The following is a 61,500-nucleotide window of genomic DNA, read 5'->3' on the forward strand; positions in this document are numbered from 1 at the left end:
TCGCTGATGAGTCCACTGCAATGTCCCATGTAGTATCTCTTCCCGCTGATATAGGGGTTGTGAGGGTCGTTTTTTAAATGGACTCGCAACTCCTGATGGAAGCACTTAATATCAATAAGGTGGACTCGTCGGCCTATGCTGCTGTTATTGAGGATACCAAGTACCCGCTCAAATTATGGTTTTCTTATTATGAAATAAATGTATGTTGTCGCTGGCAAACTCTGTTTTTCATGCGCTTGCTAGACTTGATAGGATGTTAGAACCTAACTGGAATGGGGAGGCTGATGTACCAGCCCTTGTGGCTGCTCCGTGCTTTGGGTGATTCAGCCCAGCACTGTTAAGTTAAAAGCAATGTTTTTTTCTAAAAAAAAACTTTTAGTAGATGTACTTGTGGTTATGCCTTAGCCATTCACACTTGTATAGTTGTTCTGATGCCTTAGTTACATGCTTGCTGACACAGTATTAGCTAGTTAGTCTAGCAATAGTTTTTAACAATGGAGCTGGCATAATTGTATGGCATATGTTATGTTCGACTCATTAACTAGAACTTTTTTTATTTCTTGGTTGCAGGATCCAAAGAACTAGCTGGACTGGACTCTAGATCACGGGCAGTTTAGTCTTCGAAGTTAATTAGGATGGCTAAATTACATTTCAGTTTTATTTGATGGATATTTTCTATCAGAATTATGAATTGTATGAATCTACATATTATACGTATGGTTTTGAATATTGTAATTGAAAGCTTGTATTTTTTTACGGTTGCAATAGACTATTACCACAACCCAATTTCGGTTGCCACATGCTACCACCACTAAAAATATAGTGTTGCATCATATCTCAGTTGCTACGCCTATCTGTTTTGTTGCACTAGGATGTTGCAATGGAGCACTTTATATTGTTGTAATAGTTTGGCGCCACAAAAAATTTCATGATGCGATAACAGTTTGGCGCCACCAAAGTAAGTTTGTTGAAATAGAGCATCGCCACGGAAAGTTTAAATTGTCGCAATAATTTCTTGCTACAAAGATGTTACTTGTGGTGATACCTATTTGTCACCATCAAAACAAGTATGTTGCAATTTTCTGTTACGACGATTGGAATATTTGTTGCCAAAAGTTAATGCCACAAGCGCAGTGGGTCGTGGCAATATGCCTAATGCCATGAAAACAAGAATTGTTGTCGTAGGTTATTGCCACAATTATAGTGGGTCGTGGCAACATACCTAAAGCCACAAAAACAAGGATTGTTGCCATAGTTTGTTGCCACAATTGACTATTGCCACGAAAGAGTAATGCGCCACGAAATGGCCGTCGTTGGCATAGGTTGTTGCCACAAATGTCTATCGCTACGACATATCAGTCTCCACAATTCATTACATGTTGCATTAAAGCTATCTCCACAAATCAAATTGTGGCATCAGGTGAGTGCTGCCACGGGAAAACATGTGGCAACTTCCCGCATGGATGTTGCAATAGCACACTTTGTTGCCACAATTATTTTTTTGTGGTGATAACCTATTACCATGTGTCCAGTCGCAACGGCTGCCAACGAATGTCGTTTCGTGGCAATAGGTACTTATCGCCACGAAACAACATGTATTGCAACAAACAGTTTTGTTGCAATAGACCCGGATCCTTGTAGTGACTATCAACAAAGCTAGAATTGTCGCCAAAAGGTTTTCGAAAAGTTCAAGGTGTTGACTACGATGAGAGTTTCTCACTCGTATCTATGCTTAAGTCTGTCCAAATCATGTTAGCAATTGCCGCATTTTATGAAATCTGGCAAATGGATAGACAAAACTGCATTCCTTAATGGATTTATTAAAAAAGAGTTGTATATGATGCAACCAGAAGGTTTTGTCAATCCTAAAGGTACTAACAAAATATGCAAGTTCCAGCGATCCATCTATGGACTGGTGCAAGCATCTCGGAGTTGGAATATACGCTTTGATAATTTGATCAAAGCATATAGTTTTATACAGACTTGCGATGAAGCCTGTATTTACAAGAAAGTGAGTGGGAGCACTACAGCATTTCTGATAAGTATATGTGAATGACATATTGTTGATCGGAGATAATGTAGAATTATTCTGCAGAGCATAAAGGAATGTTTGAAAGGAGTTTTTCAAAGAAAGACCTCGGGGAAGCTGCTTACATATTGAGCATCAAGGTCTATAGAGATAGATCAAGATGCTTGATAAGTTTTTCAATGAGTACATACCTTGACAAAATTTTGAAGTAGTTCAAAATGGAACTGTCAAAGAAGGAGTTCTTGCCTGTGTTACATGGTGTGAAGTTGAGTAAGACTCAAAACCCGACCATGGCATAAGATAGAGAGAGAATGAAAGTCATTCCCTATGCCTCAGCCATAGGTTCTATAAAGTATGCCATGCTGTGTACCAGACCTATTGTATACCTTGCCCTGAGTTTGGCAAGTGCGTACAATAGTGATCTAGGAGTAGATCGCTGGACATTGGTCAAAATTATCCTTAGTGGAATAAGGATATGTTTCTCGATTATGGAGGTGACAAAAGGTTCATCATAAAGGGTTACGTCGATGCAAGTTTTGGCACTGATCCAGATGACTCAAAGTCTCAATCTGGATACATATTGAAAGTGGGAGAAATTAGCTAGAGTAGCTCCGTGCAGAGCATTGTTGACATACAAATTTGCAAAATACATATGGATCTGAATGTGGCAGACCCTTGACTAAACATCCCTCACAAGAAAAACATGATCACACCTTAGTACTCTTTGCATATTAATCACATAGCGATGTGAACTAGATTATTGACTCTAGTAAACCCTTTGGGTGTTGGTCACATGACGATGTGACCTATGGATGTTAATCACATGGTAATGTGAACTATTGATGTTAAATCACATGGTGATGTGAACTAGATTATTGACTCTAGTGCAAGTGCTTCAAGTGAAGGAAATATGCCCTAGAGGCAATAATAAAGTTATTATTTATTTCCTTACATCATGATAAATGTTTATTATTCATGCTAGAATTGTATTAACCGGAAACATAATACATGTGTGAATACATAGACAAACAGATTGTCACTAGTATGCCTCTACTTGACTAGCTCATTGATCAAAGATGGTTATGTTTCCTAACCATAGACATGAGTTGTCATTTGATTAACGGGGTCACATGATTAGGAGAATTATGTGATTGACATGACCCATTCCGTTAGCTTAGCACACGATCGTTTAGTATTCTGCTATTGCTTTCTTCATGACTTATACATGTTCCTGTGACTATGAGATTATGCAACTCCCATTTACCGGAGGAACACTGTGTGTGCTACCGAATGTCACAACGTAACTGGGTGATTATAAAGGTGCTCTACAGGTGTCTCCAAAGGTACTTGTTGGGTTGGCATATTTCGAGATTAGGATTTGTCACTCTGATTGTCGGAGAGGTATCTCTGGGCCCTCTCGGTAATGCACATCACTTAAGCCTTGCAAGCATTGCAACTAATGAGTTAGTTGCGGGATGATGTATTACATAACGAGTAAAGAGACTTGCCGGTAATGAGATTGGACTAGGTATTGAGATACCGACGACCGAATCTCGAGCAAGTAACATACCGATGACAAAGGGAACAACGTATGTTGTTGTGCGGTTTGACTGATAAAGATCTTCATAGAATATGTGGGAGCCAATATGAGCATCCAGGTTCCGCTATTGGTTATTGACCGGAGACGTGTCTCGGTCATGTATACATAGTTCTCGAACCCGTAGGGTCCGCACGCTTAACGTTACGATGATAGTTATATTATGAGTTTATATATTTTGATGTACCGAAGGTTGTTTGGAGTCCCGGATGTAATCAAGGACATGACGAGGAGTCTCAAAATTGTCGAGACATGAAGATTGATATATTGGAAGCCTATGTTTGGATGTCGGAAGTGTTCCGGGTGAAATCGGGATTTTACCGGAGTACCGGGAGGTTACCGGAACCCCCCGGGAGCTTAATGGGCCTATATGGGCCTTAGTGGAAATAGAGGGAAGCAAGGGGAGTGTGGGGCGCCCCCTCCCCCAAGGCCCAAACCAAATTAGTTTAGGGCAAGGGGGCCGGGCCCCTCTTTCCTTCTTCTCCTCTCTCTTTCCTTCTCCTGAATCCTATTCCAACTAGGAAAGGGGGGAGTCCTACTCCCGGTGGGAGTAGGACTCCTCCTGGCGCGCCCTCTCCCTGACCGGCTGCACCCCCCCCCTTGCTCCTTTATATACGGGGGCAGGGGGCACCCCAGAGACACAACAATTGATCGTTTGATCCTTTAGCCGTGTGCGGTGCCCCCCTCCACCATAGTCCACCTCGATATTACTGTAGCGGTGCTTAGGCGAAGCCCTGCGTCGGTAGAACATCAACATCGTCACCACACCGTTGTGCTGACGAAACTCTCCCTCAACACTCAGCTGGATTGGAGTTCGAGGGACGTCATCGGGTTGAACGTGTGCTGAACTCGGAGGTGCCGTACGTTCGGTACTTAATCGGTCAGATCGTGAAGACATACGACTACATCAACCGCGTTGTGCTAACGCTTCCGCTTTCGGTCTACGAGGGTACATAGACAACACTCTCCCCTCTCGTTGTTATGCATCGCCATGATCTTGCGTGTGCGTAGGAAATTTTTTGAAATTACTACGTTCCCCAACATCAAGACGCCCGAGCGCACTATCAACTTCAAAGAGATTGACCTCCAAGAAGACTTGTCTTATCATGAGCATCCCGTTGCCATTCTTGAAGAAACCGAGCGCAAAACTCGCAGCAAGTCGATCAAATTCCTGAAATTAAGTGGTCTCGCCATTCCGACCGAGAAGCTACTCGGGAGCGCGAGGATCACCTCCGTTCTGAATATCCGGAGTTCTTTCAGTCCTTGATCTCAGGTCGAGATCCTCTTGTAATGTTGGAGAGTTGTAACGTCCCGGATGTAACATTCCGTAATTGTAACTCCAACTCTTGCCATTTCCGGCAATGTTATATGTTATATCATCTGTGGTTGGGTTTTGTCCTCGTTTTGCATTTTGTTCATGTCAAGCATTTCATCTCATGTCATCATGTGCATCTCATTTTCATTCATGTTCGTCTCATGCATCCGGTCATTTTCCCCGTTGGCCGTTTCAGAATCCGACACTCACACATGCACCCGTTGCACCTCTCAGATCTCGTTTTGTGAGCAGGAGAAAAACCTTCTCGGAATGGGCCAAGATTTGTCGAGTGGCCTTGGTACATCACCGGTAGGCCACCTGTCAAATTTCGTTCCATTTGGAGGTCGTTTGATGCCCCAACGGTTAACCAAGTAACCGACGAAACCCCTCTCTCTTTCCAGCCCAGCACCCCTCCACAACAGCCCACTAACCCATCTAAACCCCCTCCATCCTATTCGTCATTGGATCACGACCGTGTGGGTGAAAATCGCACCTCATTTGGACTCTCCTGGCTCCCTCTACCTATAAAAAGCCCCCCCTCTGAAATTCGGGCGAAACCCTAGCCTTCCACTTCCTCCGCACGTCGGACACGCCCGCGCCGTCCCCTCGGCAAATCAGGAGCCGCAACGTCACTGCGCCGCCACCCACTGCCACGTGGGCCCGGAAGCCTAAGGCCGGCCCTCCCGGCCCGCGCCTCACCCGCCGCTGCACGGTCACGCCCCATGCCCCGCGCCGCCGCACGCCTCCGCCCGCTCGCTGCTGCCTTCCACGCTCGCCGCCGTCGCTGCCCGCACGCCACCGCGCCACCACCACGCGCCGCGGCCACCCCGTCACCGCCCGGCCCTCCTCCGGCCAGATCCGAGCCGGCGCCGCCCGGATCCGCCGACCCCCGGCCTCCCCGGCGCCTTTCCGACCCCGTCGAATCCCCGCGCCACCATCTCCGTCGAGTTCGACCTCGCCTCGGTTCGCATGCCGACGAACCGTAGATCCGGAGGTCGAAATTCTCTCCAAGCCCCCGAATATTTCATCTCATGTGACCATCTTTGCCATGTCATAACTTCATGCTCGTAGCTCCGATTTGCGAAAATGGTATGTCGAAATGTTCATCTCGTGATGCTCTACATGCTAGTGTCATTTACATGTATGTTACTATCCATATTGATGCCCTAATCTTCGTTGCATAAGTGGTAAATGATGTTATCTGTAGGAAAAAATCATAACTTGTTGTTTGTCTTTTTCATAGCATTTTGTGTGTATGTCCTTTGAGCAACATTCCTACATGTGTTAGGAGCATCTTCATGCCATCGTTACAGTGGTGCATGCCTTGTCTTTTTATGTGCCCTGTGGTGACTAGCACAAGCATGCCAATTAGGCCACTTGATGTTGCTTATTTCAGCCACTTAGTATTTCTGCTAAGTCTTTTCCTGTTACAATAGGTTGCTATGTTGAATTGTTGCCACAAGTAAATCCATGCGTATTTTGATGAAGTTCGGTAAGGATGTTTTGAAGATATCGTTATGCTCTATCCATTCATTCTTCTATTTATAATTATTGGATACTGTAGCTTATCATTACAATGCTCTTCTTTGCTAAATATTGTTGTTGTCAGTCTGTTAACTGGAAGTGCAATTTTGCCATGTGTTTTGCTAGTAATCCATGTACCCTATGACCATGCTATTGCCATGTTTAGCTTAATAAATGTGTACTCTTACTGTTAGTTGCTTTGTTATGGCATGAAATGCTTTGTGGTGAGTGTCACAAGCTTGCAAAGTTGCTATCATGAATCTGTTCCTGCCATGTATGATATTCCTCTTAAGTCTAAAACCTGTTCATATCACTTGCCAAGTTTGCATTGATGCTACCATCTTTTTTGTGCATCCTTGGCTCAAGTTCAGTAAGGGAGTTTTGTTCTTTGCCTTTAGTACTAGCATGCCATGCCTTTGTTTGTCATGATATGTTCATGTAGCATGTAGTTTACTAGCTCTAAACATTGCTACCTGATGCTGTTTCTGTCATGATCAGTGAAAAACTGCCAAGTCTGTAAACTGTTATCATTTGCATTTTTACCATGCTGTTTTACTTGTTCTAGTGAGTTATAGTAGGAGCTCAGTGTTCATGATTTGCAGAGCTTCACCTGTACTTCACTGCCATGTGTTTTGTTTTTATGTTGAAGTGTTGTAGCATATTTTCATGATGCATCTTAAGTGCTATGATGCTGTTGAGCGCAGTTTGGCAATGTTCTTGTTTTGCTCGTCGTTTGCAAACCGTGCATCCGTTTCTGGTGATCTTTATATCGATTTCGACCGAAATATCCTAATCTATCCAGTGGCATTCTTGGTTTTTCAAGTTGATGCCATGATCATCTTTTCCCTTCTGGAGTACGCATATGCATTGCACATGATATCTTGCACCCTTGCCATGTCTTGCATCATGTTGCTTGTGCATTGCACCGTGATTGATTGTTGTTCCGTTGCTTGTGTTCTTGCTTTGGGTAGAGCCAGGGGACGAGTTCGTGAACGAGGATCCTATCGAGTACGTTTATGAGGAGCAAGCTTTCGACAACCCTGAGAACTTTGCAGGCAAGATGATCATTACCCCCGATATCACTTCTATATTTGCTTACTAGTTGTTCATTATATCGCTATGCCATGCTACCTACCACTTGTTTATCATGCCTCACATATTGCCATGTCAAACCCCTAACCCACCTTCCTAGCAAACCGTTGTTTGGCTATGTTACCGCTTTTGCTCAGCCCCTCTTATAGTGTTGCTAGTTGCAGGTGCCTTACAGGTTGTTCCATGTTGGAACATGGATATGTTGGGATATCACAATATCTCTTATTTAATTAATGCATATATATACTTGGTAAAGGGTGGAAGGCTTAGCCTTTTGCTTGGTGTTTTGTTCCACTCTTGCCACCCTAGTTTCCATCATACCAGTGTTATGTTTCTTGATTTTTGCGTCCCTAACATGGTGAGGGTTTATGGGCCCCTCTTGATAGTTCACTTTGAATTAAACTCCTCCAGCAAGGCCCAACATTGATTTTACCATTTGCCTAATGACAACTAAAACTTGCATAGTTGATTTCTGGACCCCATGGACTTAATCAACCCCCGAGCAGTGCTCCTCACGAGTGTTGGTCCAAACCTGTCAACCGCCGGTGGCTGCTAGGGGCAAGTCTAGATTGGCCTACTAGAAGTTTGGACAATCCGATTGTGGCCTGAGACGAGATACGTGCGGCTACTATCAGGATGTCGACACGTCGGGAGGTTTTGTTGGACTAGTTTTACCATTGTCGAAATATCTTGTGCTCCGGGATTCTGAATCTGATCGGAGGTTCCCGCAATGGAGGATTGTCTCCGCGGATCCTGAGCTTATCATGGGCTAAGTTGGGACACCCCTGCAGGATTTAAACTTTCGAGACTCGTGCCCGCGGTTATGTGGATGTGAATTTGTTAATATCCGGTTGTAGAGAACTTGACACTTGACTTAATTAAAATACACCAACCGTGTGTGTAACCGTGATGGTCTCTTTTCGACGAGGTTCGGGAAGAGAACACGGTGGGGTTATGTTCAAACGTAAGTAGTTCATGATCACTTCTTGATCACTTCTAATTTATGACCGTTGCGTAGTTTCTCACCTTACTATTCTACTCGTATGTTAGCCACCATATTTTCTTAGCGCTTGCTGCAGCTCCACCTCATAATCACCTCATACCTTTAAGCTTAAATAGTCTTGATCTCGCGGGTTTTTGAGATTGCTGAGTCCTCGTGACTCATAGATACTACCAAAACAGTTGCAGGTGCCGATGATACCAGTGCAGGTGATGCCACCGAGCTCAAGTGGGAGTTCGACGAAGACCTTGGCCGTTACTATGTTTCCTTTTCGGATGATCAGTAGTGGTGCCCTGAAGGGACTCAATCGGGATTTAGCATTTGGGGTTATCTTCTTTTCTTTTGGATTCATCTATAGTCGGACCTTGTGTGTACTCTGTTTAATGTATGAATTGTCTGTTCATTGTGTGGCGTGGCGATTGTAAGCCAACTATTTACTTCCTTGTTCTTGTACATGGGATTGTGTGGATATGACCCTTCTTGCGACAATACCAAAATGCGGTTATTCCTCTAAGTCGTGCCTCGACATGTGAGAGATATAGCCGCATCTTGGGTGTTACAGTCGGTGATGGGAATGACAGCAGGGATGATGGAGGGGCTCCTTGATTTCTGCAAAAACAAAAACCCTATAAGCTAACAACTAATCAAATGCATACGCCTTGCATAGTGCTCCCCAATTTGAGCATTCAAAACATTAGTAGTTCTCCAATTTGAGCATTCAATAAGCAAAAATAAATCATAAAATAAATTAGTATTCAAATTAGTATGCATTCAATAAGCAATCCTAAATCGTCTCTTGCGTCCATACATCGTCGAATATTATCACTAATACATCTCGAATATTATCATACATATGACATCACTAATACAGCTAAAACCCTAGTGAACGACGGGTATCGGCGCGAGCGCTGGAAACCCAAAGAGAAGGAACCATCATAGGATCATAGCTCCAGTGAGATCCCTGAAGAACCTATCCGGTATTGTTGAACCTGCCCTCCAACGCAACCATGTAGCGATGGACGTACTCGTCCTCCTCGCTGACACGGTGACGTACCACCTCCGCGTTGTCCAAAAGCCTCTGCACCGTCACTGGCCCACGCGACCACCACCAAAGAAGCTTCGGGTCAAAGACGGGTTGGCTCCTCACCAAGCTGCGCCCCCGGAAGGTAGCACCTCCCAGTACCAGCACGACGGAGCCCAGTCCCGGACATGGCCCCTCTGATCAGGCAGGCCACCTCCGCCGAGTCGGCGACGAGGATGCGGGATAGACATCATCGACGTCGATGCGGGAATAATTGCTTTAACTAAAAAAATAACAACAAATGTGACATGTTCAAAATATGGCATGTCCACTTCAAAATGAATCAACCTAGAATTTTGTTAAATACACCTAAAAATAAACTAGTTCTATTAATTTTCTTACTAAAAATAAACTAGTTCTATTAATTCAACTAGTTCAACTAATCAGTTACTATAAATAAAAATAAACTAGTTTTTACAAAAAATAAACTAGTTCAACTAGTTCTATTAATTTTCTTACTAATTCTATTAAACACTTACTAAAAACAGTAAAAAATTACGTTATACAATAGTAAAAACTAAAATAAAAAATAGAAAAAAATAGAGATGGAAGGAGGAGGGGGTGGGAGGAGGGAGGAGGGCGCGGTGGGAGGAGGAGGGATGGGAGGAGGGAGGAGGGAGGAGGAGGGATGGAGGGACTACCTCAGTTTCGGAGGAGCAGGACGTCGGGCGCTACGGCGGGCGACGACGGTGGTTGGGGAACGGCGGCAGCGGCGTATGACGGGGCTTGCGGGGAGAGTGAGTGAGAGGGTCGGCCGCACGGGGATGATAAGGTAGGGTTACTAGCAGCATGGGTTAGAGAAAAGTGCTACTACCATGGAGCATAGCACTAGTGCTGGGTAAGTATACGCGCTCCTGCTAAGTGGTTCTAGCCATGTGCGCCCATTTCAAACATAGCAGCATCGCGTTTTTCTAAAATGCGCAACTGCTAACAGTATAGCAGCAGCGCCTTTTACTTCCACGCGCTACTACTAAATAGTAGTAGCGCTTCATTTTATCCAACGCTACTGCTAAGTTTCTGTGTATATAGTTTTCCCTAGTAGTGTATGTTTGTCCTCACCCGCACAGCGGCAAAACGGTCAAGGTCACCACCAATGGATGTTGCCCCGTGCCATTACTTTTACGTCTTTGATGGTTTCATTGTGGAATGATGGCCATTGGGAACCATATGCAGATGGATTCTCATACACAATAAAATTTTCAAAAAATAAAAAAAATAAAGAAAGGGTAAGTAGGAAAATGATTTAACTTAAAAACTCTGTCTCAATGTGAGTAGATTCATCAATCCACCCTCTGTGAAGGGGTTAAACTATGGTCAGACACAACAAATGATTGTCCATCTGCTTCACAAAGAGAGTATTGATGGTTGAGAAAGATGCTTAGCACTTTTGGAGTACGCGGTTATGTAAGCCGGTTGTGTGGCTGCTCGCACGACGAGGTGGGACTAAACACCCAACGTCGCCTTATTAGGGCCATACATTTTTGTTTTAAAAAAAGGCACGTATATGCCGAGTTTCGCTATCTAGGAACTCGGTAAACACAGCGGGAGCAGCAATGACGTGGTTGTGAGAAGTCTAGGGGTCATAGCTTTACCGAGTTCCCGATAGAATGAACTTGGCAAACATATAACCCTTCGCAGCCGCAACCTGCCAAGCAAGGCTATAGTAGTGGTTTAATCCCACCTCTCCACGTGAGGAGCGAATCGACCAGCTTAAATAGCCGCGTCATCCAAAAAGGTATAAGCTTTGGTCATCATTGCACACTTTGTGATGGATGTTGACAGTTATTATGTATCTTGATCTCTTCTCTTATATGAAAATATTCTTCTTCTTTGTGTATATACATACGTGGAGAAGCTTCACAATGATAGTCCATATTCCTATGATGGCTGCTCGTCTTTTTTTGAATCATGAATGTAGCTGGTCTAGGAGCATGTGTAAAAACTAAAGATGATAGTGAGTGTGAGATAAAAGAGAGAAGAAACGATGAGACAATATATATGGATAGCATTCTAATTTTGTATAGAAGATATAAGTTCGGTACTAGCTATACTAGTCATAAGTTAAGGGTATGGTTGGACATGTGGATACCCTAGTGTTCCTGCCTACGTACGGGTCTTGAGTGGACGACGCCATCGTAAAAAACGAGCGAGTGCGTCGGTGCTGGTTGCGGAGGTCCAGCAATGCCTGTCTGCCGGCCAGAGAGGTAGAGCAGTGGCGGAGGAGGAGAAGGGTGCGGATGCAAAGCAAGGGGGAGAAGGGGCGGATTGGAAGAAAATGGGACCGGGAGAGGGTTTTCGGTGGGCCAGGGGTGGTGTCGGAGTCCTATACGTGGCTGATGTCCGGACTCCAGCAAAGCCCACCCCCAACTTTGTTGTCGTTTGGCATGAGTAAGTGCATCCGGACTGCTCGGCGGAATGATACAGGCCCAGGTTAGATGGCATAACACGTGAGGACAACGTGGTCCAGACATATGCAGGCATTTTGAGGGTCGGCGTTGGAGATGATCTTAGAACATCTATGACCGAGCTCTCTCCATAACCGACCAAAATGCCCGGACTAACCGGCACTCGCCATATCCAGTCCAAATCTGGGGCGGATATGCCGACGCTGAGATGCGCCAGCCACGTCAGACTAGCCGGTAGCGCCAATTCGCCCATATATGTCCCCCTCTATTACCTGACCAGCCCTCTCCCTCTTCTCTGTTTGTCCTCGTCCGCACAGTCACCACCGGCTCGTATGGGCAGTAGCTCCAAACCGAAGGTTGGCATAAAATGTCTTACGTGAAAGAAGACATTAGCTGTTTGTTTGATCTGCGCGTATTGCACAGACTCCATTGACGAAGAGGTGGCAGGGGCATGTTGGGCTCTTCCATGCCCAGGTATCACCTTGCAGGGTGTTCGTGAGGTTGTCGGGGTCACGCCGACCGGCTATGCAGGAGTGGTTCTAGAGCGTTGGGGGGGGGGGACATAGCTTTTGGGGTGGGTTTACTGTTGAGGACAAAGATTTTTAAGTGACTTGAGATAGATCATCTTTGATGGTTGACATGTGGGAAAGCAAGTTGCTAGTCCTAAATGTCCGTAAGCCCAAAGTCATATCCCTTGAGTGAGAGGATCCGAAAATGCTGAGTGGTGGAGTTTGTGTGTAGGACGAAAGGAAGGATTCCTCACATGCCATTGACTTATGTTTTAATAAGTTTTTGCTCACTTATTGAAATAAACTCAATTCTTTTTTGTGCGTGAAATAAACTCAATTTTGAAATATACACATGCCAAATGAAGAGTTAAAATCGCAGAAACAATATATACATGTACACATATACAATTGTAGATCATGCGCATGGAATGGATAAAATATTCAATTATTTTGGGGAAAGTCAAAGTGATTTTTTATGTGTGTTTAGCAAAAAAAATTGTAATTGCTTTTACTAAAACTTGTTGTGAAGTACTAATACTGGTACATGAGTTGTTCATATACATTTGGGAAAAATAAACAAAAATTTAAATACAAGGTTGTCCACAAAATGGACTCTCTCAAATATTGTTTCATAACATTCACAACACATCTCCAACTTTATACTACATAAACAAATTTCAATGACCAGTTGAGCTCTTTTTTACTTGAAAACTCTCTACCTCTTGGTTTAACATTTGTAATAATGAATGTGAATCAAAATCACCATTTTTATGTAATAATATCTATTTAGATTCTTCTCTAGCTATTTTAGAGGAAATGGAAATGAAACAATATCTTAATGTTGTCAAAAATATAAAAAAGAATTTGGCAACAAATCACAATATTGGTTCTATAGCTTATGATAAAACTCCTAGAATAATGAAAGTAAGATAAACATTGATTGTTCACCAAGTGTACTATCTCTCATAGCATCCCATGCATGCAAATATCCATATAAACCAATTGGCCCTTTTCCACCTCAAAATTTGACTACATCTTGACTGAAGATTTGTAATAAGGAAAGTGAATTAAAATCTTCATTTTTATGTAACAATCTTTATTTCAGCATTTTTCTAGCTTTTATAGGGGGAAATTAAACAATATCTAAATATTTTTAAAAATACTACAATTTGCAAGGAGTCCTAATGTTGCTTTAGTAGTTTGTGATAAAATTACGGGAATAATGCAAATAAGAAAAATACTAATTGTTCACCGAGTGGGCTATCTTCCAGAACATCTCGTGCAAATATCTATTTAACCCAATTTCGGTGCCCATTTGAGCTATTTTCGATTTCTTGAATACACCTTGATTTAATATTTGTAATAAACATTGTTGTGCAGTTTGCTTAATGTTCAATAAATTGTGCTATTGGTTCGGTTTTACTAGCTTCAGTTGAGAAGAGATAAACATTATTGTTGTGCAGTTTGCTTACAGTTCAATAAATTGTCCTCCTTCGTTGGGAGTACATGCTTTTAGTTACCAATTAGATGTCTGATCGAAATTAGAAATTTAACACCACAAATTCCGGGTACATTTTCCATTCTTTTTCACTAATGGAACTGCAAATGTGGAAATATTTAGAAAAGGGAAATGAATATTGCTCAACAAATTATACATTTTTAAAATGAATGTCTTGTTAATGGAAAGGCTCGGTGGCCTATATTTTCCACCAAGCCAAATTAGTTCACATAATGTGTTTCAGTTGAAAACTTAATGATGCATCCATTTGTGATCGTTTCTTCTGGGTACTGGATTATTGGTATGATGCCTCCATGCATTCTATCAAACTAGATAATACCCCGCGCGTTGCTGCGGGGTATTATTGTGCCAAATCCTAAAGATTCATAGGTGTATTATCAGAGGACATATTATCAGAAGGAAATGAATTCTACCACTTCAGTGTGGTATTTGTGAACTCACACAAACCATATTTGCGCAATGTATAAGCAACTATCAGACTTGAATCATAGTTCTATGTTGTTTGAGCCATGCAAATTACAAAAGCTATTCAAACAAACTAAACAATTGTAGTAAGGGATTCATTCTTCAAACTTTTACCAGCCTAAAAGTGGGGGGCCAAACAGAAACTGTCTCACTCAAACTGGAGGTTCCAACAATAATCAAATGTATGCCTCACAGACAGTGGCGGAGCTTGCGCATAATCCAAGACGGGGCCATTAGCTGAAGGGAGGCAAAATAATAGGGAAGAAGGGGCGAATCTCTAGTTTAAACATTAGTTAGGCCTAAAATAGAGCATATTCTTCTATGGTTGTAAAAGTTAAGGGGGGGCCATTGCCCCCGTTGGTCTACACGAAGCTCCGCCACTGCTCACAGATAATAACATCATGGATCAAAACTGCTTGGCCATGCAATTGCACTTATACAGCATGCAGACAATCTAGCTAACTTTAAATACGTATATAAACAATGAAATCAAATTAACTAAAATTGATATATTTTACAAAGATAGATACATACCCAAGAGAAAAAAATACTTCTCTTGCAATGATCTGAATTTAAATAAACTGATTGTGATAACAAAATTCCATACATACAAATCAATTTAATACACACAATTTGTTGCATTGTGGGATTTCAATCCAGATCTTAGGCTATAAGTATATCTACATCAAACAACTGGAACAACAAAAGTACTACCTTGGCAGACTGTACGTACAAAAAAAGACGCCATGTTTGGCAAGTCTGCATGCAGTCTTCAACCTTTGTTTGAATCAGTTTGAGCTTCACCTATATGTGTTAAAGCGAAGGAGATATAGGGTGGGTGTCTAGGTGATACAAAAGAGAGATGACCGTAGAACATGAATGCAAGAAGAACATTACCATAGATTAGCAGGAATAGGGCTGAAGCAAGATCACTGGCTTGCTTTGGTTTTCATCAAACAACTTGCAGAGACAATAGAAAAGAATCAGCACAAACGAAGGTTAGAAAAGTAATAAGTAAAGATCAAAGCTTCTCTCAACAAAATCAACTATTTTAGAGATCATGAATTGTGGTATTATTGTTCGTTCAATCTAAACCTCTGATGGATATTGGTTGAAGATCAACCCGAATCCATCAATAATCAAAATTACCATAGGACTCGACAAAGTAAAATGGGTCAGGGATTATGGATTGAAGAGAAGCATAGAGGTAAAAGATAGAGGACTGCAGGGAGTAACTGATAGATCAAAGCTTCTCTCAACAAAATCAACTATTTTAGAGATCATGAATTGTGGTATTATTGTTCGTTCAATCTAAACCTCCGGTGGATATTGGTTGAAGATCAACCCGAAATTCCATCAATAATCAAAATTACCATACAACTCGACAAAGTAAAATGGGTCAGGGATTATGGATTTAAGAGAAGCATCGAGGTAAAAGATTGACGACTGCAGGGAGTATCTGATAGTCCATAAGATAACCAGGGACCATAAAATTATTGACTCATTTTGTTCCAAAATTGCAAATTATGAACTAATGAACGTGTTATCATTGAATGTGGCAAGGTTAAAAAAACATATTGAGCAAACAATAGAGCATAAAGATTATCGAGATTTATTTTCAAACTACAATATGCTTCCATTTTCATCGGACCATGTCGATATAGATTCAAAAGTCTGCTTAAAAAACATCTAATGAACTTGTTATCATTGACATTAGCAAAGTTTCAAAAAAGATATTGAGTAAACAGTGGAGTACAAAGATTACCTAGATTTATTTTCAAACTGCAATCTCCTTCCATTTACATAGACCTTGCTGGCATAGATTAAAAATTCTGCATAAAGAAACATCAGAAGGAGAGAGTATCACCATCGGTGCAGTATGAGTGATGCGGCTGAACCCACCCATGCTGGAGGACGATGGGAAGGCAATAAGGTGAGGCAAAGCACAAACTTCAAAAGGAGATCCATCGGTTTCTTATATGAAGAATGTGGGGGAGAGGAAGTTGAAGAGATTAGGAGATGGAGCGTCAAATGCCAATTATTTGAGGTACATGCAGCATATGTTTTCTTTTGTTTGGAGAAAATCAGATCGTTGGGTGGTTGTACACAACAACAGGGAAGATAAGACAGTATGAGACGGTTGGAGCAGCTGGGTTGCATAAGGGTGGAAGAAGTGGCGTACAGTTGCTGTGATATTTTTCTCAGAAAAAACAAGCAAATACTGAAGAACAGAGCACGTGACCTTCAACTTGGAGAAGTCATCGATGTAGTTTGAAATTGTACGTCCTTGTCTGCACGCCCATAACTAATAAAATGAAGCACCGAATAACCATGACAGCTTCCTCCCCAGTTGCAAAAGGTCAGCTTGCGGAGAAAGGCCACCATTGCGACAGTAGAAGGTCGCGGCTGGAGGAAGACAAACAATGACTGAAAGTTCAATGCCCCCCTTGTTGGATTAAGCACTTCTCTGAGCATTGGCTGTCACCCTTTATGCGGCCGGCCGCGCGACGGAGGGACCAGAGGGGAGCCACGGCGTGCACACACGTGCTGCTCAGGGATGCCTGCTTCAGGCCATGGCGGCAGCGAGGAGGCGAGGGGAAGGGGCGGTGGTAGACTGGTGAGCTGATCCTTCCCAATGATGTTCGCATGTACTGGGGCAGCGAGGGGGATGGTCGCTTCACGGATTCATCCTGCTGGATCCCGCAGGAATCGGGGCGCGCGATAGGGATGGCCGCCGCGTCTGATGCCACCGCCGCCGCGAGGAGTAACCGGATAGCCGCCGCGAGGAGGATCCGGAGCTGAGGAACAGGATGACGAAGTGGCTCCTACCACCGGCGAGGGAGGCCGGTGGCGGGAAGAGGAGCAGGAGGGAGTTTCTTCGGGCATGGGCAGCGGGGAATCCTAAAGATTTCGTGTTTTCTTTCGGGGATTTTTTTCTGGCTCAGAGTTGAGGAGGTGGGCTTGAGTGGATTGCATGGTGTGACGTGGCTGGATGTGATTGGTTGATGATGTGGCTATGCTGCATGTTGAGGTAAATCAAGTAGTGGGGGTGAACTTCTTAAGTATATAGGATTCAGTAGGAATAGAGATGCTAATTAGTTGCAGCTCTTCTTAGACATTGTACTGTACCCCTTCTCATAAACTTGACATGTTGATAGCCAAAAAATTATTTTATCATCAAGGCAGCTAGCAAATTAGAATTCATAAGGTTGATAATAATTGAGGAATTTAGAATACATAAGATTGGTAATAAATTGAGGAATTCACTCAAATTATATTATTTAATATGGATAAACGGGAAACTGTAATATGATATTGTAGTCATAACATTGAAAACTTAGTAAGTACGATTCTTATGCTAGCCGGTGCAGAAGTACAGGTTGATGACTAGTTGATCTAAACAGCAGGAGGGACGCTACAACATCTCCAAGTCACGGCCCAATCTCAAACTCCACCGGCAACACGGAGAAATCACGGTCGCATCTTGGTGGTTGGCACAGAGAAGCTGAGCGCACTTACTGTAGAAGCTTTGGAGGTTGCGCCGGCAAAGGAAAGGACGCCGTAAAAAAGCCGACCGCCGATGTCTAAACTCTAAATGCAGCGTCACGATCCGGGGAGGGAGCGCACTGTCGTTGCGAAACGAGCCATCGAGAGAGAGATGCGAGCGAGAACGATGAACACAAACTGGAGATAGAGTGGTTTTTCCTCTTCGCAAACCTCGCAGCTTTTCTGTTATCTTTCGCTTTCTCTTATCTTAGTTACATTGAGTGAGAGAGAGTGGTTTTTCCTCTGCGCAAACCTCGCAGCTTTTCTGTTATCTTTCTCTTTCTCTTATCTTAGTTACATTGAGTGAAAACAACTACTAGCTAACCTCCCGGCCTGCTCGCTGTGATCCGGTCAAGTCGCGCCATCCCACGACTCCTCCACACGGTGATATGTGCTGACCGGGAGAGAAACAATGAGAAAGGAGTGCGTGCACTGTGCACGTCTCCACTACGTGCGTGCATGCGGCTGTCGCATCAGGCCCATGCACACCTTATTACAACAGAAAAATATAGCATCCTAGGCTGCGTGACGATGAGCTTATAGCAGGCTAACATGCACTCGGAGACTCTGAAGGGGCATACGTCGCCGTCGCCACGGAAGCGATCAATGACGGTCGAGGTCGTGCTCGTGCAGTGGTTGTTACTGGGTGAAGGGCAGCGGCCCATGTGGGTAAGGAGCTCAGCTCAGCTTAAAAAAGAAAATAAAAGACTCGAGAGGTAGTACCATCCTTTCCAAAGAAAATACAAAACCGGAGCTTAACATTTGACTAGGGTCGCACAATGACTACCATAGAGTACAATAGCATTCCAGGATTCCCGCAAAATAATAATTAGCATTCCAGTTCCAGGAACAAATTTAAAGATTAACATCATTGTGTTCGTACCAACAATATGGATTTATAATACTCAACAAGTACAAATTTGAGTCCTCGCGGTGTCATGCGTCTGAAGATCAGAACTATGTCCATAAATCTGTGATACAAATGTGTAATAAGGAGCAGCAGGTACAAGAATTAGGTTTGCACAAGAATAATCTATTAATCTTACAAGTGCGGATTCTATTCAAGTATGCTTCCAGAATGCTTGGCATAAAATGTTCTTGAATGGATATGAAATCAGGCTTAGGTCATCAGACATCAGTTTTCTTCTTCTTCTTTGGCACAAAGTGTCGAGCCCATAGATGTTTTCCCCTGGTCATGAACTTGACTCTCATATTCCCGTCTAGAACACGGAAGAGTGTCGTCTGTGAGTAAAATGTAACGTGCGCGTACAGTGGTGGCCTACTTTCGATTGGCTCCTCTACACTTATTTCTTCAATATCTCCATAGTGCCTGTGACATGGAAGAAATTTTTGAAACAAAATTAGAAACTGCATATATAGGCAAAACTAATGAAATGAATTAAATCTACTGAATTTTCTCCTGAAATTCATTTTGTCTTCCTTATGATATCCTTTCATGTCTTTTATGTCAATTATATGTATTCTCAAATTTATCACTTTAACTAGTAGATTTCAGATTTTGCGACATCTATTGATCGCCTTCACAGATTGAGAGGTTGGAGTGTATTTCTTCACACCTCCCTTTATGAGGACATCACAACGGCTTTTCTGGCGCCTAGCAAAGAAGATAGCAGCAACCTGTTGAGCATTTTGCAATCTTCGATGAGGTTATCAGTCATGTTTCCAGTGTGCTGCAAAAGCTCTTAGTGCCTACTACCCTTGTTCGTCTATCGATCTCAACAGCATCCTTCTTGATTGTTGGGATGTTTGCACTCAATTCCAACTGCCACACCTAGGTCTTCCTCTGTCAGCGAATCGTTTGAAAAGCGTGTACAAGATCACGTGCAAGCGTATTAATTAACTTGCATGGCATGGCAAAGAAAAACACATCGGTTATCAGTCCTTAATTCACAAACTATGATGTTGGTCATGGCGTTCATGGAAGACCCAGATAGGGCATACCGTTGGGACCCCCTTGTGACGCCATTGATATGGACCTCTTCTGTGATGTCACCACGATGACTATTGTGTTAAACCCGGTCATTGCATGTACCTAGTCTTCTGTATATTGTTGTAACTACATCCTAGCTTTGAGGATCACAACCACTCTCCACGTTGGCCCTGCGTGCCGTGTATCATCACTAGTAGAAAAAGGGGCTTTGGTCCAGCCAGAAAAGAGCATTAATCCCGGTTGCATTACGAACCGGGAATAATGTGAGCATTAGTCCCGGTTCAAGCGGCGAGGGCACCATACAAGCATTACTCCCGGTTCAAATGGGACCTTTAGTCCCGGTTCGTGGCACGAACCGGTACTAATGCGCATCGCACCCTAATGGGGTTGAGACCTTTAGTACCAGTTCGCGCCACAAACCGGTACTAATGGTGCAATTTTCAAATCCTACCCCCCCCCCCCCCCCCGGTGCATCGCCTTTTTAGTTTTGTAAAAAGCAAAAGAAAATGATAGAAACTTCAAAATTTAAAATCCTTCGAGAGGTAGTTATGTTACTACATCTACTAGTTAGGAAAATTTAAAAACTTAAATTTGGACATGTTTTGCAAAAAATGTAGGGAAAATGTAAAACGGCTATAAATTTTGCATACGATGTCGGAAAAAAACGTATAATATATCAAAATGTTCGGAACGAAAATCCGCATCTGATGGAGACCGCCTACGGCCTGTTTGCAAATTTTTAAAATCCTCAAATTCTAAAAGGAAAAAAAGTTATGCTCAAATTTCAGTTTTTTTTGAATTTTTGTTAAATCTGGTCAAACTATGGTCAAACTACTTATTCAAGAAGTATTAGTGTTACTAAATAATTATTCAAGAATATTAGTGTTACTAAATAATTATTTCAGTTTTTTAAATTTTGGTCAAACTGTGGTCAAACTACTTATTCAAGAAATATTAGTGTTACTAAATAATTATTGATTTTTAGAACAATAGTTTAAACTCAAACAGTGAAATATCTGACTTCATGCTCAAGCTAAATTCCTGAGGGTTAATAGGATTGCCATCTTACTATTGTCAGGAAAACAACAAGTGCTGACTTGAAACGAGGGAGAATAGAACCCGGAAGCTAAGCGTGCTCAGGCTGGAGTAGTGAGATGATGGGTGATCGTTCGGGAAGTTAGACGATTTGGAATGATGAGGGGTGATTAGAGATTAAGGGTTAAATTGAGCAGGGATGAGGGGTGATTAGAGATTAGAGGTTAAAATAATTCAGAAATTTGAAATTCAAAAAAAAAATTCAAAAAAAATATCAAAAAAATCAAAAAAATCATAAAATATCCTTTACTACCGGTTGGTGTTACCAACCGGGACTAAAGGTGGACCTCCAGGCAACGGCCACGTGGAGGGCCTTTAGTCCCGGTTCCAGTTAGAACCGGGACTAAAGGGGGAGGCTTTAGTACCGACCCTTTAGTCCCGGTTCCAGAACCGGGACTAAAGGCCCTTATGAACCGGGACTAAAGGCCCTTTTTCTACTAGTGCATGGGAGACGTTGGGTGACCGCGGCTATTTGTACCTCTGTAACTCTTGCCATAATCAATACGATAGAACTGCGAGCACTCTCTCCCTTTAGTTTGGTATCAGTCGCCATGGCCTTCGAGGACATTTTCGGCGAGCCCCCATCTCCCGCCATCCCCTCGTCCTCCCCCGGGACCTCTCCTTCCCTTTCCCAGAGCACCACCGCTGCCCTCTCCTACGACCTCGCCCCAGTCCTCCTGTCTGCACCCGCTCCCCCTGTCGTACCACCGGCCAACTCCCTCCTCATCTCCTTCCACAATGATCATATCTCCAACCACATAAAATTCAAACTAGATCCGGCCGAGAACAACTACATCAAGTGGCGAACTTTCTTCTACTGCGTTCTCATGCAGTATCGCGTGCAAGATCACGTGGATCGCCCGCCTCCTCCCAACCCTGGTGCGGCCTGGCTCACGGTCGATCATCGCCTCACCCTTTGGCTCTACTTCACCCTGGCCGACTCCATTCTCGAGCTCGTCATGGGCAGCGCTGTATCCGAGACTACTTCCTGGCGAACGAAGGCGCCCAGTACCTCGACCTGACGCGCCAGTTCCGGAATCTGAAACAAGGAGACCTCTCCTTCTCTAACTATGCTTGTCGTCTCCAGGCCCTCGCGGACGGCCTCACGGATACCGGTCACGCGGTCAAGGATCACGACCTCACCATGCAGCTCCTCCATGGCTTGGTTGCCCGATTCGACACCATCCGCACCATCCTCGGCGATACGGTGCCTTTGCCGCCATTCCACATTGCTCGCTCCCGCCTGTATCTTGCCGAGTACAACATCAACCTTCGGGCGGCAGAGGCCGGATCTGCTGCTCTCACCATCTCCGGCGGCCTCAACTCCAACAACGACCACGGTGACCGCGGCGATCGCGCCGACCGCAACGCTTGCGCCCCCCGTCGGGCCGTGGCTCTAGTGGCAACACTAGTAGAAAAGGGGGTAAAGGTCCAGGCCGGGTCAGCCCGTTAGTCCCGGTTCAGTCATGAACCGGGACTAATGTGAGCATTGGTCCCGGTTCGTGCGGCTAAGGCATTAGTCTCGGTTCACCTGAGCCCTTTAGTCCCGGTTTGTGTCTCAAACCAGGACTAAAGGTCCCATTTTCAAACTCTACCCCCCCGGTGGATCGCCTTTTTTGTTTCGAAAAAATCAAAAGAAAATGATAAAAACTTCAAAAGATAAAATCCTTCAGAGGTAGTTATATTACTACATCTACTAGTTAGGAAAATTTAAAAACTTAAATTTGGACATGTTTTGCCAAAAAATGTAGGGAAAATATAAAACAGCTAAACTGTTCAGGATGGCACCACAGAAATTATATATATCGTAATAATTCAAAAAACATGACCACGGTTTTTTTGAATTTTGGTCAACTATGGTCAAACTATGGTCAAACTGTGGTCAAACAATGGTCAAACTACTTATTCAAGAAATATTAGTGTTACTAGATAATTATTTCAGTTTTTTGAATTTTGGTCAAATCTGGTCAAACTATGGTCAAACTGTGGTCAAACTACTTATTCAGGAAATATTAGTGTTACTAAATAATTATTGATTTTTAGAACAATAGTTTCAAACTCAAACAGTGAAATGTGTGACTTCATGCTCAAGCTAAATTCCTGAGGGTTAATAGGATTGACATCTTATTATTGTCAGGAAAACAACAAGTGCAGACTTGGAAAAGAGGGAGAATAGAACCCTGAAGTTAAGCGTGCTCAGGCTGGAGTAGTGAGAGGATGGGTGACCGTTCGGGAAGTTAGATGATTTGGAATGATGAGGTGTGATTAGAGATTAAAGGTTAAATTGAGCAGTGATGAGGGGTGATTAGAGATTAGAGGTTAAAATAATTCAAAATTTTGAAATTCTAAAAAAAATTCAAATTTTTTTAAAAAAAAAATCATAAAATTTCCTTTAGTACCGGTTGGTGTTACCAACCGGGACTAAAGGTGGACCTCCAGGCAACGACCACGTGGAGGGCCTTTAGTCCCGGTTCCAGTTAGAACCGGGACTAAAGGGGGTGGCTTTAGTACCGACCCTTTAGTCCCGGTTCCAGAACCGGGACTAAAGGCCCTTATGAACCGGGACTAAAGGCCCTTTTTCTACTAGTGCAACCATGGCGGCGATGACCGCAGGCACGGACGCGGCCGCACTGGCGGCCATGGGCGCGGCCGATCTGACTCGGGTGGTAGCGGCTCTGCTCCGCCTCAGCCGTCTCCTTGGACCGGGTACTTCGCTCCGTACGGCATGGCCCTCCCCGCCCCTCGCTCCGGGTGGGTTCCTCCCAACGCTGCCGGTGTGCTCGGCCCTATTCCCCACATTCACTCTTAAGCGTATCCACTGATGTTTTCCGGGCCGTCGCCGCCGCCTCTGTCTACACCACTGTTCCAGACCGGCCCGCATTCCTGGGATCACGTCGCCCTATTCCAGCACGCGTACAGCCAGCAGAGTCTTCTATATCATAGAGCTGACGGGATCCTCGACTCTGGTGCGGCCACACACATCACCGGCAACCCTGGTAACCCCTCTATGTTTCGTTCTTTTCCAAAGCATAATTCATCTAGCATTACCGTCGGTAATGGTGATCGTCTCCCTATCATTGGCATGGGTTCTACCACCCTTCCTCCTTCTAACCTTTCCCTCGCCAATGTTCTTGTCTGCCCTCATATTGTCAAAGATCTTATCTTTGTTCAAAAGTTATCTACTGACAATAATGTTTCCGTTGAATTTAATCCTTCTGGTTTCTCTGTGAAGGAACTTCCAACCCGGAATGCTCTTTTGAAGTCCAGTAGCGCTGGTCCTCTCTACCCGTTCTATGGCAATAAGTCTGTCGATGGCGCTGCTTACTTCACCACTCCAGGCGACTTGTGGCACCAGCACCTCAACCATCCGGGCAAACCTTCACTTGCCTCTATCTCCGAGGATTTTTTTTTCCAGATTGTAACAACACTGCCCGCTCTCCTTGTATGGCATGTCAATTAGGACGGCAGCCCTGTTTATCTTTTTCATCTTCCCACAATTGTACTAGTGCACCTTTTCAACTTATTCATTGTGATTTGTGGACCTCCCCAGTTGTAAGTTTCTTTGGTTATCAATACTATCTCATAATTCTTGATGATTACTCCCATTACTCTTGGTCCTTCCCCTTGCGCCACAAGTCCGACACCTCTTCTACCTTACAACGCTTCTTCACCTATATCCTTACCCAATTTCATACTCTCATCAAATGTATGCAGTGTGACAATGGCGGGGAGTTTATCAACACTTCTCTCCGCAACTTCTTCTCGACCAACGGTATCGTATATCGTCTCTCTTGCCCTCACACTCCTCCGCAGAACAGCAAGGCTGAGTGCATGCTTCCCACCACCAACGACGTCATACGCACCCTTCTCATTCACGCAAACTTACCACCTCCCTTTTGGGTCGAGGCCCTACACACTGCCACACACCTGCTCAATCGCCGCCCCTCCAACAAGACCACCACGTACGCCCCATTTTTCCTCCTCATTGGCGTGCATCCTCGTTATGACCACCTCCGTGTGTTTGGTTTTTTGTGTTTCCCCTATCTCTATGCCACCAGCCCTCACAAATTAGCCCCTCGCTCTATGCGTTGTGTTTTCCTTGGCTACCCATAAGAGCACAAAGGGTACCGCTGCTTCGATCTACACTCCCGTCGCATTATCGTTTCTCGACATATTATTTTTGACAAGACTGTTTTTCCATACACACCCCCGGTCACAGACGCAACTACCGCACCAAATCCCGCCCCTCCCACTCACCTACACACGATCCCCTCCGGAATCCACGCCCACCCACCAACATCAGACGCCAGCGGCCCCACGCGATCCGCCTCGCAATCTGCTCCGCCACCCGCCTCTTCCCACGCGTCCGCCTGTCTCCCCACCGAGCCGACTGGGCCGGCCCACCCACCTCCCACATGCCACGCGCCATCCCCGGGTTCACCCTCGCCAGATTCGCCAGACCCACCTGATCCTGCTCCCCTAGGGTCGCCCACGACTGCTCCCCTCGAATCGACCGCGCCTGCTCATCGCGGATCTGCCGCCCACCCCGCCCAGCGACCCACCAAATCTTCCTCGCCCTCCGTGCCAGCCACGCCTAGTCCTCCACATTGTCCTGTAGTCCATGTTGCTCCACCTGTGAATTCACATAAAATGACAACCTGAGCCAAGCGGGGCTTTGCTCAACCACGCCATTTATTTTCCCTCGCGGCCACCCCTGCCATTTCTCCTCTTCCCTCCTCTTACAAAACTGCTCTCAAAGATCACCACTGGCATGACGCAATGCTTGACGAATTTAATGCTTTGCTAACAAACGATACTTGGATTTGGGTTCCTTGTCCTGCATGTGTTAATGTGGTCACCAGGAAGTGGATTTTAGGTCACAAATTTCACTCCGAACTGCAGCCTTTTGAAATGCAACTTGGCTTGGGGTCCGCAAAAGAAAAGACATTGCACTATCCATTTTAAAATTTTCTATGCATTGGAACCTAACCATGGAGAGAGAATTATTTTAGTATGATTGATGGATCAGCAACATTAAGATAAATTTTTGTCTCTTTGTGGAACACATCATTGATTATTTTTTCTGCTTTGGGTCAATTTGCAAGACACTCAAGCGATGACAACAAGAATTAAACTCTTTGGAACCTTACTGCATTGGTAGAGTAGTCGACATCATTGGAATATTCCGCTCGACTCGACTCCGCAAAGTGTTTAGTTAATGAAGCCAGCTTTTTGGAAAACAGATTGTCGTCTAAGAGAAAGAAACATTCTTGGCTTATCTTGCAAGAAAGGGTGTGGATAGCTAATAGATTACAATTTTGCAAAAGGGCCCCAGAAATTTTAGGTTCATGAGGCAGATTTACAATGCGATAAAAGTGTTGTTTGGGCTTATTGATGTTAACACCGGTGAATGGGGTTACTTCAACTCAGCAAAAGATTGGTGATATTATGTGATCAAGATCAACGGAAACACAAGGAGGTGGGTCTATTCCCTCCTCCGTACTATCAGATTCGGCTTGTAAAGAGTTGCACCAGATACCATTTCCATGAGCCAAACTAGTGTCAGCGTCTCTTACTTAATCTCTCATCAATTTCCACAAACTCTCTAAATTCCCACACATAGTTCGCTGTATATACAAGATACCAAACAGAGCACTAGGAAATAAAATGACACAACATTTTCTATTACCCTAACCCCCTCGTCTAAACTCACATCCCCTTCGCCAAAGTTGCCAACACACTATGAAAAAAATACATGCCATTATGGACCACATGGGGAGTGGAGTTTGGTCACAACTTAATGCTTTTACCTTTTCATACCAAATTATATGAAAGCTCTACTTTTCCAAATTTACTATTAATTATGCATCACATACCTTATGCGTAAACTGTTCAATGTTCCCGCATCGCACCATCCGAGGCGACATGGTAGGTGACCATTCGGGCCCACCAAACACTTTCACTACAACTCTCTGATCCTCGCTGAGTGGCAGCCAGAGAGCTCACGAAGCTCGAGGTGGTGTCATCGAGACGCTCTTCATGTGCACCTCATTTCAATAGCGAGTGGCGCACCTACATTTGACACGATAATGTGGCAATTCACTTTGAAAGTTTGGATGGAGCACCATCTCCATCCTCTCTGGTGCTAGCTAGTAGTGTGTGTAAGTATGCACCCAACATCGATGTTGAATTTTGGAGCTTTGGACCAGGATGGTAGTCTAGATCTAAGACGGTTTTTTTAGCAAACTAGTGGTCCACACTTGGAGATCTACTGGTCGACATTGGGTCTCATGGTTGCGAACGTATAGTTGTTTCCTTATTTTGTTGTGAAGGCGTGGGGTTTGAAAGCCGGGTGACAGCCCTGGATGATGGTCACTGTAGTGTTCTGACGATGAATATTGCAATGTGGAGTGCTAGTTGGCTGCTAAGGCAATATAGTGGTATTCTTGACGATTGGTCGTTGTTTGTGGGCCGCCTATGATGCCTAGATTTGGGTGTCATGTTGACCAGCAGCTCCCTTCTCTCCTTTTCAGGGTGTAGCGATAGGCCTTTAAATGGATGGGTGTCGCGGTGCCATGAAGATAGCTTTGCTTGACAGTGGTAAGTGATGATAACAACGATGTTCTTGGACATCAATGTCTTCCCCTGATGCCTCATTGAGGTTACATGCTCATCTTCCTCAATTTTCTGGTGAAAATCTTTAACCCGGATTGTCGGAGCAGCTCTACAGCCTCGTTACATTGTTGGAGGCATCGACCTTCGAACTTTTGCTCCTAATCTATGGGTCTAAGCATGGTTGTGAGGCAGTCAGTGGTAGTTGTGATCACAATGTGGATTTTGCTTTGGTGTTTGCAAAACAACCCATTGTTTTTCTCCTCCTTTATATTTTGTCACCATTACTCACCGTATGCTCTGGGAGAGATTCTTTACACGCTGATGGTATGACACCCATAGAGCCAAGGCGAGAGTGCAGGGGCTCCTCTTCGACGATGGGGATGAATGGTATGCAGTGTGATTTAGCCTTCTTTGAAATAGAGGTTGGCCTATATTGCTTTCCTACACACACACGCACACCAAGTTCTTGAGAGTGATTTTTTCAAGGTTGAGCTCCATAGTACCTTCTATCTATCTCGTTCGTACCAGATTCCCTTCCCTCGAGATCTTAACCATGACCTGCGATCCATTGTGATTAGCAGCAGTACCTCTGTCACATATGTTGTCTCCCTGCATTCTCTCTCTCCCCCTCTCTTAAGAAACTTTAATATTGTCTCTTATTCCTTCCCTTTTTTCTCTCTAGTCTTCTCCTCTATCTCTCCTTCCCATTTCTCATCTATCTCTTTTTTAGATAAAATGCAATTTCCCGACATTATTGATAAAGCCAAAGGAGATTCACAACACCGATTACAACCATTAAAGAAGTCTCACAAGTTGTCGAACAACCAACAACCAACAAATCCCACATGAACAATTCAAAAACGACACATAGGCCAACAACCAGGTACCAAAAGAAAACTAGTAAATGATGATCGGATGTCCACTAAGCTAGAGCCCGCACCCTTGGTGATAGCGCGTTCGATGTAGCCCTGTAGCGAGAGCTGAGTATGTCCGTGGCGTCGATGCCGTAGCTCTTAACCAGGGGCCTCCACTACTGCATTAGTGTAATGGATTGGAAAATAACATTAGCTGGTTTCGACGGGAACACATGCTCGATGGTAAACTTATTACGAGTAGTCCAAAGAGCCCAACTGACAGCAGCAAACCCAAACTAGAATTTGCATCTCAATCGGTCAGATAATGCACTAAAAAGCAGTAGTAATTGAGCAAAAACCGGTCGGAGCCCAGCTAAACCAGCCACGACCGAGTACAACTTCACAGGAGAATGCCAAAGTCACATGAAAACATAATATGGTCAGAATCATCTTGCCTAGAGCATAAATAACAAGTAGAATCAGGTTGAGCATTATCCTTCCTTATTTGATCAACAACACGAAGCTTCCCATGGATGTCTTGCCAAAGAAAGTTCTTAATTTTCAGTGGAACACGAGCCCTCCGGACACCCATGAACTTAGAAGAACAGGACCTAGCAACAAGACTATGGTAAAGCGATTTGACCAAAAAAATCCCGAGGGGGAATGAGGCTAGACCACTGAGTCCAGAATATCTGAGAGTGTGAGGAAAGTGGCATCAAGCTTATGCCATTGTTCCAACTCTACAGGAGATAGGGAGCAGATAAAGGCCAAATTCCAACCAGAATTAGTAAGATCAAAGATAGTAATATCAAGATTACCACAAAAAGAGATAATGACCAGGAAAGAAGAGCAAAGATGGTGGCCCATGCCACCAATCAGGCCAAAAGTGACTGGATTTCCCATCTTTAATAATAAACTTCATTTAAGATCGGCAAACATCTTTGACCTTATTCAAAGCTGCCAAAATTGAGATCCATTATCAAGTGAAGCCAGCAGATCACTAGTGGAAGGAAACATTGTGCTTTAAGAATATCAAACCAAAAGGTCCTAGCTGAAGCAAGAAGAATGCACCACCACCATTTGACAATTAAGGAATAATTCATAATCGACGTGTTAATAATGCCCAGGCCATCGTGGCTTTTAGGCTGGCAAATGATTTTCCACTTGACTAATTGATCCTTCTTTTTATTGTCAACCGAATTCTAGCAGAATCTGCTATGATGCTTATAAAGACCAGTGTGGGTACCCTTAGGTAGCCTATAAAAACCCATAAAGAACATAGGGAGAGAGGGAAGAGAAGAGTTGGTGATGAGAACTTCTCCAGCAACTGTATTATATCTACCACAACACGACATAACCCTGTTGCCCACCTTAAGAACAATGGGGGCAATGTGTTTTGTACACACCTTAGAAGAAGAGGGGGAGCGTGAGCAGAAACCTGGCCCTCATCTCAAACATTGATCTGAAAGGCTTTACTTTTGGGGTATACCTCGGTGAAACCACGCGGACCCAATTTGGCGTACTACACCAATTCCTCGTATGAACTAGGCTAATCTAGCCAAAGAATCTTCGTCCACATAAATAGGTTTTCCAATGAGCTCACCAAATACCATCAAACACGCCTTGTTACGCATGATCGAAGGAACATCATTTAACAAAACACAGTTATCCACGAACTTGCCAAAGCATCGATCATCGTCCCAACCTTTTTGACAAAAAATACAAGCTGGTTCATTGGAAGCGTAAAACTAGTGCCCTTAGATAACATGTTTAAACTTTCCTGAGACTGGGAAAGCAATCCTAAATTCTGATTGTGAAATCTACTATAACTGCCAGTCCTAACCATCCGGACCCCATTCGCTTAGATCATCCGCGATTGTTTGCAGGGTCACATAGTAGATTGGACCGAGATGATAGCAACGTAGGATGTTTGAGGCGCAACCACAACCATGTCCAAACCACCATCCAAACCAAAAACGCACAACCTGGCATGCCTAGTCTATATTGCTTAATTGAAGGAGGTTTGGAGCGATTAGTACAACCCACTATGAGGTGGCCTTCGACATAGTAAATCAGGCAGAAAAAGAGGAAACATACAACGGGATTCAGAGTGACCCGGCCTATGACATGCAAAGCATGTGAGAGAAGGATGACCCGAGCTATTACCAGAGCCACCCACCGGTGGAGCAGATCCAAAGATTGGTAGGGGCGGGTGAGGATTCCATCACTAGAGCCATCAGAATTGTCATTTGACCAAAAATTACTGAAATTCCTTGGCGGATTGTTAGGAGGCATTGTGGAAGCCACCAAGGTGGGGTTTGGGACGGAACTGCCCTTGGAACCCATAAACATTGGAAGGAGGAGCAAGCAGAGCAGCATCCGCAGTCGACCGAGGAGCATCAGCATGGGGGAGGGGGCACGGCGCCCGATGTTGCCGCCTCCTAGTTATCTAGGGCAGACGAATCTGAGCCCGCCCATTGAGATGGGATAGGGGAAGCAGAGGAGCGAGTTGCCGCCCTCTTTTCCTCCTAATGTGCCCACTACTCCTTGTACCACTCTTATTCCCGAAACCATACCGGCGGTGTGCCCCGTGCCTCCCGCTCCTTGGTAGCACGCTCGCGAGCCTCCTGCCCATGCTGCAACTTAGCCCTCAACTCAGCCTCAGGCGGCACGGAGTCCACAAGTGGCCTCACCAAATCCATCAAGTTCCCTCTTGCTGTTGGTGTTACGGTCCCCCAACTAGCCCATCTTTAGCACCTCGGTGAAGGAGCGGGTTAGAGGTGGGTGTGGAACGATTTGGATGGAGCGAGGAAGGAGGTGACCAGATCTAATCTTGAAAATCTTAGCGCAGGAAATAGAAAACCCTAGGATTAGGACGACACAACATCGATGGGGCCACATATACCCACAACATGGGCCAACAAGATTAGGTGGGCCAACTGGCTGCTCTGGGCCACTCACGGGAGAAATGAGTCGAAGCCCAAAAGGGAGAGGGGGGAAAGAATAGCCGAAGCGGTATCGAACCCTTGGACAGGGCCACTGTAAGTGCATCTAGTGCCACCCCTAGTTGGTTTTGGAGTATTGATGACAAACCTAGTTGAGGAACTAATGTGTTTGTAAGAATTGCAGGATAACACAGGTAGAAGTCCCTCATTGATTCGGTTTTACTACCAGAGATGACCCCTAAAAATGTATGAAGACATTGAAGTCAAAGGTGGTATATGAGGATATTCACATGGAAGATTATGACAAGAGAAGACACGATATGAAGCCTATGGAGCTCGAAGACTTAGATCTTTCGTAGTTCTTTTTCTTATGTGTTGAGTCATAGGAACCACCGTACTGTTAAGTGGGGTCTAAGAGAACCAGTCAGAATGACTGAAGTGATGCCTAAACCAAAAACCTATGTCTTCGAGTGAAGACAATGGGAGCGAATCTTGTCCAGAGTCGGACAAGTCAGCTTTGCTTGTAGCCCAAGTAAAGTTGCCATGTGAGTTTGAAATCTAACCGTTGGAACACGTGTCAGTTCCTTAGTGACCCAGGGTCATTTCGGACAAATCAGGTCGGGTTGCCAAGTGGCTATAAATAGCTCACCCCCTACAACCATAAACGGTTGGCTGCTCAGATTGAGAGTACGGCTTTTGTCGTTTGGGAGCAACCCACCTCGAAGCCTTTGAGAGAGAATTCCTTGCGAGGATAAAGCCCTAACCACCCAGAGCCAGAGAGAATTGGGCATCACTTAAGTCTTCTTGTCTGTGTGATCTGAAGACTTATTACACTTGAGGATTGTGCATCCTCCAGCCGGTTAGGCGTCGCGTTCTGAGCATCCAAGAGACATTGTGAATTGCCGGTGAACGAAGTCTGTGAAGGTTTGGGAGTCTACCTTGAAGACTTACAAGAGTGATTGGGCAAGGTCTATGTGACCTTAGCTCAAGGAGAATACGGTGAGGACTGGGTGTCCTGAGCTGCGTGTTCAGGACTGGGTGTCCGGGACTGTGTGTCCTAAGGTTTAAATACCTAGCCGCTCCAACCAGATGTACAGTTGTCACAGCAACTGGAACTGGTCCAACAAATCATTGTATTCAACGAGTCACTGGTTTCATCTTCACTTCACTTTACTTACTGTTACTCCTTGTGAAGTCATTGTATGTTTGCTCTATCATTTGTCTTCACTGAGTGACTTTGTGTTCTGTTTGGCTTCACAATATCTTCCTACCTGATCCTTACTACCTAGCTGCTATTAGTCTTTGTGCTTTCACTTCATTGAATACTTGACTATGGTTTGCCTAGTGTAGTCTATCTTCCGCTGCATGGTAATAGGTTTAATTTTATTGTTTGTCTTCAAAACTCCCATGTTCTGAAGACTTTCATAAAAATCGCCTATTCACCCCCCCTCTAGTCGATATAACGCACTTTCAATTGGTATCAGAGCTAGGTGCTCCCTTGTTCTGTGTGACTCGGTTTAACCACCTGGATTTTTAGCTATGTCGACTGCAGGGATAATTAAAGTCTCCGCTGCGTGCCCCGTCTTCGATGGAACTGAATATCCCTACTGGAAGAATAAGATGCGTATGCATCTTGAAGCCATTGACGTCGACCTATGGTATGTCGTCGAGAACGGCGTTTCCAAGGCTGGAGAAGGTGTCACTGGTGCTGATGTCAAGAAATTCGTTCAACTGGACTCTACTGCCAAGAATATCATCTGTGGTCATCTGACCAAAGAACAGTATGGCTGTGTGAGTGCTTTGAAGACATCCAAGATGGTCTGGGACTGGCTCTCCAAGGTCAATGAAGGCATCTCAACCCGGAGAGATCAGAGAATCAGTGTTCTTCATAACCTCTTCAACCGCTTCAAGCGAAATGACAATGGGAATGTCCAGCACACATTTGACCGACTTACTGACATCACAAATGAGCTTCAAGCCCTCGGTGCCACTGAGATTACCAAACACGAAATCGTCAAGACGCTGCTGAGATCACTTGATAGTTCGTTTGACATCCTGGCCCTGATGATTCAAGAACGTCCTGATTTCAAGACACTCGAACTGTCTGACATACTTGAGAGGCTCAACACACATGAGTTTCAGCTTTCAGAGAAAAGAGAGATCTACGGTCCAAACTATGGGCGAACTCGTGCCTTGAAGGCAAAAGCTGTCTCCTCTTCTGAAGAAGAATCTGACAGCAGTTCTGATGACCCTGAAGACATTGGAAGGGAACTTGCCATGCTTGTCAAGAAGTTCCAAAAATTCACCAAGAAGAAAGGCTACAGAAAGTCTTCCGATCAAGTTCAAGGAATGATGAAGCTCCTGCTCATGACTACAAGAAGAAAACATGTCACAAGTGCAAGAAACTTGGCCACTTCATCTCTGAGTGTCCACAGTGGGACAATGAGAACAAAAAGAAGAAGAAGAGCAAGGAATATGACTCTGACGACAAGAAGAAGAAGAAGAAATACCCAAAGTCTTCTTCCAAGTCTTCCTCAAAGTCTTCATCACACAAGAAGAGCTCATCTAGCAAGACACGTGCGTTTGTTGGCAAGGAAATGGATTCAGAGGAGGAGTCTGCGTCTGAAGAGGCAGAGGTGGAATCTGAGGAGGAATCTGACTCAGGTGTCGCAAGTCTGGCTACAGCATACGTTGCCAAGTCCATCTTCAACACTGAAGACAATGATTTCATCACCGACACCGATGCAAATGACAAGGACTACTCTGCTTCTACCTACTGCATCATGGCACGCGGTGCCAAGGTAAATACACGCACTACTCACTATCAAACATCTAGTGACGATGACTCTGATTGTGGTTCAAAACCTAGCTACAAAACACTTGCTAAAATTGCAACTGAACAACAGAAAGCTATGGAACACATTCAAAAACTGTTAGACAGAAGCGATGATCTGTTAGGTGCTGAAATGACTCGATCTGAATCCTTAATTGAAGACATAAAAAATCTTCACGTTAAGTATCAGGAACATGAAAGTCGTCATGAAACTCTCTCAACAACTCATGAAAAGCTTTCCTATGATTATCTTCAAAGGAAGCAAGATCTTGAGAAATTGAGAGCGGCTCATGAAGATCTTCAAACGGAAAACGAGTCACTTCGCGCCAAACAGATCAGTCCTGCTCAGGAAGGATTTGAACCACCATGTCTTAAATGCATTGAGCGTGATAATGCTACTTCTGTTGCTGAATGTTCTACTGCTACTTCTGTTGCAATATCTTCAACTGTTGATGCGGTAACTAACCCCTCTGCTGAGGATACCATCGCTATTGCTGATGAGAATGCTAGGTTGAAGATATTGCTTGAAACAGGGATGTACAAAAGTCTTAAAGGGCATCAAACACTATGTGATGTTCTGAAAAAGCAGATTCTGAACCGAAACCCTAGGAAAGAGGGTGTAGGGTTCGTAAGGAAAATGAATGCAGATGGCTCTTACTGGAAACCTGAGCAGTACCCCAAAACCATGTGGGTTGCTGCAAAGGAACCTTCAGCAGATCCATCCAATCTATCTGGCTTCACTTGTGCTAACCCTATTATCATTGATGAATCCTTTGATGCAAACTATATACTGTTTAAGAATCAGAATGGTGAAGTGTTTGCCAGGTACATTGGTACTAACTGCAGGAATGGACCGCCTATGAAGAAGATCTGGGTTCCAAAAAGGTGTCTGGAAAATCTTCCTGTGAATGTCTTCATGACACCTCACTTGAAGAAGACAAACCTCAGACCAAAGGCTTCATACGGTCCAAAGGCTTCAGACAAACAGAGGACTCACCTGAGTTACACTAACGCAAATGTTTTGCGGGGAAACCATACTCAGGCATATGAATATGAGAGCGGTTTATCAAACCGCCATGTTCATAAGAACAAGAACTATTCTGCTTATTCTTATGAGTACTATCGTCCGCCTGCAAGACTGTTTGCTAATGCTGCACTTAGACTTATTGCTTCTAAGCCACCCTTGAAGATGTGGGTGGTTAAGAAGGCTTAACTCTCTTTTGTAGGGAAAGGTCTCCAGCAAAAAACCAAAATCGTCTGACGCTATTGCTGGGGACCTTAAACATCTTGTAGGGCGCAAGATCAAATGCCCAAATGGTCTTATTATGTACTTCGTACCTGAATCGCTTGCTACTCTCCCTATTAGTCCTAACCTGGATCTAAGCTTTCATAACCCACTGGTTCGTCAAATGTTTTTGCTTCACAATGCTCTTGGTGAAGCCTATCCCCCTAACTGCACTGTAGGGTACGACACCAGCGTCTTCAGAATGGATTATTGACAGTGGGTGTACAAATCACATGACTGGCAAAAGAAGTCTTCTTATGGACTCAGCCTTACGTCCATCCGACAAGAGCCACATCACATTTGCTGACACTCGTAAAAGTAAGGTATTGGGTCTAGGTAGAGTTGCAATCTCAAGGGATCAACACATGGATAAAGTCATGCTTGTTGAATCCCTTGGCTTCAACTTAATGTCTGTCTCAATGCTTTGCGATTTGAACATGATCGTAATGTTTGGAAAATATCGTTGCCTTGTACTAATGGAATCTGACAAATCTCTAGTGTTTGAAGGGTATCGAAAAGATGATTTGTACGTGGTAGATTTCTCAGCAGGGCCACAGCTTGCAGTATGCCTTCTAGCAAAGGCTTTAGAATGCTGGCTCTGGCATCGGAGGCTTGGACATGCTGGCATGAGGAACCTCCACACCCTTGCGAAGAAGAAACATGTCATAGGCATCGAGGGCATCAAGTTCAAGAAAGACCACTTGTGCGGTGCCTGTGAAGCAGGGAAGATGACGAGGGCCAAACATCCCTCGAAGACAATCATGACTACTACTCAACCCTTCGAACTGCTTCACATGGATCTTTTCGGTCCCACTCATTACTCAACTCTAACTACTACTGCTTGCCTCTATGGCTTCGTTATTGTTTATGATTATTCTAGATATACTTGGGTGCACATAATCCTTTACAAGACTGAAGTGCAGGATGTCTTCAGACGCTTCGCAAATCGAGCTATGAACAATTTTGGCGCCAAGATAAAGCACATCAGAAGTGACAATGGCACTGAATTCAAGAACACCGGCCTTGATACATATCTTGATACCTTGGGCATAACACATGAATTCTCAGCCCCGTACACGCCACAGCAGAATGGCGTCGTCGAACGCAAGAACAGAACACTAATTGAGATGGCCATAACGATGCTAGATGAATACAAGACCCCAAGAAAATTCTGGCCCGAAGCCATTGATACTGCATGCCATACAATCAATCGTGTTTATCTTCACAAGCTACTGAACAAGACATCTTATGAGCTCCTTACTGGCAAGAAGCCAAATGTCAGTTACTTCCGAGTATTTGGCGCAAGGTGCTGGATCAAAGACCCACATCACACCTCAAAATTTGCACCAAAGCACATGAGGGTTTTACGCTTGGATATTGAAAGGATTCACACTCCTACAGAGTCTTCAATCTCTTTCATTACAAAGTGGTTGAAACAGTGGATGTGCGGTTCGATGAGACCAACGGTTCACAAAGAGAGCAGCTGCCAAATGTGCTAGATAAAGTTCCATCCAGTGAATCAATCAAGCTAATGGGAACTGGAGAAATTATACCTTCTGAAGCTCATCCTGAAGAAGAACTTATCATTTCAGCACCTGATCAACATGAAGACAATGCTCAGCCTGAAGACATTCCTTCCAACAACGACAATGAACAGCAAGAGCAAAGTCTTCGCCCTGTACATCCTCGCGTTGCCAATGAAGTGCAGATTGAAAGAATAATTGATAGCATCAATGCACCGGGTCCACTCACTCGTTCAAGGGCAACTCAGCTAGCAAATTTCTGTGGGCACTTCGCATTCGTCTCAATATCAGAACCCAAGAAAGTTGAAGAAGCCTTCATGGAACCTGAATGGATTCAAGCTATGCAAGAAGAGCTTCAACAGTTTGAGCTAAATAATGTATGGGAACTGGTTAAGCGTCCTGATCCACGGAAGCACAATATAATAGGCACCAATTGGATATACCGCAACAAGCAAGATGAGCATGGTCAAGTTGTCAGAAACAAAGCTCGTCTCGTTGCTCAAGGATATACTCAAGTGGAAGGCATTGACTTCGATGAAACATTTGCTCCTGTGGCTAGACTTGAAGCCATACGCATACTGCTGGCCTATGCAAATCATCATAACATACTTCTATATCAAATGGATGTGAAGAGTTCCTTTCTCAATGGCAAGATTGAAGAAGAAGTGTATGTTGCACAACCACCTGGCTTTGAAAATCCAAAATGTCCTGACATGGTATACAAGCTCAACAAGGCACTGTATGGCCTCAGACAAGCCCCTCGGGCCTGGTATGACACACTCAAATACTTCCTGAAGAGCAAAGGCTTCATATCTGGTTCCCTAGATCCCACTCTTTTCACGAAGACATATGATGGCGAACTGTTTGTGTGCCAAATATATGTGGATGACATTATCTTCGGCTGCACCAATCAGAAGTACAGTGAAGAGTTTGGATATATGATGCAAGAGCAATATCAGATGTCCATGATGGGGAGCTGAAGTTCTTCCTTGGTCTTCAAATACGACAACAACGCAATGGCATCTTCATATCTCAAGAGAAGTATCTCAAAGACTGCCTAAAGAATTTCGGTATGCAAGACTGCAAAGGCTTCACAACACCAATGCCAGCCAAACATCATCTGGGTCCTGACGACAATGGTAAAGAGTTCGATCAAAAGGTATACCGCTCCATGATTGGTTCTTTACTTTATCTATGTGCATCTAGGCCAGATATTATGCTTAGTGTTTGCATGTGTGCTCGATTTCAAGCGGCACCAAAGGAGTCGCATCACTTAGCAGTGAAGCGAATTCTTCGATATTTGGCTCACACCCCAACTCTAGGATTATGGTATCCAAAGGGCTCAGAGTTTGATCTGGTTGGATTCTCGGATGCTGATTATGCTGGTGACAAAGTTGATCGCAAGTCTACATCAGGCACATGTCACTTTCTGGGACGATCACTTGTATGTTGGTCTTCAAAGAAGCAGAACTGTGTATCTCTCTCCACTGCTGAATTTGAATACATTGCTGCTGGATCTTGCTGTGCTCAGCTTCTGTGGATGAAGCAAACACTCAAGGACTATGGCATTCATCTGAAGCAAGTGCCACTTTACTGCGACAACGAAAGCGCCATCAAGATTGCTAACAACCCAGTTCAGCACTCGAAGACAAAGCACATTGAAATTCGTCATCACTTTCTCAGAGATCATGTTGTAAAGGAAGACATTGATATCATACACGTCAACACTAAAGAGCAATTAGCAGATATCTTCACCAAGCCCTTGGATGAGAAGAGGTTTTGCAAGTTACGGTGTGAGCTAAATATCCTGGAATCCTCAAATGTCCTGTGATCAGGCACACATCCTAACCCTTATGCATATTGATGACTTAGATGTGCAACACACGAAGTGAAGTATATCTTCAATCAATGAAGACATACATTCTAAGTGTGAATACATTAATGTGGAATTTGACTTTGGAGCGCCACGATAATTGTGCGCCGTGTCTGGGTCTAATACTTCCTATATGGTGGGTAACGCCACCACCAAACGTTCTATTTTGAAGTGTTTCACTCATGGCGTTACCTTGCAATGTCTTCACATTTGGTTTGGCTTCGAACTCAACATATTTTCATGATTATCTTCACTATGTTGATTCTAGATATATATATATATATATATATATATATATATATATATATGCTAGTGTTCTGTCCTCTACAGCATTCACTTATAGCTATGTCTTCGTGTTGAATCTTCTGAACTAAGTGAATGTGATCGGACCCCAACTTCTCTATGCTTTCTATCTCAAACTCTATCTCTCCAAGTCATATGCATTCTATTGAAACTGTCGAATGTCTTCTCTGCGTCCTTGTCAGCAGAAGATACAGAGACAACCATTAAGTCCGTTTTCAATGCTCATTCCTCCACATGAAATCCGGAGAAGTAGGAACGACCACCCGACAATCCAGGCGTGCGTCGGACGTGGAACAAACCCCAAAATTCCGCATACTGGCCACGTGTTCCTCAGATGCGAATCGCCAGGGGCACCTGTGTAACAGCACAGTGCCGCCCCTTTGCCTATAAATACACTCTCACAGCGGTAATTATCTCTTCTTCCACCCTCGCACGAACCCTAGCGCCACCGCTAGCTCTCGACGACGTCGGCGACGAAGCGCTTCGCTGCCTCAACCTCTCCGACGCCGTCTTCACGCCGACCGCGGACATCGTCCTCTCCGCCGTCGCCGTAGGTCTCCTCCATCGCCAAGTTAGGGCACGGAAGAGTGAACTTCTCGGCCTCATCTATCACTTCGTCTAGCAGTTCTCAGTGTGGTAAATAAAACTCCCTTTTTACAGCACCGTTGATCCTATTGATCTGTCACTTTCTACCACAAGTAGTTTCTGTTCACACATGCTAGATCTCTCTCATACTGCATCTCATAACATGCCTAGTATATTCACTTGTGCTTCACAAAGTAGTTAGATTCCTCACTTGTACTGATCTGTGGATTCATACAAATCTGGAACCAACTTCTTATCTATGAGTGAATGTCTTCGCACGATGAGGTCAATGTCTTCTAAACTGATTTATCTTCTAAATCCTCTGAGAATGCATATGACCTCTTCCCTTTCCCTCGCACCTTAATGGTGTCACAGGTACATGTCCGTGGGAGAATCCTTCGGTTCTCATAGTCTGCATTCATTTGCAGAATTCTTACAGCATCACATCAATTCTCCCGAAGCCAGTTACTGTTGGTCCAGCAAGAGAAAGCCTTTGAAGCCTTTGAACGTCTTAAAGCCTTTCAAGTTAAAGTTTATGGCTTCAGAGAAAGCAGCAAGGAAAGGGGGCAGACAACGTCGTGGCAGAACATCCAGAGATCTGCCTGATGAACTCACGGAAATGTATAAGACAGATCCTGAAGAGGATTATAGTCAGCGCAAGACCCGAATCCAATGGATTCGACGCTATTGGGCAGAACAATGGTTCAAATACAGCTTCACTACCCAAGAGTATGCTGAGAAAAGTGCCATCAAAAGACCGTGGGGAGACATCTTATACAAGAACCTTCTACCCAAGTCCAGAGATGAAGCTATTGCCCAAAGCTTCTATCCATGCATGGTCCGTGGGCCACAGCCTGATGATGCACATCCGTCGTCACTACTCTGGTCTCGTTACGACAATCTGTTCAAGCACAAATTCCAGTTTGCCCAAAACTCAGCGAAGCAGAACAAGAAGAAATTTGGGTTAGACTTCAACCCTGGTCCCTCAGCACCAAGGGCAGATGGCACACGAGAAGCAGAACCAAATATCATCGGTCCGTATGCCAACCTTGAAGGCCTCATCACCTACATCTTGGTTCAAGGGACTGTAGTGAATGAGCCTGCGGCTGACACTGAGTCTGATGACGCGCCTGCAGTGCCAAAGCCAAAGCAGTTGAAGAGGCCAAAAGCTTCAAAGCCGGCCCCTTCACCAAAAATCTCAAAGGCGAAGCCATTGGCGACTGCACCTCCTGAAGACAGTGTGCAGTCTGAAGATTTATCACGCGTCTCAAGGCACTAGAAGGCCAAGATGCCTCTGTCTCACACTGGCAAAGAGCTCACAGCTGCTGCCATTCTGCGCAACGACGACATTGATCTGTCAAGTGATGAAGATCTGGCAGATGAAGCTCTTGAGCAACTCATCAAGAGCAAAGAAGAAGCAGAAATCTTCAATGATCTGCCTCTCTTTGATGTCACCATCATCCACAACTTCATTGACGAGTGGTTTGACACGCCAAACATCAGCTTTGAAGATCTGCAGCTACCCATTGGCCTCAGTGTCGCCTTCCAAGGCGCCATTGCTTCAGAACTTGCTATTGCCAGCGCATTGTTGAGCTGAAGCAGAAGATTGATTATGAAAAGGCTCAGTTCAAGAAGCATATGGCCAAGCTCAGCATGCAAGAAGTGAAGAACTTCAAGACAATGATGCACGAGCTCAAGGAAGCCTTTGTCAAGAAGCATGCAGAAGCTCAGGGTTCGCCTGAGCACATGAAGTCTCTAGCTGAAAGATGTGTGCAAGCCTATAACGAGGCTGAGAAGCGCAAGGCACTTGGGCGTCCTGGCATCGACCCCAGGATTGCCGCAAAGAAGAAGAAGAAGCCTGCTACGGCTGAATCTGATGCACCAAGGCAAGAAGCAGTTCCGATTGTCTTCCCAACAAGAATGACTGGCTCGAAGCCAAAGAGCCGGTCAACAGCTTCAGAGCTCAAGAAGACAAGAACTGCTGAGGCTGAAGCCAGGAAGAGGAAACACTCTGAAGCCTCTCCTACTGTCCCCACCAAGAAAAAGCGAAAAACCAAGAAAGCTCGGGCTGCTCCCACAGAGCCCTTGATAGTTGAACCAATTTCTATGGTTCATCCTAACGCAGAACGCCAACTGACAGTTCATGAGCCTGCTTCCACAGAGGCTCATGAAGCTGAAGACATTCCGGCTGCATCAGCCGCAGAAGCAGAAGTACCACAAGATCCCACTCCCCTGCTCCACCAAGAAGTAGTTCTTCAGGAGAACTTGCCTGTGACCAACCCTCCAGCTAGTCAAGTGGAGGATGAAAATCTTGAGGCTGCCACAAACACCCATGAAGCTAATATGGAGCCCTTCCCAGCAAAAGCTTCAGATGACAGCGAAGCCACTGATCCCGCCACTTCTATTCCTGAGTCTGCTGCCGGTCCCCAATTCCACTATCATGTTGAGCACAGGCCTCAGGTCCAGAAGCCAATCCCAAGACTGCCAAGGTTTCCAGGTCCTGCATCAGCACCTGGCTCCTTCAACACCAATGGCTTCAGGGCAGACAACACGTTCTTCGATAGCTCCAGGAACCCCTACTCAAGGGAAAGGATATCCTCAGATCGGTTCTGGAGCTATCCTGAGCGAAGCTACTACTCTTGCATTCTTTACAACCAAGGTCGCATCTTCCCACACAAGCGACTTGACGTTGAAGCTATAGTTGGTCTGCCCTGTCTAGAAGAAGCGTTGGATTGCTTCAAGCAAGTAGGTCTGCTGCAGTTTGTTACTGATGAAGAGCATTGGAATGAAGAGCTGCTGCTACAATTCTATGCCACACTTCACATCAAAGGGTACAGCAGAGATCTGAAGACTTGGGTCCTGGAGTGGATGACTGGCAACGTTCATCACGAAGCCAATGCATTTGACATCATTGAGCTCACTGGCTTGCCCACTCCTGGAAATCTCTTCGAGCAAGGCTGTCAGCTGCATACTGAAGCTATTGAGAGCATCTTTCAGCGACCAGAACCCAATATGAGTCAAATGCTCGGCATGATGAAGCCATTGCCTCAAGATGCTGTGTATCCCACAGAGTTCTGCGTTGAAGACCTTGAGTACCTGCCCAGAACAATCTATCACATCATCAGGCGAACTCTCCGGCCTATCAAAGGGCACTCTCCAAATGCCAAGCTTCAGGGTGCAATGAAGACTTTGGTCTTCTATATACTTCATGGCAAATGCTTTAATGCACAGGACTTCTTCATACGCCAACTTGCTGCATCAGGCATTGATCTGTTTGGTTTGAAGTTCTACGCCCCTTGGGTCATGCGGCTGATCAAGCTACACTCCGCCATCTCTTATCAGCCCTCAGCCCGCAACCATAGGATCTTCTTGCCTGACGTTGACATGTCTACTGAAGCCATATATTCTGAGCCTGCCAAGCAACCTCAAAGTCTTCAGAATGCAGAACATCAGAGTTTTACACAGAACGTTGAAGGCGTTGAAGCAGTCTCTCGGGTGTATCCTTTGGCTGGCACTACACGTGCACCACACCCTGCCTCAACTGAAGCCACTGACAGTGCCACTGCTCCAAGACCCAAGAAGCGCACTCGTGTTCTCAACGACCGAGAGCTTCTTGTGGCCCTACATCAGAAACAAGACAGGCATCATGACTGGCTGAAGCGTCAGATGAAAAGCCTCTTGGTGGATGCGAATCGCACTCGAAATCTTGCCACCAAGAATGCTTTTGTTGCCCATGAAACCTGCCGCCGCACATGGAAAGGGCTAACAATGATGCTTTCTGAAGCTGATCTTCAAGAGGATGGCTTCACTGAGAGATTCAAGTTTGACTCCACACCTCTTCGAAGGGCTGTGCTGCTAGGAACTCCATCCCTTGAAGATTCTGAGTTCTCTTCCTCTGCTGCCACAGTCACTGCAAGAATTATTGAGGAAGTAGACGATGCTACTTCACCGCCATATCCTTCAGCACCTCCAAGCTCTTCTGCACCGCCAAACAACACCAACAACCCTGCTACTTCACCTACTCCTCTTGGGAACGAGTAGAGGCTCTATGTCTTCAAACCTTTTTGGTCATTACTGACAAAAGGGGGAGAAGCATATGAGATTGATAGTCTTCAAGCGGGTTCATATGGGCGGGTGCCTTATATTTTGCTTAGTGATCACAACTCTCGTTTTTTTGCTACATTTGGTTCTTATGAGTTGTAACACTTAAACTAGATGGTCGTCTGCTACTTACTTGCCACCTTGTTTTGCGAAGATAAATTCTGCATGTGCGACGATAAATTCTGCACTTAGATCATTCTGCAGTCGTCCATTTTCCATTATGCATGGCATTATCTTCATATACTTTCACATGCATAGTGGATTGTCATCATAAGTTGAAGTGGATCTCCACAAGTACCACCTGCCATGTGCATTTGCATTCCAAAAGCAAAATAACTTATATGCACATCTTCAGGGGGAGCCCTTGCAACTCATGAAGACAATTCCTTATTCTTTACAGTTTCACTGATTATATTCCCCGTTGAAAACTTCAACTAGTTTGTCATCAATCACCAAAAAGGAGGAGATTGTAAGTGCATCTAGTGCCACCCCTAGTTGGTTTTGGAGTATTGACGACAAACCTAGTTGAGGAACTAATGTGTTTGTAAGAATTGCAGGATAACACAGGTAGAAGTCCCTCATTGATTCGGTTTTACTACAAGAGATGACCCCTAAAAATGTATGAAGACATTGAAGTCAAAGGTGGTATATGAAGATATTCACATTGAAGACTGACAAGAGAAGACACGATATGAAGCCTATGGAGCTCGAAGACTTAGATCTTTCGTAGTTCTTTTTCTTTTGTGTTGAGTCATAGGAACCACCGTACTGTTAAGTGGGGTCTAAGAGAACCAGTCAGAATGACTGAAGTGATGCCTAAACCAAAAACCTATGTCTTCGAGTGAAGACAATGAGAGCGAATCTTGTCCAGAGTCGGACAAGTCAGCTTTGCTTGTAGCCCAAGTAAAGTTGCCATGTGAGTTTGAAATCTGACCGTTGGAACACGTGTCAGTTCCTTAGTGACCCAGGGTCATTTCGGACAAATCAGGTCGGGTTGCCAAGTGGCTATAAATAGCCCACCCCCTACAACCATAAACGGTTGGCTGCTCAGATTGAGAGTACGGCTTTTGTCGTTTGAGAGCAACCCACCTCGAAGCCTTTGAGAGAGAATTCCTTGCGAGGATAAAGCCCTAACCACCCAGAGCCAGAGAGAATTGGGCATCACTTAACTCTTCTTGTCTGTGTGATCTGAAGACTTATTACACTTGAGGACTGTGCATCCTCCAGCCGGTTAGGCGTCGCGTTCTGAGCATCCAAGAGACATTGTGGATTGCCGGTGAACGAAGTCTGTGAAGGTTTGGGAGTCTACCTTGAAGACTTACAAGAGTGATTGGGCGAGGTCTATGTGACCTTAGCTCAAGGAGAATACGGTGAGGACTGGGTGTCCTGAGCTGCGTGTTCAGGACTGGGTGTCCGGGACTGTGTGTCCTAAGTTTTAAATACCTAGCCGCTCCAACCAGACGTACAGTTGTCACAGCAACTGGAATTGGTCCAACAAATCATTGTCTTCAACGAGTCACTGGTTTCATCTTCACTTCACTTTACTTACTATTACTCCTTGTGAAGTCATTGTATGTTTGCTCTATCATTTGTCTTCACTGAGTGACTTCGTGTTCTATTTGGCTTCACAATATCTTCCTACCTGATCCTTACTACCTAGCTGCTATTAGTCTTCACAATACCACCTTTGCCTAGTGTAGTCTATCTTCCGCTGCATGGTAATAGGTTTAATTTTATCGTTTGTCTTCAAAACTCCCATGTTCTGAAGACTTTCATAAAAATTGCCTATTCACCCCCCCCTCTAGTCGATATAACCCACTTTCAGCCACCACCCTGCGCAGAGCCCACCAAGCTCATAGACGAGCCCACCATCTCACAAGCCGATGACCGGATTAGGGTTCCGTCCCATAAGTAGAAGAAGCAGAGACGGGCGCAAAAGGCATCGCTGGCCCCCTATCCCGCATCGACATTGCCAACGAGGTGATACCCACACTAGGATCCAACGAGACGAAGCACACATGTGAAACCGGGTTAGAGCCAAGCAAACCAAGGGAAGGAGTAGGATGAAGTAACCTACGAGCGCGGCGAGATCTGGGCATCACAACCACCCAACCTCGCCCCCCCCCCCCCCCCCCGAGATGAAGAGCTACGAGCACTGAGTGGCCACCAGGTACGAACTTGCAGAGCCAGACCCCAGCGCCCCCAGGTCACGCAGTGCCGTCACACTGTCACCATGGGAGAAGGCGAGGGGGAGCTACCAGCACTCAAAACATCATCGACATCCAGATCCAGTGCCCAGAAGTGATTGGTGAGAAACCGCACTAGAGAATAGAGAGCGAGGGAGGGGCAGGGAAGGCGGAAGGAACCGGTGAAGAAGGGGAGGAGGATGAGCCACATGGAGATCCCGGAGCGGGGAGGCAGGGCAAACAAGAGAAGGGGAGGGGGCAGGTCACCGGAGAAGGGAAAGAGAGGGGTGTCGGGCGAGGGGGAGCAAGTGAGGGAGCCCTCCTCACATACCACAACTTCACACTTGACCTCTCTCCGCTATCTCTCACTTCTTCTTCTTCTTCTCTCTCCCCCATTTCTGCTCTCTCACAACCTCTATCTCTACTTCTCACATGCTGAGAGGGGATGGCGCATTCTCTCTCCTTCCATTTCACCTATGTTCTTTCTCACACACACAGCCTAGTCCCATTTCACCTTTGTTCTCCCTTCCTCACACACACACACATCGTAGTCCCATTTCATCTCCTCTCTCTCTCTCTATCTCTCATTTTCTTGTACTTCTTCACTTTCTCTCTCTCCTCCCCATGGCTGCTCTCTCACAACCTCTCTCTCTCTGTTGCACACACGCCATGAAGCAGGAATCTTGCATGGAGCATCTGCTTGTGTTGTGTGGGGCAGCTCATCACGTGAGAACGGTGACAGAAGATGCCAAATAGGGGCTTGGTCAACGCCTGGTAATGACGCAAGAGCGGTCAGACGTGGGCTCGCGGTGCTCCCAGCTGCAACGATCATGATGTCAAATAGACGGTCATGATAGCAGGTACCTTGGAGCTTGACCTACAATTCAACTTTCCTCAAGTTCCTCCTTCATCTTCACTTTGGTGAGTACTTCGACGTCTCCAAGCTCCGCATTTTCTGTTTTACATTTGTTAGCTTGCTCTTGTTTGCTGCCTTAAAAGTTGTTTCCTCGGCACTTTGTATCTTTACTATAGCCGTTTGGAAAATTAGTAATTTAAAGTCGGACTCAACGAGCCTATTGTCTAAAAAGTATTTGTATGCATCACATCAAATTCTTGGGCTGAATATATGAATGAGTGCATATGTTAGAAATTTGGTTCACTAATTTCCCGTTGACTCCTATATTACACTGCTTATTACCCGCAATCAATAACCATACCACTCCCTAACAAATAATGGTGAATTTACATATGTAATAAAACCTGAAATGATAGGCATACCTCATAAAAAAATCGTGTAGTTCATCCTTGGTCAGTGGATAGCCATTATAAAATGTCACGAACAAAGTTCTCTCATCAGGTGGAACATCAGATAGGCGTTGCGTGATCTGCAGAGAAATATATTATTATTTTCTCTTCAAGCTATGAACTGCACTAGATATTTGGATGAAACCTATCAAGTCTTATTGGAATATAAACGAATGAACATGCAAAGAATGATCAGGGACGATGAGTTACTGCATCATTATGGTTCTCTCTTAAGCTCAACTTATCCAGCAATGTGACCAAATGGGAGGTTGGATGATAATCATATACTTCGTCCTCTGTATCATGGTGGAGCATACGACTCGTTTGAGGATGGACATTTCTTGAACTTGAGCCTTCTCCATGACACATTTTACTTGTTTGAACACGGATATTTCTAGAACTTGTGCCTTCTCCATGATGCTTCGGATTGTTAGCATACAAAGCCTTGATCTTGGTAAGAAGGTGTTTCTGCATATAGATGATTTTGGTGAATCAGAAGGAGTAGAAAATACTTCACAAATTATTAACAAATCTTTCATTACTCTCACCGAGCTATTAGGAATATGTTCATGCGATGATTCTCCATTTGCCTCTTGGTATAGATCTGTCATCTGCATAGATGATAAAGAAAATCACAAAAGGTTAAAACCTTGTACTAGTAACAGATCTGATCTTGAATAACTAAATATGAACACTAGTCTTACTGAGATATTAGGAATCTGTTCATGCAATGATTCTCCATACGCCTCTTGGTATAGATCTGTCATCTGCATAGATGATAAAGCAAATCACAAAAGGGTAAAACCTTGTACTAGTAACAGATCTGATCTTGAATAACTAAATATGAACACTTGTCTTACTGAGATATTAGGAATCTGTTCATGCGATGATTCTCCATAGGCCTCTTGGTATAGATCTGTCATCTGCATAGATGATAAAGCAAATCACAAAAGGGTAAAACCTTGTACTAGTAACAGATCTGATCTTGAATAACTAAATATGAACACTTGTCTTACGGAGATATTAGGAATTTGTTCATGCGATGATTCTCCATAGGCCTCTTGGTATAGATCTGTCATCTGCATAGATGATAAAGCAAATCACAAAAGGGTAAAATCTTCTACTACTAATAGATCAGATCTTGGATAACTAAATATTAACCCCAGTCTTACCAAGCTTGCAGCAGGAACCCGACCGAGAAGCTACTTGGGAGCGCGAGGATCACCTCCGTTCTGAATATCCGGAGTTCTTTCAGTCCTAGATCTTAGGTCGAGATCCTCTTGTAGTGGTGGAGAGTTGTAACGTCCTGGATGTAACATTCCATAATTGTAACTCCAACTCTTGCCATTTCCGGCAATGTTATATGTTATATCATCTATGGTTGGGTTTTGTCCTCGTTTTGCATTTTGTTCATGTCAAGCATTTCATCTCATGTCATCATGTGCATCTCATTTTCATTCGTGTTCGTCTGATGCATCCGGTCATTTTCCCTGTTGGCCGTTTCAGACTCCGACACTCACACATGCACCCGTTGCACCTCTCAGATCTCGTTTTGTGAGCAGGAGAAAAACCTTCTCGGAATGGGCCAAGATTTGTCGAGTGGCCTTGGTACATCACCGGTAGGCCGCCTGTCAAATTTCCTTCCATTTGGAGGTCCTTTGATGCCCCAACGGTTAACCATGTAACCGACAAAACCCCTCTCTCTTTGCAGCCCAGCACCCCTCCACAACAGCCCACTAACCCATCTAAACCCCCTCCATGCTATCCTTCGTTGGTTCACGACCGTATGGGCGAAAACCGCACCTCATTTGGACTCTCCTGGCTCCCTCTACCTATAAAAAGCCCCCCCTCTGAAATTCGGGCGAAACCCTATGCTTCCACTTCCTCCGCGCGTCGGACACGCCCACCGCCGTCCCCTCGGCGAATCAGGAGCCGCAACGTCACCGCGCCGCCGCCCACTGCCACGTGGGCCCGCAAGCCTGAGGCCGGCCCTACCGGCCCGCGCCTCGCCCGCCGCTGCTCGGTCATGCCTCGCGCCGCACGCCGCCGCCCGCCGCCCACTGCTCCGCCCGCTCGCTGCCGCCTTCCGCGCTCGCCGCCGTCGCTGCCCGCACGCCACCGCGCCACCACCACGTGCCGCGGCCACCCTGTCACCACCCGGCCCTCCTCCGGCCAGATCCAAGCGGGCGCCGCCCGGATCCGCCGAGCCCCGGCCTCCCCGGCGCCTTTCCAACCCCACCGAACCTCCGCGCCGCCATCTCCGGCGAGTTCGACCTCGCCTCGGTTCGCATGCCGACAAACCGTAGATCCGGAGGTCGAAATTCTCTCCAAGCCCCCGAATATTTCATCTCATGTGACCATCTTTGCCATGTCATAACTTCATGCTCGTAGCTCTGATTTGCGCATATGATGTGTCAAAGTGTTCATCTCGTGATGCTCTACATGCTAGTGTCATTTACATGTATGTTACTATCCATATTGATGCCCTAATCTTCATTGCAGAAGTGCTAAATGATGTTATCTGTAGGAAACAATCATAACTTGTTGTTTTGTCTTTTTCATAGCATTTTGTGTGTATGTCCTTTGAGCAACATGCCTACATGTGTTAGGAGCATCTTCATTCCATCATTACAGTGGTGCATGCCTTGTATTTTTATGTGCCCTGTGGTGACTAGCACAAGCATGCCAATTAGGCCACTTGATGTTGCTGATTTCAGCCACTTAGTTTTTCTGCTAAGTCTTTTCCTGTTACAATAGGTTGCTATGTTGAATTGTTGCCACAAGTAAATCCATGCATATTTTGATGAAGTTCAGTAAGGATGTTTTGAAGATATCGTTATGCCCTATCCATTCATTCTTCTGTTTATAATTATTGGATACTGTAGCTTATCATTATAATGCTCTTCTTTTGCTAAATATTGTTGTTGTCAGTCTGTTAACAGGAAGTGCAATTTTTCCATGTGTTTTGCTAGTGATCCATGTACCCTATGACCATGCTATTGCCATGTTTAGCTTAATAAATGTGTATTCTTACTGTTAGTTGCTTTGTTATGGCATGAAATGCTTTGTGGTGAGTGTCACAAGCTTGCAAAGTTGCTATCATGAATCTGTTCCTTCCATGTATGATTTTACTCTTAAGTCTGAAACCTCTTCATATCACTTGCCATGTTTGCATTGATGCTACCATCTTTTTTGTGCATCTTTGGCTCAAGTTCAGTAAGGGAGTTTTGTTCTTTGCGTTCAGTACTAGTATGCCATGCCTTTGTTTGTCATGATATGTTCATGTAGCATGTAGTTTACTAGCTCTAAGCATTGCTACCTGATGCTGTTTCTGTCATGATCAGTGAAAAACTGCAAAGTCTGTAAACTGTTATCATTTGCATTTTTACCATGCTGTTTTAGACTTGTTCTAGTGAGTTATAGCAGGAGCTCAGTGTTCATGATTTGCAGAGCTTCACCTGTACTTCACGGCCATGTGTTTTGTTTTTATGTTGAAGTGTTGTAGCATATTTTCATGATGCATCTTAAGTGCTATGATGCTGTTGAGCACAGTTTGGCAATGTTCTTGTTTTGCTCGTCGTTTGCAAACCGTGCATCCGTTTCTGGTGATCTTTATATCGATTTCGACCGAAATATCCTAATCTATCTAGTGGCATGCTTGGTTTGTCAAGCTGATGCCATGATCATCTTTTCCCTTCTGGAGTACGCATATGCATTGCACATCATATCTTACACCCTTGCCATGTCTTGCATCATGTTGCTTGTGCATTGCACCGTGATTTATTGTTGTTCTGTTGCTTGTGTTCTTGCTTTGGGTAGAGTCAGGAGACGAGTTCGTGAACGAGGATCCTGTCGAGTACGTTTACGAGGAGCAAGCTTTCGACAACCCCGAGAACTTTGCAGGAAAGATGATCATTACCCCCGATATCACTTCTATATTTGCTTGCTAGTTGTTCATTCTATCGCTATGTCATGCTACCTACCACTTGTTTATCATGCCTCCCATATTGCCATGTCAAACCCCTAACCCACCTTCCTAGCAAACCGTTGTTTGGCTATGTTACCACTTTTGCTCAGCCCCTCTCATAGCGTTGCTAGTTGCAGGTGCCTTACAGGTTGTTCCATGTTGGAACATGGATATGTTGGGATATCACAATATCTCTTATTTAATTAATGCACATATATACTTGGTAAAGAGTGGAAGGCTTAGCCTTTTGCTTGGTGTTTTGTTCCACTCTTGCCACCCTAGTTTCCGTCATACCGGTGTTATGTTTCTTGATTTTTGCGTCCCTAACATGGTGAGGGTTTATGGGCCCCTCTTGATAGTTCACCTTGAATTAAACTCCTCCAGCAAGGCCCAACATTGATTTTACCACTTGCCTAATGACAACTAAAACTTGCATAGGGAATTTCCGGACCCCGTGGACTTAATCAACCCCCGAGCAGTGCTCCTCACGAGTGTTGATCCAAACCTATCAACCGCCGGTGGCTGCTAGGGGCAACTCTAGATTGGCCTACCAGAAGTTTGGACAATCCGATTGTGGCCTGAGACGAGATACGCGCGGCTACTATCAGGATGTCGGCACATCGGGAGGTTTTGTTGGACTAGTTTTACCATTGTCGAAATATCTTGTGCTCCGGGATTTTGAGTCTGATCGGAGGTTCCCGCGACGGAGGATTGCCTCCACGGATCCCGAGCTTGTCATGGGCTAAGTTGGGACACCCATGCAGGATTTAAACTTTCGAGACTCGTGCCCGCGGTTATGTGGATGTGAATTTGTTAATATCCGGTTGTAGAGAACTTGACACTTGACTTAATTAAAATACACCAACCGCGTGTGTAACCGTGATGGTCTCTTTTCGACGAGGTTTGGGAAGAGAACACGGTGGGGTTATGTTCGAACGTAAGTAGTTCATGATCACTTATTGATCACTTCTAATTTACGACCGTCGCGTAGTTTCTCACCTTACTATTGTACTCGTATGTTAGCCACCATATTTGCTTAGCGCTTGCTGCAACTCCACCTCATAATCACATCCTACCTTTAAGCTTAAATAGTCTTGATCTCGTGGGTTTTTGAGATTGCTGAGCCCTCGTGACTCATAGATACTACCAAAACAGTTACAGGTGCCGATGATACCAGTGCAGGTGATGCCACCGAGCTCAAGTGGGAGTTTGACGAAGACCTTGGCCGTTACTATGTTTCCTTTTCGGATGATCAGTAGTGGTTCCCAGTAGGGACGCGATCGGGATTTAGCATTTGGGGTTATCTTCTTTTCTTTTGGATTCATCTCTAGTCGGACCTTGTGTGTACTCTGTTTAATGTATGAATTGTCTGTTCATTGTGTGGCGTGGCGATTGTAAGCCAACTATTTACTTCCTTGTTCTTGTACATGGGATTGTGTGAATATGACCCTTCTCGCGACAATACCAAAATGCGGTTATTCCTCTAAGTCATGCCTCGACACATGAGAGATATAGCCGCATCTTGGGTGTTACAGTCGGTGATGCACTACTAGGAATAGGCCTACTAATGGCGCACCAGTTTTGCATACTAATGGCGCACTACTGGTGCGCCATTAGTATCACGCCACTAGTATTTGTTTACTAATGGCGCACCACTGGTTGATATATCCAACCCCAGCACCACCTCACTTCACATGCACTTCTTGATATATCTATCATATCAATCCTATTAAACCTTGCTGATGTCTAGGACTTTGTTCATGTTCATGAGTATGATGAAATTTTCAAAAATTATTTCAAACTTCCCGGTCATATTACGTATCATATTTTGAAAAATAATTCAAACTTTTTTTTCGAAACCAACTTTTTTTCTGTTACTGGTGGCGCACCTAGCATACCATGCGCCACTAGTAAGTTTGAAATTTTTTGAATTTTTTCCCTCCGGATCTTAAAAGCCCCGTAACTTTTTTTCTATTCAGTTTTTGGGGATTTTGAAAATGTTTAACGGGGTTCCCCGTTAAATTTGGATGTAACTTTTCGAGTAGATGATTTTTCATATAAAAAACTTTTTAATCCGGGTTCGTATGCAAAGGTTGGCCCATTTTACAAATTCAAGAGAGATTTTGCAAATAAAGTCAAAATTCATATTTGTAAATTTTCCCAACAACTAGACCACATGTCACATAGGAAACTTATTTTCTTTTATTTTTTTGGCATTTCCATCATTTTCTTTTATTCTTTTTAAACTGAAAAGTTGGTCCAAGGGGGGTGCATTCGGTACGTTTTGGGACAAGTTAGTAATGGCGCACCATGGGGGTGGTGCGCCATTACTAGTTAAACTAGTAATGGCGCACCACACCCACGATGCGCCATTACTAGTTTTGAAAAAACAATAAAACAAATTCTGAATCTTTTTTTAAAAAAAACTTAGTAATGGCGCACCAGTGGACAGTGTGCCATTAAAACTAGTAATGGCGCACTGTCCACTGGTGCGCCATTACTAGTTTTGAAACAAAATAAAAAAAAATTTGGAATTTTTTTTTTTAAAATAATTTACTAGTGGCGCACCGTCGATGTGGTGCGCCATTACTAGTTTAACTAGTAATGGCGTACCACTCCCACAGTGCGCCATTACTAGTTTTGAAAAAAAATGAAACAAAAAAAATTTGTTACTAATGGCGCACCGTGGATGTGGTGCGCCATTAGTATTTGGACACTAATGGCGCACCAACACATGGTGCGCCATTAGTGTCATTTCCATCTATAGCCCTTTTCCTACTAGTGATGGGAATGACAACAGGGATGATGGAGGGGCTCCTTGATTTCTTCAAAAACAAAAACCCTATAAGCTATCAACTAATCAAATGCATACGCCTTGCATAGTGCTCCCCAATTTGAGCATTCAAAACATTAGTAGTTCTCCAATTTGAGCATTCAATAAGCAAAACTAAATCATAAAATAAATTAGTATTCAAATTAGCATGCATTCAATAAGCAATCCTAAATCGTCTCTTGCGTCCATGCATCGTCGAATATTATCACTAATACATCTCGAATAGTATCATACATATGACATCACTAATACAGCTAAAACCCTAGTGAACGAAGGGTATCGGCGCGAGCGCTGGAAACCCAAAGAGAAGGAACCATCATAGGATCATAGCTCCAGTGAGATCCCTGAAGAACCTGTCCGGTATTGTTGAACCTGCCCTCCGACGCAACCATGTAGCGACGGACGTACTCGTCCTCCTCGCTGAGACGGTGACGTACCACCTCCACGGTGTCCGAAAGCCTCCGCACCGTCACTGGCCCACGCGACCTCCACCAAAGAAGCTTCGGGTCAAAGACGGGTTGGCTCCTCACCAAGCTGCGCCCCCGGAAGGTAGCACCTCCCAGTACCAGCACGGCGGAGCCCAGTCCCGGACATGGCCCCTCTGATCAGGCAGGCCACCTCCCCGAGTCGGCAACGAGGATGCGGGATAGACATCATCGACGTCGATGCGGGAATAATTGCTTTAACTAAAAAAATAACAACAAATGTGACATGTTCAAAATATGGCATGTCCACTTCAATATGAATCAACCTAGAATTCTGTTAAATACACCTAAAAATAAACTAGTTCTATTAATTTTCTTACTAAAAATAAACTAGTTCTATTAATTCAACTAGTTCAACTAAGCAGTTACTATAAATAAAAATAAACTAGTTCTTACAAAAAATAAACTAGTTCAACTAGTTCTATTAATTTTCTTACTAATTCTATTAAACACTTACTAAAAACAGTAAAAATTACATTATACAATAGTAAAAACTAAAATAAAAAATAGAAAAAATAGAGATGGAAGGAGGAGGGGGTGGGAGGAGGGGGGAGGGCGCGGTGGGAGGAGGAGGGATGGGAGGAGGGAGGAGGGAGGAGGAGGGATGGAAGGACTACCTCAGTTCCGGAGGACCAGGACGACGGGCGCTACGGCGGGCGACGACGGTGGTTGGGGAACGGCGGCAGCGGCGTATGACGGGGGTTGCGGGGGTGAGTGAGTGAGAGGGTCGGCCGCGCGGGGATGATAAGGTAGGGTTAGTAGCAGCATGGGTTAGAGAAAAGTGCTACTACCATGGAGCATAGCAGTAGTGCTGGATAAGTATACACGCTCCTGCTAAGTGGTTCTAGCCATGTGCGCCCATTTCAAACATAGCAGCATCGTGTTTTTCTAAAACGCGCTACTGCTAACAGTATAGCAGCAGCGCCTTTTACTTCCATGCGCTACTACTAAATAGTAGTAGCGCTTCATTTTATCCAACCCTACTGCTAAGTTTCTGTGTATATAGTTTTCCCTAATAGTGTATGTTTGTCCTCACCCGCACAGCCGCAAAACGGTCAAGGTCACCACCAATGGATGTTGCCCCGTGCCATTACTTTTACGTCATTGATGGTTTCATTGTGGAATGATGGCCATTGGGAACCATATGCAGATGGATTCTCATATACAATAAAATTTTCAGAAAGTAAAAGAAAATAAAGAAAGGGTAAGTAGGAAAATGATTTAACTTAAAAACTCTCTCTCAATGTGAGTAGATTCATCAATCCACCCTCTGTGAAGGGGTTAAACTATGGTCAGACACAACAAATGATTGTCCATCTGCTTCACAAAGAGAGCATTGATGGTTGAGAAAGATGCTTAGCACTTTTGGAGTACGCGATTATTTAAGCCGGTTGTGTGGCTGCTCGCGCGATGAGGTGGGACTAAACACCCAACGTGCCATACATTTTTGTTTTAAAAAAAGGCACGTATATGCCGAGTTTCGCTATCTAGGAACTCGGTAAACACAGCGGGACCAGCAATGACGTGGTTGTGAGAAGTCTAGGGGTCATAGCTTTGCCGAGTTCCCGATAGAATGAACTTGGCAAACATATAACCCTTCACAGCCGCAACCTGCCAAGCAAGGCTATAGTAGTGGTTTAATCCCACCTCTCCACGTGAGGAGCGACTCGACCAGCTTAAATAGCCGCGTCATCCAAAAAGGTATAAGCTTTGGTCATCATTGCACACTTTGTGATGGATATTGACAGTTATTATGTATCTTGATCTCTTCTCTTATATGAAAAGATTCATCTTCTTTGTGTATATACATACGTGGAGAAGCTTCACAATGATAGTCCATATTCCTATGATGGCTGCTCGTCTTTTTTTGAATCATGAATGTAGATGGTCTAGGAGCATGTGTAAAAACTAAAGATGATAGTGAGTGTGAGATAAAAGAGAGAAGAAACGATGAGACAATATATATGGATAGCATTCTAATTTTGTATAGAAGATATAAGTTCGGTACTAGCTATACTAGTCATAAGTTAAGGGTATGGTTGGACATGTGGATACCCTAGTGTTCCTGCCTACGTACGGGTCCTGAGTGGACGACGCCATCGTAAAAAGCGAGCGAGTGCGTCGGTGCTGGTTGCGGAGGTCTAGCAACGCCTGTCTGCCGGCCAGAGAGGTAGAGCAGCGGCGGAGGAGGAGAAGGGTGCGGATGCAAAGCAAGGGGGAGAAGGGGCGGATTGGAAGAAAATGGGACCGGGAGAGGGTTTTGGGTGGGCCAGGGGTGGTGTCGGAGTCCTATACGTGGCTGATGTCCGCACTCCGGCAAAGCCCACCCCCAACTTTGTTGTCGTTTGGCATGAGTAAGTGCATCCGGACCGCTCGGCGGAACGATACAGGCCCAGGTTAGATGGCATAACACGTGAGGATAACTTGGTCCAGACATATGCAGGCATTTTGAGGGTCAGCGTTGGAAATGATCTTAGAACATCTATAACCGAGCTCTCTCCATAACCGACCAAAATGCCCGGACTAACCGGCACTCGCCATATGCAGTCCAAATCTGGGGCGGATATGCCGACGCTAAGATGCGCCAGCCACGTCAGACTAGCCGGTAGCGCCAATTCGCCCATATATGTCCCCCTCTATTACCTGACCAGCCCTCTCCCTCTTCTCTGTTTGTCCTCGTCCGCACAGTCGCCACCGGCTCGTATGGGCGGCAGCTCCAAACTGAAGCTTGGCATAAAATGTCTTACGTGAAAGAAGACGTTAGCTGTTTGTTTGATCTGCGCGTATTGCACAGACTCCATTGACGAAGAGGTGGCAGGGGCATGTTGGGCTCCACGGGTGTTCGTGAGGTTGTCGGGGTCACGCCGACCGGCTATGCAGGAGTGGTTCTAGAGCGTTGGGGGGGGACATAGCTTTTGGGGTGGGTTTACTGTTGAGGACAAAGATTTTTAAGTGACTTGAGATAGATCATCTTTGATGGTTGACATGTGGGAAAGCAAGTTGCGAGTCCTAAATGTCCGTCAGCCCAAAGTCATATCCCTTGAGTGAGAGGATCCGAAAATGCTGAGTGGTGGAGTTTGTGTGTAGGACGAAAGGAAGGATTCCTCACATGCCATTGACTTATGTTTTAATAAGTTTTTGCTCACTTATTGAAATAAACTCAATTCTTTTTTGTGCGTGAAATAAACTCAATTTTGAAATATACATATGCGAAATGAAGAGTTAAAATCACAGAAACAATATATACATGTACACATATACAATTGTAGATCATGCGCATGGAATGGATAAAATATTCAATTATTTTGGGGAAAGTCAAAGTGAGTTTTTATGTGTGTTTAGCAAAAAAATTGTAATTGCTTTTACTAAAACTTGTTGTGAAGTACTAATACTGGTACATGAGTTGTTCATATACATTTGGGAAAAATAAACAAAAATTTAAATACAAGGTTGTCCACAAAATGGACTCTCTCAAATATTGTTTCATAACATTCACAACACATCTCCAACTTTATACTACATAAACAAATTTCAATGACCAGTTGAGCTCTTTTTTACTTCAAAACTCTCTACCTCTTGGTTTAACATTTGTAATAATGAATGTGAATGAAAATCACCATTTTTATGTAATAATATTTATTTAGATTCTTCTCTAGCTATTTTAGAGGAAATGAAAATGAAACAATATCTTAATGTTGTCAAAAATATAAAAAAGAATTTGGCAACAAATCACAATATTGGTTCTATAGCTTATGATAAAACTCCTAGAATAATGAAAGTAAGATAAACATTGATTGTTCACCAAGTGTACTATCTCTCATAGCATCCCATGCATGCAAATATCCACATAAACCAATTGGCCCTTTTCCACCTCAAAATTTGACTACATCTTGACTGAAGATTTGTAATAAGGAAAGTGAATTAAAATCTTCATTTTTATTTAACAACTTTATTTCAGCATTTTTCTAGCTTTTATAGGGGGGAATTAAACTATATCTAAATATTTTTAAAAATACTACAATTTGCAAGGAGTCCTAATGTTGCTTTAGTAGTTTGTGATAAAATTACGGGAATAATGCAAATAAGAAAAATACTAATTGTTCACCGAGTGGGCTATCTTCCAGAACATCTCGTGCAAATATCAATTTAACCCAATTTCGGTGCCCATTTGAGCTATTTTCGATTTCTTGAATACACCTTGATTTAATATTTGTAATAAACATTGTTGTGCAGTTTGCTTAATGTTCAATAAATTGTGCTATTGGTTCGGTTTTACTAGCTTCAGTTGAGAAGAGATAAACATTATTGTTGTGCAGTTTGCTTACAGTTCAATAAATTGTCCTCCTTCGTTGGGAGTACATGCTTTTAGTTACCAATTAGATGTCTGACCGAAATTAGAAATTTAACACTCTTTTTCACTAATGGAACTGCAAATGTGGAAATATTTAGAAAAGGGAAATCAATATTGCTCAATAAATTATACATTTTTAAAATGAATGTCTTGCTGATGGAAAGGCTCGGTGGCCTATATTTTCCACCAACCCAAATTAGTTCACATAATGTGTTTCAGTTGAAAACTTAATGATGCATCCATTTGTGATCGTTTCTTCTGGGTACTGGATTATTGGTATGATGCCTCCATGCATTCTATCAAATTCAGTAGGAATAGAGATGCTAATTAGTTGCGGCTCTTCTTAGACATTGTACTGTACCCCTTCTCATAAACTTGACATGTTGATAGCCAAAAAATTATTTTATCATCAAGGCAGCTAGCAAATTAGAATTCATAAGGTTGATAATAATTGAGGAATTTAGAATACATAAGATTGGTAATAAATTGAGGAATTCACTCAAATTATATTATTTAATATGGATAAACGGGAAACTGTAATATGATATTGTAGTCATAACATTGAAAACTTAGTAAGTACGTTCTTATGCTAGCCGGTGCAGAAGTACAGGTTGATGACTAGTTGATCTAAACAGCAGCAGGGACGCTACAACATCTCCAACTCACGTCCCAGTCTCAAACTCCACCGGCAACACGGAGAAATCACGGTCGCATCTTGGTGGTTGGCACAGAGAAGCTGAGCGTTCTTAGTGTAGAAGCTTTGGAGGTTGCGCCGGCAAAGGAAAGGACGCCGTAGAAAAGCCGACCGCCGATGTCTAAACTCTAAATGCAGCGTCACGATCCGGGGAGGGAGCGCACTGTCGTTGCGAAACAAGCGATCGAGAGAGAGATGCGAGCGAGAACGATGAACACGAACTGGAGAGAGAGTGGTTTTTCCTCTGCCCAAACCTCGCAGCTTTTCTGTTATCTTTCTCTTTCTCTTATCTTAGTTACATTGAGTGAGAGAGAGTGGTTTTTCCTCTGCGCAAACCTCGCAGCTTTTCTGTTATCTTTCTCTTTCTCTTATCTTAGTTACATTGAGTGAAAACAACTACTAGCTAACCTCCCGGCCTGCTCGCTGTGATCCGGTCAAGTCGCGCCATCCCACGACTCCTCCACACGGTGATATGTGCTGACCGGGAGAGAAACAATGAGAAAGGAGTGCGTGCACTGTGCACGTCTCCACTACGTGCGTGCATGCGGCTGTCGCATCAGGCCCATGCACACCTTATTACAACAGAAAAATATAGCATCCTACGCTGCGTGACGATGAGCCTATAGCAGGCTAACACGCACTCGGAGACTCTGAAGGGGCATACGTCGCCGTCGCCACGGAAGCGATCAATGACGGTTGTGGTCGTGCTCGTGCAGTGGTTGTTACTGGGTGAAGGGCAGCGGCCCATGTGGGTAAGGAGCTCAGCTCAGCTTAAAAAAGAAAATAAAAGACTCGAGAGGTAGTACCATCCTTTTCAAAGAAAATACAAAACCGGAGCTTAACATTTCACTAGGGTCGCACAATGACTACCATAGAGTACAATAGCATTCCAGGATTCCCGCAAAATAATGATTAGCATTCCAGTTCCAGGAACGAATTTAAAGATTAACATCATTGTGTTCGTACCAACAATATGGATTTATAATACTCAACAAGTACAAATTTGAGTCCTCGCGGTGTCATGCGTCTGAAGATCAGAACTATGTCCATAAATCTGTGATACAAATGTGTAATAAGGAGCAGAAGGCACAAGATTTAGATTTGCACAAGAATAATCTATTAATCTTACAAGTGCAGATTCTATTCAAGTATGCTTCCAGAATGCTTGGCATAAAATGTTCTTGAATGGATATGAAATCAGGCTTAGGTCATCAGACATCAGTTTTCTTCTTCTTCTTTGGCACAAACTGTCGAGCCCATAGATGTTTTCCCCTGGTCATGGACTTGACTCTCATATTCCTGTCTAGAACAGGGAAGAGTGTCATCTGTGAGTAAAATGTAACGTGCGCGTACAGTGGTGGCCTACTTTCGATTGGCTCCTCTACATTTATTTCTTCAATATCTCCATAGTGCCTGTGACATGGAAGAAATTTTTGAAACAAAATTAGAAACTGCATATATAGGCAAAACTAATGAAATGAATTAAATCTACTGAATTTTCTCCTGAAATTCATTTTGTGTTCCTTATGATATCCTTTCATGTCTTTTATGTCAATTATATGTATTATCAAATTTATCACTTTAAGTAGTAGATTTCAGATTTTGTGACATCTATTGATCGCCTTCACAGATTG

At 44.3% G+C, this 61,500-nt stretch overlaps 2 protein-coding genes and 1 pseudogene across 3 annotated transcripts in view; 2 read left to right on the forward strand and 1 right to left on the reverse strand.

Annotated features, from left to right (window-relative positions):
* LOC147989966 (uncharacterized) overlaps positions 1–756 on the forward strand; it is a 1,757-nt gene extending 1,001 nt beyond the window's left edge. Inside the window, exon 3 of one of the 2 annotated variants that reach the window (XM_087546612.1) lies at positions 571–756. In XM_087546612.1, coding sequence (XP_087402738.1) covers positions 571–585 — 15 coding nt within the window. In that variant the 3' untranslated portion in view covers positions 586–756. Of the gene's footprint in view, positions 480–570 lie in introns of those variants that run through there. The other variant, XM_087546608.1, reaches the window with a different exon arrangement.
* Positions 757–19,210: 18,454 nt separating this feature from the next.
* LOC147989967 (uncharacterized) lies at positions 19,211–60,614 on the reverse strand. The gene is made up of 8 exons (XM_087536734.1): positions 60,531–60,614; positions 48,553–48,615; positions 48,397–48,459; positions 48,241–48,303; positions 48,085–48,147; positions 47,747–48,004; positions 47,510–47,616; positions 19,211–19,412 (listed from the first exon to the last, which is right to left on the reverse strand). Exons 1-8 carry the CDS (start codon positions 60,612–60,614, stop codon positions 19,211–19,213), a joined length of 903 nt encoding a protein of 300 aa, XP_087392860.1.
* Positions 21,680–24,588, forward strand: LOC147989968 (uncharacterized; annotated as a pseudogene).
* Positions 60,615–61,500: the final 886 nt, after the last annotated feature.

This window comes from Triticum urartu, chromosome 1A (genome assembly GCF_056163025.1).
Source record: "Triticum urartu cultivar PI428250 chromosome 1A, HENAU_Tu73, whole genome shotgun sequence".
In the NCBI taxonomy this organism is placed as follows: Eukaryota; Viridiplantae; Streptophyta; class Magnoliopsida; order Poales; family Poaceae; genus Triticum; species Triticum urartu.

What these genes read in the sequence shown, in the direction of transcription:
- LOC147989967 (XM_087536734.1), bottom strand. Translation starts at nt 60,614, where the DNA reads ATGGGCCGCTGCCCTTCACCCAGTAACAACCACTGCACGAGCACGACC. An exon ending in GAGAGAACCATAATGATGCA is followed by an intron (nt 47,617 to 47,746) that starts GTAACTCATCGT and finishes ATTTCTCTGCAG; the next exon opens with ATCACGCAACGCCTATCTGA. An exon ending in CTACACGATTTTTTTATGAG is followed by an intron (nt 19,413 to 47,509) that starts GTATGCCTATCA and finishes TCCATGTCACAG; the next exon opens with GCACTATGGAGATATTGAAG.